Below are 72,089 nucleotides of genomic sequence, written 5' to 3' on the forward strand. Positions count from 1 at the left end.
GGGGGTTGGGCCCTTAAGAAGGGATTACTTTAAGTGACACTCTATAGTATTCCACTTTGCTCCTCTGGCTGCTACAATAATGGTTAACTAGGGAGGTGAAGGGAGGGGCAGAGATGCTGGGCCAGCACATACAGTAATTAGATACTTCCACTCTGTAAATGGTGACCATGCCAAGCAAGCAACACCCTGCTTATAATGCATTACTGACAGTCCACTGACTGGAAAGGTACCAGCTGATTGGAGAAAAGCCAATGTAGCACCAATATTTAAAAAGGGCCCAAAATACATCCCTGGGAATTACAGAGCAGTTAGCCCAACATCAATAGTATGTAAACTCTTGGAGGGGATGATGAGGGACTATATACTGTATCTCACAAAAGTGAGTACACCCCTCAAATTTTTGTAAATATTTTAATATATCTTTTCATGTGACAACACTGAAGAAATTACACTTTGTTATAATGTAAAGTAGTGCGTGTAAAGCTTGTATAACAGTGTAAATTTGCTGTCCCCTCAAAGTAACTCAACACACAGCCATAAATGTCTAAACCGCTGGAAACAAAAGTGAGTACACCCAGGGGTCAAGTCCTGGGGAAAAAAGTGTGGGAATTCCCACCCAAGATCCACTCCCCCACCAAAAAAAAAAAAAAAAAGATACACTCATATGCATATATATATATTTCACATAAAATACAGTGACTGCAAATGCGACATGCTACAAGAGATGACCAGACTGCGAATGTGACTACAGGAGATGACCAGACTGCGAATGCGACTACAGGAGATGACCAGACTGCGAATGCGACTACAGGAGATGACCAGACTGTGAATGCGACATACTACAGGAGATGACCAGACTGCGAATGCGACTACAGGAGATGACCAGACTGCGAATGGGACTACAGGAGATGACCAGACTGCGAATGCGACATACTACAGGAGATGACCAGACTGCGAATGTGACTACAGGAGATGACCAGACTGTGAATGCGACATACTACAGGAGATGACCAGACTGCGAATGTGACTACAGGAGATGATCAGACTGCGACTACAGGAGATGACCAGACTGCGAATGCGACTACAGGAGATGACCAGACTGTGAATGTGACTACAGGAGATGATCAGACTGTGAATGTGACTACAGGAGATGATCAGACTGTGAATGTGACTACAGGAGATGACCAGACTGCGAATGGGACTACAGGAGATGACCAGACTGCGAATGCGACTACAGGAGATGACCAGACTGCGACTACAGGAGATGACCAGACTGCGAATGCGACTACAGGAGATGACCAGACTGCGACTACAGGAGATGACCAGACTGCGAATGCGACTACAGGAGATGATCAGACTGCGAATGCGACTACAGGAGATGACCAGACTGCGAATGCGACTACAGGAGATGACCAGACTGCGAATGCGACTACAGGAGATGACCAGACTGTGAATGTGACATACTACAGGAGATGACCAGACTGCGAATGCGAAATATTTCAGTGTGCACATACAATACAGTATACCAGGGGTGTCAAATAAAATTTCATTGCCAGCAGCATTGGCAGTGGTTGTCCTCAAAGGACGAAGTAGAATCTCTAAAACTATATAAGATTATATATGAGCCAATCCGCATCGAAGAGTGGGTGTGGCCAAATTGCACAGGAGATGACCAGCTGCGAATGCGACTACAGGAGATGACCAGACTGCGAATGCGACATAGTACAGGAGATGATCAGACTGCGAATGTGACTACAGGAGATGACCAGACTGCGAATGCGACATAGTACAGGAGATGACCAGACTGCAAATGCGACATAGTACAGGAGATGACCAGACTGCGAATGCGACTACAGGAGATGATCAGACTGCGAATGCGACTACAGGAGATGACCAGACTGTGAATGCGACTACAGGAGATGATCAGACTGCGAATGCGACTACAGGAGATGATCAGACTGTGAATGCGACTACAGGAGATGACCAGACTGCGAATGCGACTACAGGAGATGACCAGACTGCGAATGCGACTACAGGAGATGACCAGACTGCGAATGCGACTACAGGAGATGACCAGACTGCGAATGCGACTATAGGAGATGACCAGACTGCGAATGCGACTACAGGAGATGACCAGACTGCGAATGCGACTATAGGAGATGATCAGACTGCGAATGCGACATAGTATGGAAGATGACCAAGTAGCCAGTTTTAAAATTTAAACCTGTCCTCAGCCCCTTTATGGCACCTCTTTTACATTCCTGTCCTCACCCCCTTTGTAGAACCCCCCTTCACATTCCTGCCCTGCCTCCCTTTTATATCACCCCTCCTCATTCCTTTCAGTTTCTGATACTTTCCCCCTCCCTCCTTCATAACAGTGCCCTCTTCCCTGTCTTACCTTACACAGGACACAGCACAGCAGATGACATCGGAAGTGCAGCAAAGGGATGGACAGAGGGCGGGACCTGCCCCAGTTAACTGATTGGTTGATAGAATGCAGAGCAGTTCTATTAACCAATCAGTTAACTGAGCCAGCCCCTGCCCTCCGTGTATCACTGTGCTGCTCTTCTGATGTCAGCTCTGTGAAGACAACACAGCTAGCAGTCTGTGCTAGAGCCTCGGGCGGCTCTGGTCCTACAAAGGGAACGGCGTTCCTGCTGTGAAAAAAGTGCAGGGACGCCGTTCCCACGCGTTCCCGCAGGACTCGAGCCCTGAGTACACCCCTAAGTGAAAATGTCCAAACTGGGCCCAATTGGCCATTTTCCCTCCCCAGTGTCATGTGACTCATTAGTGTTACAAGATCTCCGGTTGGAAATGGACAGCAGGTGCATTAAAATTTGGTGTTATTGCTCTCACTCTCTCATACTGGTCACTGGAAGTTCAACATGGCACCTCATGGCAAAGAACTCTCTGAGGATCTGAAAAAAAGAATTGTTGCTCTATATAAAGATTGCCTAGGCTATAAGAAGATTGCCAAGACCCTGAAACTGAGCTTCTGCATGGTGGCCACGGTGGCCATACAGTGGTTTAGCAGGACAGGTTCCATTCAGAACAGGCCTCGCCATGGTCGACCAAAGAAGTTGAGTGCGTGTGCTCAGCATCACATCCAGAGGTTGTCTTTGGGAAATAGATGTATAAGTGCTGCCAGCATTGCTGCAGAGGTTGAAGGGGGGGGGGTCAGCCTGTCAGTGCTCAAACCATACACCGCACACGGCATTAAAGTGATCTGCCTGGCTGTCGTCCCAGAAGGAAGCCTATTCTAAAGACGATGCAAAGAAAGCCCACAAACAGTTTGCTGAAGACAAGCAGACTAAGGACATGGATTACCTGAAACTTGTCCTGTGGTCTGATGAGACCAATATAAACTTATTTGGTTCAGATGGTGTCAAGCGTGTGTGGTGGCAACCAGGTGAGGAGTACAAAGACAAGTGTGTCTTGCCTACAGTCAAGCATGGTGGTGGGAGTGTCATGGTCTGGGGCTTCATGAGTGCTGCCGGTGTTCTGCTGAGAATTGTCTCTGCATCAGATAGTGTCCGCCTCATACTGCACAGGCGTAGAGCTTGCGCAGTACAGAGGACAAGGAGACGTCGAAAGTCTCCGAAGATGAACAGCGCCTGTGCACTTAATAGTATCTTCTGCCCTGAGTCCAGGTTCGAGCCCCAACATGCAAGTGGACATACGGTATGCACTTGTGCTCAGCAATTTTTTATTCTAACTCTATGTCCAATTGGATGGTGGGGCTTGAACCTGGACTCAGTGCGCAGGCGCGGTTCATCTTCCGAGACTTTCAGTGTCTCCTTGTCCTCCGTACTGTGCAAGGGCAGTACAGGGCGGACACTATCCGACAGGGGACAGTATTCGACAAGGCACTGGGGAGCTACAGTTCATTGAGGGAACCATGAGTTCCAACATGTACTGTGAAGCAGAGCATGATCCTCTCCCTTTAGAGACTGGGCCACAGGGCAGTATTCCACATTGATAATGACCCCAAACACACCTCCAAGAATACCACTTCCTTGCTAAAAAGCTGAGGGTAAAGGTGATGGACTGGCCAACCATGTCTCCAGACCTAAACCCTATTGAGCATCTGTGGGGCATCCTCAAATGGAAAGTGGAGGAGCGCAAGGTCTCTAACATTCACTTTGTGATATCGTCATGGAGGAGTGGAAGAGGACTCCAGTGGCAACCTGTGAAGCTCCGGTGAACTCCATGACCAAGAAGGTTGAGGCAGTGCTGGAAAATAATGGTGGCCACAAAAAATATTGACACTTTGGGACAAATTTGGACATTTTCACTTAGGGGTGTACTTACTTGTTGCCAGCAGTTTAGACATTAATGGCTGTGTGTTGAGGTATTTTGAGGGGACAGCACATTTATACTGTTAGCCCTTGTACACACGGTCAGAGATTCCGACAACCAAATCCGTCGGATTTTGTCCAAAACTGTTGCATACACACGGTCGGACAAAGTTGTCGGAAAATCCGACGTGATGACGTTATTTAGTTACGACGGGACTACGTTCAGGCTAGTAGCCAATAGCTTTGGTGTAGGAATTTGATCTGAGCATGCGTGGCATGCGTGTCTGATCGGAATTCTCTACACATGATCGGAGTATGTCCGATCAGAGCATTTTGTCTGAATATTTTACCAACTAGTTGGAAAACTTGGTCCGTCGAATACTCAGACGGAAACAGTCCGATGGAGACCACACACAGTCGGAATATCCGACAAAACTTTCCGATCGGACACATTCCGTCAGAATCTCCGACCGTGTGTACAAGGGCTTATACAAGCTGTACATTCACTACTTTACATTGTAGCAAAGTGTAATTTCTTCAGTGTTGTCACATGAAAAGATATAACAAAATATTTACAAAAATGTGAGGGGTGTACTTACTTTTGTGAGATACTGTATATACTTACATTGGTTCAAGCTGGCCCAATGTAACTGTGCAATGCAAATTATTCCTGGAGTGCAGTTTTAAAGGCTTATTGATTAACTGGGTTAACTTGAAGACAGAGTTGATAAGTTACCAAAATCCGTATCCATATCATAACTACTTGACATACAGTGGGTAAAATAAGTCGCCATTTTTCTAGGTAAATATATTTCTAAGGGTACTATTGACATGAAATTTTCACCACGTCAATAACAACCCATGCAATCCATACATACAAAGAAACAAAAACAAATACGTTCAGAAATAACCACTCGCCTATTGGGCACTTTTACCCCCTTCCTGCACAGGCCAATTTTCACACTTTGAATGACAATTGCGCGGTCATGCAACACTGTACTCATATGACATTTTTATCATTTTTTCACACAACTAGAGCTTTCTTTTCGTGGTATTAAATCACCACTGGGTTTTTTATTTTTTGCTTAAAAAAAGGCAGAAAATTTAGAATGTTTTTTTTCATAGTTTTTATAAAATTTTGAAAACAAGTAATTTTTCTCCTTCACCGATTTGTGCTGATGAGGCTGCACTGATGGACACTGATGAAGCAGCACTGATGAGGTTGCACTGATGGGCACTGATAGGTGGCACCAATGGATGACACTGAAAGGCAGAACTGATAAGCGGCACTGATGGGTGGAACTGATGGACACTGATAAGGCAGCACTGATAGGCAGCACCAATGGAGGTCACTGAAAGGCGGCATTGATGGGCACTGATAGGTGGAACTGATGGGCACTGATAAGGCAGCACTGGTGGGCACTGATTGGCAGCACTGGTGGGACTGCACAGATAATCAGGACACTGATAATCAGTTCCCTGATTATAAGTGCCGATGTCCCTTTAACATAAGCCAGTTATTGGCATTTCTTCTTCTCTCCTCATGCTGTCAGCGTGAGGAAAGAAAAGCCGATAACCGTCTTGTGTTTACATCGTGTGACCAGTTGTCATTGGCTGACAGCTGATCATATGGTAAAGGGCCGCTGTGATTGGCTCTTTATCTTGATCTGTGATCAGCTGAGTCCAAAGGACTCAACAATCACAGAGCGTGCCGCCTGCGCACCACAGGGGGGCACGCAAGCAGCACGTTCATAGGAGGACATTCATAGATGCCCTCTCTGCAAACGAAGCCCTTGTTGTAGCCGTCTTTCAGCTATAGCGTGGGCCAGAAGTAGTTAAGTTATGTGTAATAAAATGGAATGATGCTAACTGAAATTTATTTAATACTTAGTACAAAATCCTTTGTTGGTAATGACAGCTTCAAGACGCCTCCTGTATGGAGAAACGAGTCGCATGCGTTGCTCAGGTGTGATTTTGGCCCATTCTCCCACACAAACATCTTGAAAGGTCCTATGGGCCTCTTCTTTAGTTCTTTCCATTGATTTTCTATTGGATTCAAGTCAGGTGATTGGCTGGGCCATTCCAGCAGCTTTATTTTCTTTCTTTGAAACCAATTGAGAGTTTCCTTGGCTTTGTGTTGGGGATCATTGTCTTGCTGAAATGTCCACCCTCGTTTCATCTTCATTATCCTGGTAGATGGCAGCAGATTTTTATCAGGAATGTCTTGGTACATCTTTCCATTCATCCTTCCTTCAATGAGATGAAGTTTGCCAGTACCATATGCTAAAAAACAGCCCCACACCATGATGTTCCCACCTCCAAACTTTACTGTTGGTATGGGGGTATTTTTGGGGTGATGTGCAGTGCAATTTGACCTCCAAACATGGTGTGTATTATGGCATCCAAAGAGTTCAATTTTGGTCCATCTGAGCAGACTATATTCACAGGCTCGTCTAAATGTTGTTCAGCAGAATTTAAAGGAGCTTCAACATGCTTTTTCTTCAGCAATGGAGTCTTGCTTGGTGAGCGTGCATACAGGCCATGGTGGTTGAGTGCATTACTTATTGTTTTCTTTGATGCAACTGTACCTGCTAATTCCAGATCTTTCTGAAGCTCTCCACAAGCGGTTCTTGGCTTTTGGGCAACTCTGCTGATAATTTTTCTTCACTCCTCTGTCAGAATCTTGTGAGGAGCACCTGGTCGTGGCCAGTTAACCACTTAAAGACCAGGCCTCTTTTTTGTTTTTTGTGCTAGAAAATTACTTAGAACCCCCAAACATTTTATATTGTTTACACCCTAGAGAATAAAATGGCAGTCATTGAAATACTTTTTTTCACACCGTATTTGCGCAGCGGTCTTACAAGTGCACTTTTTTGGGAAAAAATGCACTTTTTTGAATAAAAAAATAAGACAACAGTAAAATTAGCCCAATTTATTTTTATATTGTGAAAGATAATGGTACACTGAATAAATTGATACCCAACATGTCACGCTTCAAAATTGCGCCCGCTCGTGGAATGGCGTCAAACTTTTAGCCTCAAAAATCTCCATAAGCGACATTTGAAAAATTCTACAGGTTGTATTTTTTGCGTTACATAGGAGGTCTAGGGCTAGAATTATTGCTCTCGCTCTACCGATCGCGGCGATACCTCACATGTGTGGTTTGACCACAGTTTTCATATGCAGGCGCTACTCACGTATGTGCTCGCTTCTGTGCGCAAGCTCGTCGTGACGGGGTGTTTTTAAAAACCTTTTTTTTTTTCTTATTTATTTTAATTGATTTTATTTATTTTTACACTTAAAAAAAAAAATAAAAAAAAATGGATCACTTTTATTCCTATTACAAGGAATGTAAACATCCCTTGTAATAGAAAAAAACATGACAGGTCCTCTTAAATATGAGATCTGTGGTCAAAAAGTCCTCAGATCTCATATTGGGACTAAAATGCAAAAAATAAAAATAAAAAAAAAGACATTTAATAAAAATATACCTTTAAGAGGTATGGGCGGAAGTGACGTTTTGACGTCGCTTCCGCCCTCCTATGGTATAGAGACGAGTGGGGGCCATCTTAGCCTCACTCGTCTCCATACCCAGCTAGCAAAAGGACCCGATCGCCTCCGCCGATACCGACGGCTCCGGTAAGCGGCGGAAGGTGCGGGAGGGCGGCGGGATGGAGGGCCGATAGCGGTGATCTCGTGGGCGAATCCGCCGTGGAGACCACCGTTATCGTACAGATGACCGGCGTCTGAAGAGATGGATATCTCGGTTGTGGCAGCAGCTGCTCCCATTACCGAGATATCCCTCTTCAAAAATAGGACGTACATCGTCGTGCGCTGGTCGTTAAGTGGTTAATGGTGAAATGATGTTTTCCCCACTTCCAGATTATGGTCCCAATAGTGCTCACTAGAACATTCAGAAGTTTAGAAATCCTTCTGTAAACAATGCTATTGTTATGTTTTGCAACAATAAGGTTGCAAAGGTCTTGAGAGAACTCTTTGCTTTTACTCATCATGAGATGTTTCTTGTGTGACACCTTGATAATGAGACACCTTTTTATAGGCCATCAGTTGAGACTGAACCAGCTGATATTAATTTGCACTGACCATGGGCAGGATTGCTTTCTAATTACTGATATATTTCTGCTGGTGTTTTGGCTTTCCATGCCTTTTTGCCCCTCCCTTTCTTCACGTGTTCAATACTTTTTCACTGTGTCATTCCATTTTTCTTACAAATGACTTCGTTTCTGAACTTATTTATTTTGCTTTCTTTGTATGTATGGATTGCATGGGTTGTTACTGACATGTGGTGAAAATTTCATGTCAATAACACCTTTAGAAATATATGAATCTAGAAAAACGGTGACGTGTTAAATACTTATTTTATCTGCTGTATGTATGGAGACATGTGTAAGAAATATGAACTTTGCCGATCAATGCACTCGTAGTAACTATTGCTAATAATATGCTAGTTAAAAATTAATTATTATACTGCTTTGAAAAGATCAAAGAAATAGAAAATGCCACTTAACAAAGTGTTAGGTTTGCCTAAAGTGCATACACTATATTATGAAAAGTATTGGGACGCCTGCCTTTACACGCACATGAACTTTAATGGCATCCCAGTCTTAATCTGTAGGGTTCAATAATGAGTTGGCCCACCCTTTGCAGCTATACCAGCTTCAACTCTTCTGGGAAGTCTGTCCACAAGGTTTAGGAGTGTGTCTATGGGAATGTTTAACCATCCTTTCAGAAGCGCATTTGTGAGGTCAGGCACTGATGTTGGATGAGAAGGCCTGGCTGGCAAGTCTCTAATTCCTCCCAAAGGTGTTCTATCTGGTTGAGGTCAGGACTCTATGCAGGCCAGTCAAGTTCCCCCACCACAAACAGGTGTACAATCATGTTGGAACAGGAAGGGGCCAGACCCAAACTGTTCCCACAAAGGTGGGAGCATGGAAATTGTCCAAAATGTCTTGGTATCCGGACGCCTTAAGAGTTCTTTTCACTGGAACTAAGGGGTCAAGCCCAACCCCTGACAAACAACCCCACGCCATAATCCCCCCTCCACCAAATGGTTTGGACCAGTGCACAAAGCAAGGTCTATAAAGACATGGATGAGTGAGTTTTGGGTGGACGAACTTGACTGTCCTGCACAGAGTCCTAACCTCAACCCGATAGAACACCTTTGGGATGAATTAGAGTAGAGACTGCGAGCCAGGCCTTCTCGTCCAACATCAGTGCCTGATCTCACAAATACACTTCTGGAAGAATGGTCAAACATTCCCATAGACACTCCTAAACCTTGTGGACAGCCTTACCAGAAGAGTTGAAGCCGTTATACCTGCAAAGGATGGGCAAACTCAATATTGAACCCTACGGACTAAGACTGGGATGCCATTAAAGTGGGAGTCCGCCGGGACTCCGCGTTTTTTTTTTTTTTTAAAGTCAGCAGCTACAAATACTGCAGCTGCTGACTTTTAAAATGGTGACACTTACCTGTCCAGCGCGCCTGCGATGTCGGCACCCGAAGCCGATCACTAGATCGACACTCGGGTGCTGCTGCCGCCATCCTGGGTATGGGAATCAGGAAATGGAGCCTTTCGGCTTCATTTCCCGATTCCCTACTGCGCATGCGCGAGCCGCGCGGCGCAATCCGGACGGTCCCCGCTGCCTCTGGGAGCTGTGTGTTTCCCAGCAGGCAGCGGGGCACTTGCGCAAAGGGGCGGGCAGTTGCGGAAAGGGGCGTAATCTACGCCCCTTTCCGCAGACAGCTATCCCGGAAGTGGGTGCAGTTACCTGGATTATCCAGGTAACTGCACCCCCCTCCCCCCTGAAAGGTGCCAATTGTGGCGCCGGAGGGGGGGGGGGATTCCGATGAGCGGAGGTCCATTTTAGGGTGGACCTCCGCTTTAAAGTTCACATGTGTAAAGGCAGGTGTCACAATACTTTTGGTAATATAGTGAATATTAGATAAGTGTATCTATGGTCAATTTCTTTTTTTTGATTTTTTTTTTTTGGCTATTCTGGGCTCTGGTTGCCAACAAGCGAGCCGCCAGCCCCTTATGTACTGCCAACTGGTCATCTGGTAAACAATGGCTCCTGATGAGTTTTCTAGAAAGGCTTCAGACGGTAAATTAATGGCCTACACCTACAGCAATAGCCTTATTTAATTTTGGTCAAAGCTGCACAGCTTGTTTTTATCTACAGACATCTCCTATATGCATAGGCATTTTCGTAAAGATTAACTATGCCTTTAAGGGCAAAAGTGATATTGCTTTTGTAAAGTAAGGATGGCCACACATAAAATGTTCTTATTTAATTTCCTTTAGATTTACCTTCAGCTATGTGGTCAGGGAGATCTTTATTATGGATTGGACCCTGGGCAAACATTTCCTTGCCCCCCCATGCAATTTCATTCTCCATCTGTTCTGAGACCTACAAAAAAAAAATAGCAGTTTACTGAATCAAATCAGGCAGCAATTGCGATTGGGTGCCAGAGGTTACAGTGTATCAATACCGCTCACTGACTGGCTGCTAGAGGTTACAGCACACATTATGGCTCACTTATTATTTGATAGAGGTTACAACATGACCTCTGCTTTTTTATTGGCTGCTAGAGGTTACTGTACATCAAAACTGCTCACTGATTGGTTGCTAGAGGTTACTGGACATTCTTACCACTCGCTAATTGGTTGCTAGAGGTTACTGCACATTATTACTGCTCACTGATTGAGTGCTAGAGGTTACTACATATCCTTACTGCGCAATGATTGGCTGCAAGAGGTTAGTGCACATCATTACTCCTCACTGATTGGTTGCTAATGGTTACAGCACATCATCTCCTCACTGCCTGCACACCATGGACTGGGGAGGTGAGGAGACCCATCAATTGACAGAAAACTTCTAGAGATCCTAGGAATCCTGGAATTAGTGGCAGTGCTGGGGGAAGGGGGCAAATTCTGAATCATGTAGAGCAAAGCTGGAAATATTTGGGGAATTTGCAATGACCACCAATGTGAGAGGGGATTTACACTGACCACCATGTAATGGAGTATTTTACGCCACCCACCAATATAAAGAGGGACTTCTACACTGACAACAATGTAATAAGAGCATTTACACAAGGCATGTCCAAAGTCTGGCCCGTGCGCCAATTGCAGCCCCGGTTTAATATGGCCCACTGGTAATTTGTATATATGTATATATATCTTTTGTGGCCCCCAATGAATCCCCGAGAGCCACGGGGGGGGGGGGAGTATATACATATGAATGCCGCCTCTATTCACATGTCAATGCCGCTGTTCTGTGGCTATTTACATATTAATGCCGCCAATATTTACATATCAATGCAGGTTATTTACATGTAAACACAGGGTCTGCAGGTGAGTCATCTGTACACAACAATAGGGCAGAGCTAACCAGCATTAGTAACAGGACTTCACACTGAGATTTCAGGACACAGCACGGGACTAAAACTTCAAGGGACACGGGATAGTTGTCAAGTATGAGGCAGCTGATAAGGGCCCCACAACAATGAAGGGGCCCAAGGCAGCTTCCCCTTTTGTCCTGCCCTAAAGACAGCCCTGTATGTAGTGCAAGGGCCTGCCTTATGGTGTACAAATTGAAAGTGTTTAGATTATATAGTTTTTGTAAATATAAAGTAAAATTGTACAGGTGAATTGTATAGTGTATAGTATATGGCCAGCCTTACTCCCCCTCCTCAACCTCCAAAATCGGATATTTTCCTTACCAGTGCTCCCTGTCTCCATCACCCTGTTGGCCGGTGTCAAATACTAAGGGGAACATTACTGTCATTACCTCGGTCATGTGGCAGTGCTTGGTCTTAGTGATTGGCTGTGATCCCAGAACACACCATCATGAGGGCAGATAACTGAGATGTAGGACTGTCCTGGCAAATCCAGGACAGTTGACATCCATCATCATGGTTAAAGCGGGAGTTCCGCCGTTTTTTTTTTTTTAAAGCCAGCAGCTACAAATAATTTGGTTGTCTGCGAGCTGTTGGTAAGTAGGTGGTTTTTCCCTGGGCATTCCCCAGACATTGTTGTTACCTACTGCAGCTGCTGACTTTTAAAATAAGGACACTTACCCGCCCAGCGCGCCCGCGATGTCGGCACCCGAAGCCGATCTCTCGATCGTCTCTCGGGTGCTGCCGCCGCCATCTTGGGTATGGGAATCAGGAAGTGGAGCCTTGCGGCTTTATTTCCCGGTTTCCTACTGCGCATGCATGAGTCTCGCTGCGCAATAAGGATGGTCCCCGCTGTCTCTGGGATCCGTGTGTTTCCCAGCAGACAGCGGGGGACCTGCGGAAAGGGGCGTAGATTCTGCGGAAAGGGGTGTAGATTCTGCGGATATCTATGCCGGAAGTGGGTGCATGGTTCCAATGAGCGGAAGCTCCACTTTAGGGTGGAGCTCCGCTTTAAGATGTATCTCCAGCCAAAAACATTTATTTTCTCTCTTTAGAAATGGATAGAGTGGAGAAGGGATAGAAACTCTGCCAGGTTTTAGTGCTGTCTGTGGTTTTATTAGTATAATTTCACTTCCTGCTTCGGCAACAGATTGTCATGTGATTTCTCCAACAGCAATAAAAAGCTGATCATAGAAATAGTCTTCCTCCCCTCTACTATAAAATAGTGTTTTTTTTTTTTCTTTGCTGTCTTTATCCTCATTGGTAGAATTCCCCCTACTTGCTGCTCTGGTGACAATGTTGTCACCTGCACAGGAAGTGAGGGAAAGTCTCCCATTGGGGACAGTCATAAAAACCTGACAGGCCCTATCCCTTCCTTACCATATCCTAAGCTTTAAATACGCTTTGGCTATAGATGCACTAGCCAAATCCATGTTGCCATTCTGAATAGGTGCTTCACAATGCTTTACAAATCCTTGGAGTCAGATTTATTTCAGCAGTGCACTTTGTTACTGCAACGTCATGCAGTCTCTGACACTTCTAAATGGATGTCATAGGTCAGCATTCTCTTTATCTACGCTCAGTGTCCCAAGTGGTTTATGTTTCAGTTGCATCATACTAGTAGCACAAGATTTTCCTGTGAATGAACGTTTTAGTGTGTCCCTCGAAATGCAGTCATTGACAGTCTGGGGTTGACTTTGACAAAAAACCTGGAAGCTGAAGCAGCAGTACATAAACACCCATGGAAGACACTGAGGGGTTGATTTGCTAAAACTGGGGACTGCAGAATTTGTTGCAGCTCTGCATAGAAACCAATCAAATTCCAGTTTATCTTTGTCAAAGCTTAAACCGCTGCAGAATAACAAAAAAAAACCGTAAGACACTGGCATAATGTGCTAGTATGCATCTTCCAGCGCTGTGAGTGGCCAGAGCCGCGACAGGGGACAGGGGAAGAGGGACATCTACACTGATAATCAGGGCATTGTCCTGATTATTAGTGCAGCCCCAACAGTGCCCACCAATGCTGCCAATCAGTGCCAACTAGTGCTGCCAATCAGTGCTCATCAGTGCTGCCAATCAGTGTCCATTAGTGCCGCAGTGATTTAGCTCTCCTCATTATGTGTTTTGGGCTCTCCATTGAATATTGTATGTCTAGAAGCTAGGATTATGTTTTGGGTACCCCCATACCTGCCAGGGAAGACATTGCCTCTGGCACTCTACATGCTGTTTTCATCCACGGGTGATGGGTAAAAACTTATTATATACCTGAATCTTTATGCCTGGACATAGCTATATCCTCTATTGCATTCTATATTTATATATATTTTTTCTGTATTCTGATCTTCAATGTTTTCTTATAGATGACTTTGATCTCTAAAATCCTCCTGAGGAAGCGGTTACTGCCGTGAAACGTGTTGAGAAGATATGGATAAAACCTGTTGTGATAGACCATAAGAAACAGCTTTTGGTATTACTTTGTAATTATCCACTAAATAGAATTGTAATGCCTTTGTGTTGGGCATAGTCCTTTTGTATGTTTTAAAAATATTTTGTAATAAAAAATAATTTTAGACTATCCATATGTTGTGCCCATACAAGTATCATAAAAGTCCACGCAGCCTCCATAGTTTATTTATCAAGTGCTGCAGTGATGCCTGTCAGTGGCCATCAGTGATGCCTATCAGTGCCACCTATCAGAAAACCTTTTTTTCCCATAAATTTCTACCTTTTATTCACTTCGTTTTTAAAATGCAATGTTTTGGGAAAAACACACTTTCAAGAATTAAAAAAAAAAAAAAAAAAACACTAAACTTTAGGCTCGTACACACTAAAAGAGAATCAGGCAAACATTTTCATCCAAAGAATTTTCGTACGACTTTTTTATAGTGTGTACACAACCTTCGACAACTGACACAACTGACTGAATTTGTGTATGAAAAATTCCCGAAGGGACAAACTCCAAAATTTTTCTCGAACAGGAACAGATGAACGATTTTTGTTTAATGTGTACCATTTTCATACGATTTTCGTACGAGAAAAATCAGAAAAGAAAGGCTGCGCATGATCAGAAACAATAAACAACAAAAAGAAAGTCTTCGTCGTACGAGAATTTTCATATGAATGTTGGTTCATCGGTTCCAACTTGCTGTGGAATAGAGGAAAATCGGATGCCTGATTTTCTTATAGCGTGTACCCCACTTTAGCCTAATTTTTTTTGTATAATGTGAAAGATAATGTTACGCCAAGTAAATAGATACCTAACACGTCACGCTTTAAAATTGCATTTGCCCGTGGAATGGTGGCAAACTACGGTGCTTAAAATTCTTCATAGGCGCCGCACAGGAGATCTGGTGCTAGAATTATTGCTGTCGCTCTGACATTCATGACAATACCTCACATGTGTGGTGAAATCACCATTTACATATGTGTGGGGGAGTAACGTATGGGTTCGCATTAGCGTAAAAGCATGGTGGGATGAGGCGCTTTCTTTTTTTTTATATATATATTTTTATTTATTTTATACAATTTTTTTTCTTTTTTCTTACACTTTTTTTTTGGATTGCCTTTATTGCCATCACAAGGGATGAACAACATCTCTTGTGACAGCATGGGCCATGACAGGTTTTCTTTATGGAAAGATCTGGGGTTTATTAAACCCCAAATCTCTCCTCTAGCCTCCCATGCAGCTGATCAGACACAGATCAGTCTGATTGGCTGCTTTCCTGGCTGCTGGTGGCTAGGTAAACAAAAAGGACCGGAAATGATGACATAACTGATTGCCGCTCCTGGTTTCCGGGGTTACAGAGAGAGGGGAACAACGTCAGTTTCTCTCTCTCTGTACAGGGCAGCCATCGCCCCGGGCACCGCGATCGTATGGTAGAGAAGGGGGTGGGACCCCATTACGCCACCCGCAGAAGCGATTGAGTGGCTAATTAGCCACTTGGATCACTTCTGTATGAAAGTGAATTTTCGGCTGAAAATATACATACCGGAATAATGCCTGTAGGCATCATTCCGGTTTAACCACTGAAACCAGGGGAAGGCCATGAATGTCCTCCTGGCAGGAAGTAATGAACTACTTTCCGCCCGTGCTGTAGCCATCTTTCAGCTTCCGGTGCTGGTAGGGTGTCAATAGATGTCCTCCTGCGGCACGCTCTATAATTGCCAAGCTCTTCGGAATCAGCTGATAACAGGACAGGGTAAAGGGCCAATCACATCAAGGCCTTTTACCATGTGATCAGCTGTCAGCCAATGGCAACTGATCATGGAAGTAAACAGAACCCGGTTATTTGCTTTTTTTCTCCTCCTCTCCTTCTCCTCTCTCCTCAGTGTGAGGAGAGAAAACAGAAGCCGGTAACCGCCCTCTGTTACAGGGACATCGGTTCCCTCAGTGCTGCTAATCAGTGCCCACCAGTGCCACCTATAAGTGCCCACCAGTGCTGCTAATCAGTGTCCACCTGTACTGCCAATCAGTACCCACCAGTGCCACCTATCAGCGCCTCATCATCAGTGTCACCTATCAGTGCTGCCTATCAGTGTCCTTCAGTGCCGCCTATCGGAGCCCATCAGTGCCACCTATCAGTGCCCATCAGTGCCACCTATCAGTGCAGCCTCATCAGTGCAGGAGCAAAATTACCTGTTTGTAAAATCTTTTTTTGTGCAAAAAAAATGTTTTTTTACTTAACTTTTTTTCCCCATCACATAGGGGACAAAAATTCCCCTATGTGATGATTTTTAGGTGACAGGATCTCTTTATTGAGATATGCTAAAAGGTCCATGCATGTCTTCCCTGTGCTCCACTAAATGTTTTGCAATGCAGATTGCAATGCAAAACATTATTTCCCGGCTATAGGGATCATGTGGCAGTGGAGCTGAAAAAATGCTCATGCTCTCACCTGACAGTTAGGAGTCTGTCTGTCAGTTTCACACACAATCCCGGTGGCTGCAGCTACAGGATTGTGTGTAATACCCCCCCCCCCCCCCGCTATCAGGTCCGTACGACGTATGGACCCGGCGGCAGGGCTGGTGCAAGGATTTTTGACATCCTAGGCGAAAAACATAATTTTGCCGCCCCCATTGGCTTCACCCCTGACTCCACCCCCTTTGCCCTCCCCATGTGACAGGAGGCAACGCTATACAAGAAGCATCGGCTCTGCTTCCTCTAGCGCTGGCTCCAGTGCTGCATTGCGCCTCAAATTACACTACCGGTTGGATGGAGCACCTGCCTGACTTAGTTACATTCTGAAGCTTGCAGACACAAGGGAAAACAAGTGGCTGGACATTCCTAGGAGGCTGCCTAGTTTGCCTAGTGGTAGCACCGGCCCTACCCGGTGGTGAAAGGGTTAAATACCACTAAAAGAAAGATCTATTTGTTTGAAAAAAATGTAGTTTGGGTACAATGTTGCATGACTGAGTAATTGTCATTCAAAGTGCCACAGCGCTGAAAGCTGGCCTGGCAGGAAGGGGGTGAAAGTGTCCATTAGGCAAGTGGTTTAATGGTGCCACAATCTCGCTGCCCGCCCCGGAATGTACAGGTGAATGCAGCCGCCCATGTGTTGCAACGCCTCATTGTGCACTGCGCCAAGAAATCGAGTTGCCTGATTTTAGTGACATAACTGGCTGGTTAGGGCTCTGCACAAATGTGAATGAGGGACACCTATCAGCAAAAATATGCAGGTATAGGACACACACACTTGCCACGCCCCCTTAACTGATTCCCGGCCGCTGAACGCCAAATGACATCCTCAGTTTTGAGCGGGGATATCTGAATGATGCCAGTAGCTACAGGCATCATTCAGATATCGTCTTTTAGTGCTAGCGATTCTGTGCACCATAAGAACGATCATTCCGCCACTTAATCGTTCTTACGAGAGGTGAGAGGGGACGTCCCCCTTCCGCCGCCCTCCGGTGCTTCTACCGACTCACCACTACAATCGGGTGAATTGGACACAGGTTCCGCTGCCCCGGATGTTCATCATAGAGATTTCTCTATGATCATGAGAGGCTGGGCGCGATGTTATGACCTCACGCCCAGCCTCTGCATTCAAACGAATGGCGCCGATTCAGCTGGAAAGCCAGGATCGGTTTTTTGTTTTGTTTTTTGATTTCAGGCTTTCCAGCCTAGAGGTGAGATGTGGGGTCTTATTCACCCCATATCTCACTGTAAAGAGGACCTGTCATGTCATATTCCTATTACAAGGGATGTTTTCAGTCCTTGTAATAGGAATAAAAGTGATTAAAAAAATACATTTTTAAAGCGCCCCTGTCCCCGTGATCTTGCATGCAGAATCGAGCGCAAACCCTAACTCCCGCCCACATATGAAAACAGTATTCAAACCACACATGTGAGGTATTGCCATGAACATTAGAGTGAGAGCAATAATTTTGGTTCTAGACCTCTTCTGTAACTCAACACATGTAACCAGTAAAAAATTTTAAAGGGAAGTTTGGTGCCGTTCCACGAGCGTGTGCAATTTTGAAGTGTGACATGTTTGGTATCTATTTACTTGGCGTAACTTCATCTTTCACATTATGCAAAAACATTGGGCTAACTTTAATGTTTTTTTTTTTAGCCACTTTTAGCCACCAAATAGCAGAATGACGGCGACAAAGTGGTTTCAAAATCATGACCAGGCGTCATATGACGTCCTCAGGATATTGAGCCGCTGTGCACCCCCAGGGGCACGTTGTTGCGGGGTGTCAGTCTGACACCCCGCAACTACAATCTTGGTAAAGAGTCTCAGAGGGAGACTCTACCACGTGATCAGCCGTGTCCAATCACGGCTGATCACAGTGTAAATAGGAAGATCCGTTGATCAGCTTTTCCTCACTCGCGTCTGTCAGACGCAAGTAGAGGAGGGCCGATCAGCTGCTCCTCTGACAGGGGGGGTCTGTGCTGATTCATTATCAGCACAGCCCCCCCACACTGGACCACCAGGGACGCCACCAGGGATGCCCAGCACCAGGTATGCCACCCTAGACCACCAGGGATGCCAGTCAGTGCCCACAATGGATGCCAATCAGTGCCCACAATGTATGCCAATCAGTGTCCACAATGGGCATCACTGATTGGCATGCATTATTGTTTGGCACTGATTGGCATCCATTAGTACAATACAATGCCACCTATCAGTGCCCATGCCATGCCACCTATCAGTGCCCATCCATGCTCATCCGTGCCGCCTATACATGCCCATCCGTGCCGCCTATCCATGCCACCTATCAGTGCCAATTTGTACCACCTATCAGTGCCCATCTGTTTCGCCCATCAGTGCCACATATCAGTGCCCATCAATGCCACCTCATTAGTGACACTTCATTGGTGCCACCTCATCGGTGCCCATCAGTGCCGCTTTATCAGTGCCTGTCAGCGCAGCCCCATCAGTGAAGGAGAAAACTTACTTATTTACAAAGTTTTAAAACTGAAACAAAAAAGAAATATTTTTTTTCAAAATTTTCGGTCTTTTTTTATTTGTTTAGCAAAAAAGTAAAAACCGTAGAGCTGATCAAATACCACCAGAAGAAAGCTCTATTTGTGGGGAAAAAAATGATAAAAATGTAGTTTGGGTACAGTATAGCATGACCGCGCAATTGTCATTCAAAGTGCGACAGCGGTGAAAGCTGAAAATTGGTCTGGGCAGGAAGGTGTTTAAATGCCTGGTATTGAAGTGGTTAAAGCGCAAAACTGTTTTTTTTTTTTATTCGAAAAATTACTGTGCAAATACCGTGCGAGATAAAAAGTTGCAATGACTGCCATTGTATTCTCTAGGGTCTTTGCTAAAAAAAAAAAATTATATATATATATATATATATATATATATATATATCCCTTTCATGACTAAGCCTATTTTTGGAATTTGGTGTTTACAAGTTAAAATCCATATTTTTTGCTAGAAAATTACTTGGAACCCCCAAACATTATATATTTTTTTTTAGCAGAGGCTCTAGAGAATAAAACGGCGATTGTTGCAATATTTTATGTCACACGGTATTTGCGCAGTGGTGTTTTAAACGCAACTTTTTGGGAAAAGGGACACTTTCATGAATAAAAAAAAAACAAAACAGTAAAATTAGCCCAATTTTTTGGCGTAATGTGAAAGATAATGTTACGCCGAGTAAATAGATACCAAACATGTCACACTTTATAATTGCGCGCACTTGTAGATTGACGACAAAGTACGGTACCTAAAAATCTCAATAGGCGACGCTTTAAAAAAAATTTACGGTTACCAGGTTAGCGTTACAGAGGAGGTCTACTGCTAGAATTATTGCTCTCGCTCTGACGATCGCGGCGATACCTCACATGTGTGATTTGAACACCGTTTACATACGCGGGCGCGACTTCCGTATGCGTTTTCTTTGCTTCGCGAGCTCGCGGGGACGGCGGGCGCTTTGAAAAATTTTTTTTTTTTTTTTATTTATTTTATTTATTTTAAAACGACTAAATTGTTTAAAAAAAAAAAAAAAAAATGTGATCACTTTTATTGCTGTCACAAGGAATGTAAACATCCCTTGTGACAGTAATAGGCGGTGACAGGTCCTCTTTATGGAGGGATCGGGGGTCTAAAAGACCCCCCACCCCTCCTTTACACTTCAATGTATTCAGATCGCCGAAAGCGGCGATTCTGAATACCGGATATTTTTTTAAATCCGGCGCCATTGGCAGCCGAGTAAACGGGAAGTGACGTCATGACGTCGCTTCCGTGTTTACGATGAGGAGACTGGAACGAAGCCGATTACGGCTTCGTTCCAGTTCCTCCGCAGCAGCCGGAGGCGTCGGACCACTGATCGGTGCTCCCGATCGAGCGGGAGCACCGGTAACAGCGGCGAGAGGCGGCGGGAGGGGGGGACGTCCCCTCCCGCTCCTCCGGCATAACAGCCGAGCGGCTTTTAGCCACATCGGTTGTTATGGCTGGAAAGCCAATCGCCCGCTGAACAAAACGGCACCGGGATGATGCCTGCAGGTGCGGGCATCATCCCGGTATACCCCCCGGAAGCCGAGTACGCAGATCTGCGTACGCTCGGCGGGAAAGGGTTATATATATATATATATATATATATATATAATGTTTGGGGGTTCTATGTAATTTTCTATCAAAAAAATGATGATTTTTACACGTAAGAGAGAAATGTCAGAAATGGTCTGGGTGGTAAGCGGTTAAAGGAGAATTGTACAAAAAAAAAAAAAATTTGTTAACCACTTGCTTACTGGGCACTTAAACCCCCCTCATGCCCAGACCAATTTTCAGCTTTCAGCGCTGATGCACTTTGAATGACAATTGCGCGGGCATACAACACTGTACCCAAATGAAATTTTTATCATTTTTTTCCCACAAATAGAGCTTTCTTTTGGTGGTATTTAATTACAGCTGGGAGTTTTATTTTTTGCTAAACAAACAAAAAAAGATGCAAAAAAAAATAAAAAATCTTGTTTAATAGTTTGTTATAAAATTTTGCAAACAGGTCATTTTTCTCCTTCATTGAAGTGCGCTGATGAGGCGGCACTGATAGGCTGCACTGGTGGGCACTGATAGGCTGCATTCGTGGGCACTGGCTGCATTCGTGGGCACTGATAGGCTGCACTGGTGGGCACTGATAGGCATAGTTAAGGTGGCACTAATAGGCACAGATAAGGTGGCACCGATGGGCACAGATAAGGCGGCACTGATGGGCAAAGATGGGCACAGATAAGATGGCACGGATGGGTGGCACTAAGGGGCACTGATAGGTACCACTGATAGATGGGACTGATGGGCACTGATAGGTGGCACTGATAGGTGGCTCTGCTGGGCACTGGTAAATGACACTGATGGGCACAGATATGTGGCACTGGGGTGCAGCACCTTTGTTGAGGCAGATTGTGGGCACTGCTGGGTGGCACTGTGGGCACTGCTGGGTGGCACTGACAGGGGGGACACATTTTTTATTGATGTGGCAAAGCAGGGGGCAGGTGGGCACTGGCAGGCCTGGCCGTGATCGGGACTCCCGATCACGGCCGCCGGTGATCGGCTCTTTTTTTTCTCCTCGCGCTGAATAATAGCCGATTACCGGCTCCGTTGCATCACATGATCAGCTGTCATTGGCTGACAGCTGATCATGTGATACAGGGTCGGGATCGACCCCTTGCTCGGATCAGTGATCAGGCGAGTCTCATAGACTCGCCGATCACAGAGCGCGCCGTGCGCGCCCCTCAGGGGGCGCGCAGGCCGCTCGTGCATGGGACGACGTCAATAGACGTCGTCCCGGCAAAGGAGATCCGCTCTGTAGCCGTCATTCGGCTATAGCGCGGGTCTCAAGTGGTTAAACCCACTACTTACCACTACTATTCCTTTATATTGGCTTTTGGAATTTACAAATGCAGCAATTTAGAAATCAGATGAAAAGGTTTAGTGCTGGAAAACACTTTTTGATAGATAATAGGTGCATTTTATATACATCTATATAGATCAGACCAAAATGAGGGACAAATGAGGAGGAAAGAGGGACAGTTGGGAGCTATGCAGCCAGTGACCCTCAGAAGAAGGAGAGAAGCAGCACCTGGCCCGTCACCCTTCCCCTGGCTCACACCACCCACCGGGGACTACAGATGAACAATCATTAATCCGCACTCTTTCTCTCTCTCTATCTCCCCGGCACCTTTGCCCACTGACAGATGACGTCACCCGGCCTCAAGGTCTACAACTCAGCCAATAGCCGCCTCCACCACTGAGGGTCTGCCTGTCATTCCCTTATCCCTGATTGGCTCGGTTTCTCGCCCATCAACGCGGCGACCCGCCCCGGCTGGCGGTCAGACGGTCCTGTCCCCGCCCCTTACCTTACCTTATATGGCATAGAGCGGGTTATTCTTAAAGGGGACCGAGCAGCACGCCTCCTCTTCCTCTGCTGGCTCAGCGGCTCGTGGTAGTGTTGGGATCTCTCCGCTGATCATCATGTCTGAAAAGCTGCCATACAAAGTTGGTAAGAACCAGGCCGGGGGCGCGGAGCGTGCTGTACCGGGGACGGGCTGCTCTAGGCTGCAGATCCAGCCTGAGGAGGGTGCTGCGGTGTAGAATGGGGAACAGCTGCACGATCGCAGCCGCCGGCCTTTGCTCCAATCTAACGACACAGGGACTACAAGAACCAGCATGGCTGTCAGTGGGGCGGGGCACAGATCAGCCAATCAGGACATTGTACTCATTGCATATGTAACTGCAGTATGGTAGGAAATGACTGGGCAGTATTCTACAAGAGAATATTTCTGGGAGCAGGCGATGGGTGATAATCCATGAGATATTGGGATCAGGTGATGGAATAGTAACCAGATTATATTTTGATTGGCTGATGGGCATCAAATCTAATATTTGGATCAGGGGGCAGATGAGATTCACCGAATAATATTTGGATCCATGGTAACTATTGTCTGATTGGCCAGTAGTCCGTGGCGTATTCCTCTATGCGCTGGAATATTTGAATAGTAAAATCCTCTGATTAGTAAATTTTTATTCCATATCCACTGTCATAAACCCTTCCACATACCCAGCGAAGTGACCTCAGGTGATGCACAGCTAAAACCAATCCTCCTCCTTTTTTAAGATGTACCTGTTTTATTTGCAGTCTTCTCTACAGCCATTAAAAGTGCTACATTTTTATAAAGCTTGTCTAAGCTGTCAGAAAGTAGAGGGCAGAGAGCTGAGATTACTTGCTGCGGATCTCAGTGAAGAGCGCTGATTGGAAGGGAGGGATGTGCATCCCTGCAAACAGCAACAGAGCTAAGGCAATCAAAAAAAAAAAAAGATGGTGATGGCTGCAATATAAGCCCAACCCTGTTTCCCCAAAAATAAGACCTACAAGGACTAGCGCTTATTTGAGGGGTAGGGCTTATATTGCAGCCATCACTGACAATCATGCTAGGTCTTATTTTCGGGGAAAGTGTATGTATATTCACTTTGTGCTCTGGAGTGAGACAAGTACACACTACAGAGGGATATGCATCGCTCATATTTCATGTGAGGTTCACACCCACTTTAAGGTTTTTATCATAAAATAACAAACTTGCCGGCTCCTTTGCAATAGTTTTGCACATAGCAGCCCCGATCCTCTTCTTTTGGGTCCCATGCCGGTAGTCCAGGCTCCTCCTCTTCATTGGGTGCCCCCCCCCCCCCCCCCCGGCAAAGCCCCTTTCCCTGGGGGAACACATGCAGGCTCACTCCTGATTCCTGCTGCTGCGTCCAATCCACCTAGACAGTGGGACTCGGCCCCGCCCCTCCAGTGTCTCTGGATTTGACTGACATCAGTGGGAACCAATCGCTCCCGCTGCCATAAATCTGTCCAATGAGGAGAGAGACTGCAGCGGGAACTGATGCACCTGTGCACATCGCTGGATTGGATGGGCTCAAGGTGGGAGCTACAGCACAGGCTTTTCACCTTAATGCATTAAAGCCGTTGTATTGCCCACTTGGTCCCTTAATTTTTTTTTCAATAAAAAAATTAGCTTACCTGTAGAGGAAAAAAAAATAAAAAAATATGCACAGGTGCATATCAACAGTTTACCCACACAGGGGAATTGGGTGAGACCTAAAATGACATACAACAGGGATATGCAATTAGCCAACCACCAGCTGTTGCAGAACTACAAGTCCCATCATGCCTCTGTCATGCTTGTGGCTGTCAGTCTTGATTTGCCTCATGGGACTTGTAGTTCTGCAACGGGTGGTCTGCTAATTGCATATCCCTGATATAGAACATCAATGAATGAACCTAAAACTGGTCCGGTATATAAAGCAAGAGCTTAAAATACGATGGAAAACCGTTTTCAACGGGATTAAACACTGGGATGGTTGGGAAAATTTATTTTATGGGCTTTTATACTTTGTAGATGTGAGAGACAGTTTTTTTTTTTTTTTTTTTTTTGTATTTTTTTTTTTCACGCATTCCAGCATGGATATCTAATTCATTATGCCCATATGGGTGTGTGGAATCACCTTAAAGTGCTTTATGTAAGCCATAGCATAGATCGTAAACGCCCAGCCATATTGATGCTGATAAAGGCAATCAATGAAAATATTTTCTTCCAAAATTATATTTAATTTGATTGTAGCCGGGGGGGGGGGGGGCGACTTCCTAAATTATGAAATCCCTTTGATGTATTTGACTATATGGATGAAGGTTTTTTATTATCTGATTATTTAAACCCATCCCTTTTAATTTCCAGCTGCGTTTTCCCACTTTGTTATTCCTGAGTCACGATGATGGAACATTCTGGGGCTGTAAAGCAGATATCTTGGACAGATCTTTGTTTTCTGCACAGATCCCCTCTGGGAAGATTACACATCAGTAAGCCGTTCTGTAGTCTTCATGCTCCTGATGTAATAATCATGGCTGTGTCCTGCTTCATGTGTACTCCACGCTGCTGCTAACTCGGGCTCTGCACCCTGGAGGCTTCTGGGAGTTGTAGTGTTATAGACGTTCAGCTGAGTGCAGCTCTGTTGTGTCTGAAACTACACTTCCCAGAATGCTCCACACCCGGCAGCTTCTATGATTTGGCACGCTGTAACAGGATCTGGCAGCAGCACTAGAGCAGACCTGCACTGAGCATTCCAGCCTAACCTTTCTTACACAAGAGATTAGCCCCGGTGTGCCTGCTTTTATGTAAACTGTAGTCTGGATTTGGGATAATTGGCTTACAGTTCTTGGCTCTTATAGAAATGTGTTGAGGGTTATCACAGTTTCCCAGAAAAGACTGCCTGTGTTTTTAAGGGGTGCCAGTTGATCAAATCATTCTGCACCGTTGTGAAACAATATTGAGTAATGTACCGGCTATTGCTGTAAGCAGTTTTTGCCCCTCCAGCAGCCTGCCTGGAAAACTCCTCCTTATCTGGCTTTCTGATGTCCTCCCTTTTGGACATAAGCCAGGAGCCTTTTGCATTGCTCGTTGGTGTTTGGGGTGCCATTTAGAAAAAAGGGCACTGCATGCATTTTGCAGACACTATCTCTTCTGCCCATGTTTGTTACCCTCAAGAGAGCGTTGGGCTCCTCTCACATCTGCAAAATCCCAAAACACAAGATGACAGCATCAAGCTTGCAATGTAACTAAATATTAATGACACCCTATTGTTATGATGCTTTAGCCGCCTATCAAGCTGTTGATGCTGCACCATAGAGAGTGTGCTTGTATTCAAAACCCCACGCATGTGCGTTCTCACTTGCCTCTGAGCTCAACACTGTGGTGAGAGGGGTAGATGGTGTTTCTGCATATGACTGATGTTTTGATAGGAGGGGCTTCATTCACAAGGCTGCAAAACCACCACATACAGATGCAAGGGGCATCTAGTTCTGAACACCGCATAATGGCATGCATTCAGGCTATTCATATAGGTGCAGTGGGGCTGTAATGTAACCGCAGCATTTAGGGTGCTTTTGCACTGCTCCATTGGAAAAAATGCATTAAGAATATATGCATTTTTGAAGGTGTTTTCTGGGTGCCGATTACCCAACATGCACCTTTTGTACTTGGACACATGACTAAAAAAACTCGCCAAAAAGGCAAGGCAGAAGCGTTTTTGATGAATTTTCTATTGGGACTCCAAAGATGCAGCATGCAGGACCTTTGTAGAATGCACTATAGCTGTAGCATAATGGTGGGAAGCATCCCATGGGATCTAAAAATTGCATTTGTTTTGAGTGGCCACTGGTCCTTCCAGTGAACGCCAATGAGTGCGATTTTTACAAATGCCTCAATGGTGAACCCAGTGTAGGAAAAAACGATTCAGTCTCGGAATGTAGATGGCACGGGCCACACAATGCGATGGAGCGGTTTTAACCTTAAAGAGTTTTGTAAAGGGTCAGGGTGTTTGGGTTTTTTTTTATTTTTTTATTTTTCCCCCGTTTTTTAAATAAAAAAAAAAAAAAAAAAAAAAAAAAACCAAATACTTGCCTCCACTGTGCATCTAGTTTTGCACAGCAGCCCCAAACATCCTCTTCTGGGGTCCCTCGGTTGCTCTTGCGGCTACTCCCGCATCAGAATACCCCCTAGGAGAAGCGCTCCTTAGTAGGGGTGCAACAAATCGTCACCGATCCGTGATCCGAACGGGTCACCCCGCTCGGATCAGCACATGCCGCGCTCCGCAGTCTCGACCTTAGGAAAGGCAGCGGCTTCAGCCTAGCTCGAAGCGGCGGCCATATTTCTACACCCAGGCTGTTTACACTGTGATCACTCCGGCGGTGCGATCAGTTCCTCTCCCCTCTCTGTACTAATCTGTACAGTGGGGGGGAGAGATCCAGAGATGGAAGCAGCCATCCCTCTATACCGTGCAATACCCTGCTAATACTCTAGCAATACTCTGTGATACCCTGCCTGCCAATACTCAGCCGTACCCAGCCATGCTTAGCCAATATTGGTGGGGGAGATTGTGGATATTACAGTGGAGACTATATGGTGGTGGAAGTTTCACAGGTTTTTGAAAATTAAATTATTTGCTGATCCAAAAAATGATCCGATCCGAGGAACGATCCGATCGATCCGTTGCACCCCTACTTCATAGGGGGTTACCTTGTGGGTGCACTCCTGAGTCCAGCATTTGTGTTTCCAGACACGAATGGGGGGGGGGATTGGATTTGATTGACAGCAGCTATCAATCTATCCAATCAAGACCCCACGGAGAGAGGGACAGTGTGTACCTGCTGAGGAGATGAAGGGGCTCGGGTAAGTAAAACGGGGGTGTGTGTGTGTCTGCATCTGCCAGAATCGTTTTTTTACCCTAATGCATTAAGGTGAGAACATGAGTTTACAACCCCTTTAAGCATAGGGAGTTTTTCGCTGTCAGGGCAATAAGGTTGTGGCACGCTCTTCCACATTTGGTGGTGTCAGGGTAGTATGGATATTTTTTAAAACTCTTGGACGTGCATCTTAAAGAACACCACATACAGGGAAATAATTATCAACACGGACACATGTACACAGGTTGACTGGATGGACTATGGTCTTTGTTTAATCTTGCCTACTATGTAACTATGAATGGCCACTGTTCCTTCCAGTGATGCCAGCGAATGGTTTACTATTCCCCTCCCTACTGATCACAGGTGCCATGTAATCTTCACTCCCACTGACCACTAAGCCCATGGCAATTTCTACTCCCACTGGCCACCGGCTCCCTTAAAGTGGCTGTATATCCTTTTTTAATATTACCTACAGGTAAGCATGCGAACCTGGAAGGCACGCCGAGTGGAAATGTCGGCTCCCTCAGTGGTGACCGTGATCAGCTGCTGACGTCTCATTCTAAGGTAAGTATATTATGAGCTAGTATGCGATGCATACTAGCTCATTATGCCTTTTTTGGCAAAATTTGTGCGGGTATACAACCGCTTTAAAGACTGACGTACGGTAAATTGGCCCTTTGTTTTTAAAGTTTGGAGACCCCTGACCTAGGTGAATAATGTTGGAGTGGGTACCAGTATAAAAAAAAAAAATGAATGCAATTGGACTTCCTTTTAAAAAGTTCCTGAACAATGTGTGACCTGCATATTTCACACCTAAGAACCATCTCCTTCTAGGACAGATATGCAATTACCAGACCTCCAGCTGTTGCAGAACTACAAATCCCATGAGAAATAGCAGGTCTGACAGCCACAAGCATGACATGCAGAGGCATGATGGGACTTGTAGTGTTGCAACGGCTGTAGATCCGCTAATTGCATATCCCTGTTTAAGGCACAAAGCCTTTTTGCTTTGGCTTTACTTTTGCTTTAGCTTTGTATTGGCTAAAGTCTGTTTTGGCTGTACTCATGTGGGTCTGTTTTCAGCAGACGGCGGGCTGAAATCTGCTGTCTGCTGGTGTCAGAGCCGGTTCAGGCGAGATCGTGACAATGGAGTCGGGATCCACCCACATGCCTTGACCAACAGGCTGCTGAAAACCTGAACAGGCCACTCCCACCCCCCTCGCCATTCAGCAGCACACTGTTTGGGGAGCTGTGAGAACCGAGCGATCTGCGGTGTTTGATCGCTCGTTTCTCAGTTTTTGAGGCCCCTGGGTATTCATCTAGGTAAGTGATTGATTAATAAATAAAGCAAAAACCAATACTTCTTTTAAGCCTGAAAAACATGCAAAAGAACCCTTCTCCAAAAATGGTATGACCACCAAAGTGTAAATGCAGGCTTGGCAGCATGTGTATGTGTTACATTTTGTTTCCTCTGTATTTCTTCCCGATCTGTGCGATTCTCTATTTTTGAAACCACCACTGCACCTTTTCTTTGTATGAACTTCAGTAATAAAGACCGGTCGTGAAGCTTTTTTTTAGCCACTTTGGCATCCTACAAGTAAGAATGTAGTCTTCCTGGTTTCCAGGCCTAGGCAAATGTCCTCCATCTCAGGAGTCTTCAGGAGGGGGTTTTCTCTGCTGCGTACACCCTCCTGTCTGCATGCCTGAGCTAAGGGCAGATGGATTCCAGGAAATGCTACATGAATCATCTGCCTTTACTTAAGATGGCCACAGGCAGAAGTGCTAGGGGGGGGGGGGGGGGGGCATCTTTTTCAATGTGATTTTTTTTAGCATAATGACGTGGGTGAGGTTAATTTGCTTTAAAAATTGAAAATCAATTAAAGCAGAGCTCCACCCAAAAGGGAAAGCTCTGCTTGTTTGCACCCTCCCTCACTGCCACATTTTTTGGGGGGGGGGGGGCATGGGGATGCGCAGCAGGTACCTGACTTTGACAGGTACCGTATTTGCCGGCGTATAAGACGACCTTTTACACTTAAAAAAACTGGCCGAAAATCGGGGGTCATCTTATACGCCGGATCAGCCCCTCCGATGCCTGCTGAGGGTTCGGTAATACTGTATGTAGCTTCGGCTACATACAGTGTATATCGCTGAGCCAATCCCAGCGAGCAATGTATTCAAATTAATACAGAGCCTGCTCAGATTGGAGCAACAACCTCTGCCAATCCGAGCAGGCTACTCTGTAGCCTGCTCAGATTGGCTTTGAGAGTCAGAGAGGCGCGGGCTGATGATGATACAGCCTCTGCCAATCCAAGCGGGCTTTGTATTCATTAATAGAATACATCGCTCGCTGTGATTGGTTCCAGCAAAAGCAGGAAGAAGGATATGGCGCCAGCTCCTGCTCCAGCAAGGAGGGAATATCAAGCGTCGGAAGCCTTGGAAGGGGGTCGTCTTATACGGTAAGTACAAGAAAAAAATGTAAGATTAACAGTAAGATTAGGGGGTCGTCTTATATGCCCGGTCGTCTTATACACCGGCATATACGGTACCTGCTCTCACTTCCTGAGTGATTTCTGTCATGTCTGGCCCCTCCTGCAAACTATCCTGCCTATTGCTGGTTTATTGGTAGAATGAAGATTTTGTACACTTACTGCATCAATTCGATTTTGATTGTGTAGCATGTACATTTATAAGCTGTGCGGATTACTTTTTTAAAATTTTTTTTTTATATTTTTTTTTTTTGTCATGTGTGATCCTGCCTTAGGCAGCCCATTTCCCTAGGCACAAGAAATGGCCCAAAGTAGCAGCAGAACTTTGTCAGTTGTGAGGCATCGGCCATTTTTAAAATGTTTGTTTTTTCGTGCCTACTTTGAGCACTAAAACCTGCTGTGTGCTATTACCAATTGATGGCACTCCAAGCGTAACCCGCAATTGCTGCATGCTTCCGAAACACGTGGCAAAACCCCACATTTTTGTTTAGTTGTGTTTATGAAACGCGCAAGTGGAAATGCAACCTAAAACCTGAAGTAATTTTGGTGTTGATCATTGAGCAGCTTACTGTTGTGGTTCATGTCCCAGTAAAATCTTTTTCTCTTCTAGCTGACATCACCCTTGCAGAATGGGGCAGGAAGGCCATCGACATTGCAGAAAACGAAATGCCCGGCCTGATGAAGATGAGGGAGATGTACTCTGAGAGCAAACCTCTGAAGGGAGCCCGCATTGCCGGTTGTCTGCACATGACTCTCCAGACAGCTGTGCTCATCGAGACCCTGACTGCCTTGGGAGCTGAGGTACATACTGCTTATAAAGGACTTTTATTTTTATTTTTTTTAAATGAGCTGTATCTAGAGTGCAGTGAAGCAAGTTATTAAAGCCAAGCTTCTTATTACAGAAGAGACATGCAATGTCTGCAGCAAGAAAATACCTGCCTATTCTTAGTATTTAAAATGGTCAGAGCTGCACATGCACAGTTCAGGCTACATTCCCTGTACGGTGCCTGTGTGCTGGGATGAATAAACTTGTGTGCAGGTGTCGCATCATCCCATTTTGGCCAAAGTCCTGACCCTTGGAAAGAGGGGAGTGACCTCATGATTGATGGGACTGTGGAGGGAGGAAAGTTTTTTTTTTTTTTTTTTTTTTTTTTTTTCCTTCCAGAATTTAGTTTGATTTTATAATAGTTTATCTCTTCTGGTTTGCTTGCTCTGCAAGAGCCGTGAATTAAGTTCTCGCTACCAGCGCTCTGATGGATTTACAGCTGAGCTCAATATAATCTATTTTGGGGCTCATTCATACTAGCTTTGCTGTCTGAAGAGTGATCTGTATTTAGTACCTGCATTTGGCAGGTATTGAGGCATGCTGTTGCTCTCACCACCTACTTTAACCCCTGGACCCCCCGCACTTTCATGCAGTTGAGTTTCCAGTCACTTGAATAAGTTGCGTTCAGTGGGAGGTAACTCCTCCTAAAAGTGGCAGGAGGGTATAATTTCCACCATGGCATGTATACACCTCCACCTGGCCACTGCCTGTGCTGCTAAGGAGATTGGGGGCAGTAAAGGTGTGGCTCAACTGCAGGATTTTATGCTCTCCTCCACTCCCAACTGCTAGGTGTGAGTGAGCCTCTTGCAGTCGGGTTTCCAGCACACTGCAAGGGTTAAATGCTTTTTTTACTCTAGGTCAGGCATCCTCAAACTACGGCCCTCCAGCTGTTGGGGAACACACATCCCATGAGGCATTGTAAAGCTGACATGACTAGGCATGATGGGAATTGTAGTTCCAGAACTGGAGGGCTATAGTTTGAAGACCCATGCTCTAGGTGTAATAGAGAAGGCAATTCTACTTGCCTTATGCTTCTCTTCCCATCAGCTGGTTGTGGTACCCATTATGCAGTTATTGGCGCTGGCAACCCTTTAGGCCCCTTTCACACGGGCACCTTTCCGTCTTGATCAGCAGGGGGTATGTCTGCTGATTAGGGCTGAAACGATTAATTGATAATGAAAATCGTTGACAACGATTTTCATTATCGATTAGTTGGTCCGCACCATGCGATCCACGGAGCGGTCCATGGCCTTAGGAAAGGCCGCGGCTTCGGCCTAGCTCCGGAGCTGGCGGCCATCTTGGTACATGCGGCGGCGAGCTGCACGCTGACGTCACCCCCAGCGCATTGTTCAGCCTGTCAGCCCAAGTGAAGGAATTCTGGATGCCTTGCCTGCCCTCATTCAAAACTTTATGTAGGTACCACTACATTTATTACCTAATCTAACCTAATAATGACTATCTAATAGTCGTTACTTATCTAATCCTATCTAAGCCTTTCCACTTGCTCGGCACAGCCACATTGTTGATTTAAATAAAAGGTACAACACCTTCCCCCCCCCCCCAATAAAACCCAGCTTATTACACGCATAAAAACATGGCATATCACTGACTATTTGCGCCAATAGGCATCACGGCGGTCTGTTTGGAGGAACTTTGATCGGTGGTGAGCTTGGCGCAAATCATCAGTGATATGCTGACTATGTTTTTATGCTTGTAATCTGCATTTTATTGGGGGGGGGGGGGGGGGTGTTATACCTTTTTTATTTAAACAATGTGGCTGTGGGGGGCGGGGATACTTATTTTATTTTTTTCTGATCTGAAAATTGATCCTATCCGTTGCACCCCCCCCCCCCCCCCCGTCAGTCCGTTAGAATCCTGTGTATCCTCCCGTGTCCTACGCATGCACCATGTCCATGAGCACGCAGATACGCCTGCTTGCATTCTCCACCCAGCTTATGTCCCGCCAGCAACGTGCCTGCGCGGCTTTCGGCTTCTCCTCCCCCCCTCTACTCAGCAGCCTTCCGCTAGACCTGCCGCAAAGCGCAGGTGCGGCAAGCCCTCCCCGGGCCGCTTTCCAGCGCTGCCGTGATTGGAGGTTGTGCTCTGCACATGCGTGCATCCATCTCCCGGCTCTAGGATGCCCTTCGCTCCATTTGGAGGAGTCGGCCGAGTCACGTGTAGCGGGTCCGGACTGAGACTCCGCGCCACACCACCCTGGCACACTGAGGAGCCGCTGTCACCATGAAGGGGTGAGAAAACCCGAGACACCGAGGGGGGGGGGAGGGGAGCACTGAGAGGAGGTGGGGCAGTGACACCATGTGAGAGGAGAGGTGTGTGTGTGTGTCTATATCCTCTTCTTTTTTTTTTTTTTTTTTTTTAACCAATCGAAAAAATCGGCCGATTAATCGATTATCAAAATAATCGTTAGTTGCAGCCCTACTGCTGATCAGAGCAGATTGGGCGGGTGACAAGTCCGTGTCTGTTCAGTTTCTGCAGAGCCAACACAGGCTTAAGCCTCGTACACACGATCTGAGTTTCGTCTGGGAATTGTGTGACACTGTTGGCCTTAAATCCTCTCCACTCCTTCAGACAATTGTCCAGCTTTCTCAAATCGCCTTTCAGGACAACCCCGGAGAGAGTAGCTCCACCTTGCAATCAGGAAACACATGCCCACTTTAAAAACACCTCCTCCTCCTCCATGGCTTCAGTTATTGTGTTTCCTCCTTGGAGGAAGCATGTGCCTGAACCAGGGAGAGCTACACTCTCTGCAGGGGAGTAAGGCTTACCTTTTGTTGCAGGTTGTTTCTCTTTGACCCCCAGCAGCATCTCCACGGGGAGAGGACTCCTGGAGCTCCTGGTCCCGCCATCTCACGGGAGTAAGGACCCTCGGAGTGCCGGCGTCGGGTGCCCGGTGTCCGCTTGTTAGCGCAGGGAGGGCTCTGTTGCTGGCGGAGGCCGCTGCAGGTCAGCGGCATGGCTCCGTTTTCGGCGCCGGGTCCCGGGCGGCGACGGCGTCGTTCACGGTGACGCGCGGGCGCTCTGAGGGGGCGTGGCGCCGTGGTTCAGCGCCTGGAACGCAGGGGTCATGGGGCGGGTCAGGTGACCGTGTGCTTCCGCTTCCGGCCGGCCTTGATGACGCGGCGGCCGGGAAAATTTAGAATGAGAGCTGTTTGTAAAATAGCTGCCTCACTCAAACGATGGAAGAGTGCAAGCCAGCTATGGCGGAGACAGGCGCCCCCAGCACCGGTCCAGCCCAGGTACGTAAGGTGCACTGGCACCCTCTGCTTTACTGTGGGTATGTCTTTGTTTGTTCCCCCCTCTTGGGGGCCTGTCGCTGCAGGTCAGAGGTGGACTTCGCTCTGACCTTTTGCAGCCTAGTTCTGGGGTCTCACTAGTAGGTCTGTTTGGTGGTGGGTCTCTGCACTGGCTTGGTGTTAAGCAACTGGTTGTTGAGAGCTTTTAGTGAATTAAACCTGTATGTCGTTTCAGGAAAAATCACTAGGAAAAGCTAGACCAGGTCAGAGAAAATGTCCTTCCTGCAAAACCCCCCTCAGAGATTCATGGCAGAAGGCAATGTGCAGAAATTGTATCAGAGAATTGGTGGAAGAGGAAACATCTCAACAGTATAAGGATTTGTTTTCTTCGGTTAAAGAGCTGACAAACTCTTTGAGTTCAGTCAAGTCCATCCTGATACAAAACCCTCCCGCACAGACCGAGCCTCAGAACTTACCGCCCAGCCCCAGGGCGTCGTCATCCAGACAGGTGGAAACTGAAGAGTCTGGAGACGAAGGGGGTAGTACTCTCATCTCCTTCAGGGATTCTGAGGAGGAGGAAGAGGAAGAAGATAGCAGGGGCTCCAAATTCAAGCTATCACTAGAGGAAGTAGATGATATTTTAAAAGCAATCTACACTACTCTAGAAATTCAGGAAGAAAGAGTACAACTGTCAGTTCATGACAAAATGTACCAGGGGTTGGACGAAACAAAACGGCGAGTTTTTCCTGTCCACAGGGTCCTCTCAGACTCAGTGAGAAAGGAGTGGAAGGACCCAGAAAAAGCCCCTTTCTTCTCTAAAGCTCTCAAAAGAAGGTTTCCCTTCGAAGATAAGGACTCAGAGGTTTGGAACAAGAAACCCAGAGTCGATGCAGCTTTCTCGCAGGTATCCAGACGAACGGATCTAGCCTTTGAAGATATGGGGATCCTTAAAGACCCAATGGACAAAAAAGCTGACTCCATCCTTAAAAAAGCTTGGGATGCTGCGTCAGTCAGTCTAAAACCAGCAATGGCAGCTACGGTGGTGGCCAGGAATCTGGAATGTTGGGTAGAGAAGCTGAAGAGCCATATTGAGGCGGGGACACCCCGCAAGGATCTCTTGGAGTCCTTTCCACTGATCCTGAATGCAGTCAAATACATGGCGGATGCATCAGCAGAATCAGTTAAACTGGCCGCTAGGTCTTCGGCTCTTGTAAATTCAGCCAGGAGAGCAGTTTGGCTGAAAACATGGTCTGGGGACACTGCCTCTAAGGTCAAGCTGTGTGGTCTTCCCTTCTCGGGTGACTTGCTCTTTGGTCCTGATTTAGAGTCTGTGCTGGATAGAACAGCCGATAAAAAGAAGGCTTTTCCAGTTAAGAAAAAGCAGATGGCTAAAAAGAATTTTCGTGCTTTTCAGCAGTCCCATAAAAAAGACCAGGAGCACAAGAGCAGATGGGGTTCACAGAAGGGCAAAGGCAGGGGTGGAGTCCTCTTTAGATCTCCCCCAGAGCAGTCCCCTAAGAACAAGTGACAATATCTCCCCAGTGGGGGGGAGACTGTCAGCTTTTCGCGAACAATGGGGCAGGCTGTCTCCAAATCTGTTCGTGAAGAGCGTTGTCGATCAGGGGTACAGGTTGGAGTTTTCAGAACTACCCCCGAGCAGGTTTTATGTGACAACATTGCCAAGGGATCAGGAGAAGGCCTCTGCAATGAAGCTGTTACAGGAGCTGATACAGCAAGAGGTTCTGATTCAAGTCCCAGTAAGCCAGCAGGGCGGGGGTTTTTATTCACATTTTTCTGGTGAAAAAACCCTCAGGGAAGTACCGTCTAATCCTGAATCTGAAATTCCTGAACAGGTTCATTCGGTACAAACATTTCAGGATGGATACAATTTTCTCCATCACAAAGCTGTTGACCCCAGAATGCTTCATGGCATCCCTGGACCTAAGGGATGCCTACCTTCATATACCAATTCATCAGGCATCGCAGCAGTTCCTGCGCCTGGCATTGAAGGTAGGGAGTTCGGTATGGCACCTCCAATTCAGGGCTCTGCCGTTCGGACTCTCATCCTCTCCCAGGGTCTTTACGAAGATTATGGCAGAGGCTTTGGAACCCCTGAAATTGAAGGGGATTCCAGTCGTTCCTTATCTGGACGACCTTTTGTTTTTTGCAGACTCCAGGGAGCAGGTCCTAGTCAATCTCCAGAGGGCCCAGTCTCACCTCGAGGGCCTGGGATGGCTTCTAAACCTAGAGAAGTCAATCCTGACCCCCTCACAGGAAATGAAATTTCTGGGGTATACATTAAATTCGATTCTCCAGAAAGTTTTCCTGCCGTTGGAAAAACAGGAAAAGTTACAGCTAGCTGTACAGCGGATACAGAGCAACCAGACAGTCTCAGTCAGGATGGCTGTGGCAGTTCTGGGCCTGCTTACGGCAGCAATCCCGGCTGTTCAGTGGGCCAGGTTCCATTCCAGACCCCTTCAGAGGGAGGTTCTGTCAAGCTGGTCCCATCAGGATCCTTTGGAAAAACAGCTAAAAATTTCGTCAGACGAAAAGGGCTCTTTGGTGGTGGAGAGACCAGGCAAACCTCTCAAGGGGCCTGGTGTGGACCTTTCCTGTGGTCAAGCGCCTTACTACAGACGCAAGTGCCTGGGGCTGGGGAGCCCATCTGGATGGTCAGACATCTCAGGGGGTCTGGTCCAAACAGGAAGCTCAAAGATCATCCAACTGGAGGGAGTTGAAGGCGATCTTTCTGGGTTTAGTGGCATTTCAGCAGAGTTTGAGAGGCCACCATGTCCAGGTGTTGTCAGACAACACAACAGCGGTTACCTACATTATGAAGCAAGGGGGAACCAGAAGCAGGAGCTTGATGGAACTGGCCAATCTGTTAGCCTGGGCAGAGCAGAACACAGCCTCACTATCGGCAGTGCATCTGAAGGGCTCTCAGAATTTGTTTGCGGACCTCCTAAGCAGGCGCAAATTGCTAGAGGCAGAATGGAGTCTGAATCAGGAAGTGTTCCTGATGATCTCCGAGGCCTGGGGGGTTCCTCAGGTAGACCTTTTTGCCAGCCAGCAGAACTCAAAGGTGGACAGATTCTTTTCTCTTCACCGAGGAGATGCAGCAATAGGGTTGGATGCATTCGCTCACCCCTGGCATTACCAGCTGTGCTATGCCTTTCCCCCCTTTCCTCTAATTCCACTAGTACTGAGGAAATTCAGGGAAGAAAGGACAGACTTAATACTAGTAACTCCTTTTTGGCCAAAAAGACCCTGGTTCGCGGGTCTTCGAAACCTAGCCTCGAAGCCCCCATGGAGGTTACCACTCAGAAAAGATCTGTTATCCCAGGGGACAGTAAGTCATCCAGAAGTGGAACTCCTGCAGCTAACCGCCTGGTTTCTGAGGAGGACCTGTTAAAGGCTAAAGGTCTCTCAGATAAAGTAGTAAAGACCCTGCTGTCCAGTAGGAAGGCAGTTACACAGGCAATTTACATGAAGGTCTGGAAAAAGTTCAACTCCTGGTGCACTTCTAGAGAACTCAAGGTCAAGAGCACGGTGTCAGTCTTGGAGTTTCTCCATGAAGGAATGGAGAAGGGTCTCGCAGCCAGTACCCTGAAGACTCAGGTGGCTGCCTTATCAGTTTTCTTTGAAAAGACTTTATCTAAAGAAACTTTAATTTCTAGATTTTTTTAGGGCTCTTGCTCGAAATAGACCAGTAGCCCTTAAAGACTTTCCCAGTTGGGATTTGTCTACAGTTTTACAGGGTCTCTCGGGAGCACCGTTTGAACCCTTACAGGAAGCTTCTTTGCAGAAGGTGGTTTTAAAAACAATCTTTTTGGTGGCCATCACCTCGGCCAGGAGAGTCAGCGAGCTCCAAGCTCTAGCTATTACAGAACCCTTCCTTAGAATTTATCAGGACAGGGTGGTACTGAGGACGGATCCAGCATTCCTACCGAAAGTATCCTCAACTTTCCATCGATCACAGGAAATAGTGTTACCTACATTCTCTGCAAGCCCAGCAAATGCAGGAGAGGAAGTTTTTCACACATTGGATGTGAGAAGATGTCTTTTACAGTTTCTGAAAGTTACTAAAGAATTTAGAAAATCAAACGCCCTCTTTGTGATATTTTCTGGATCACGCAAGGGGGAGAAAGCTTCTAAAAGTACGCTGGGTAGGTGGCTTAAGTTGGCTATAACAGAAGCCTATAAAGCAAAAGGAGAAATACCTCCCTCAGGTATTGCTGCCCACTCTACTAGATCCACGGCAGTTTCCTGGGCTGAAAGGGCCGGTGCCACGCCTGAACAAATCTGCAAGGCTGCCACTTGGTCCAGTTATTCGACATTTCTCCGGCATTACCGGTTAGATCTACTGTCTGCAGCAGATCAGGCCTTCGGCAGGAAGGTACTGCAGGCAGTAGTCCCGCCCTAGGGTAAGTTTCTCGGTTATCCTCTCCGGGGTTGTCCTGAAAGGCGATTTGAGAAAGACTCAGTTAGACTTACCGGTGACGGTATTTCTAAGAGCCTTTCAGGACAACCGTTACTTCCCTCCCTAGGTTATGCTTAGTAAATGTATTAAGTTCTACCATGGTGTTGTGCTTTCTGTGCTTTGTTTTCCAGCGTCGGAAGGCCACAATAACTGAAGCCATGGAGGAGGAGGAGGTGTTTTTAAAGTGGGCATGTGTTTCCTGATTGCAAGGTGGAGCTACTCTCTCCGGGGTTGTCCTGAAAGGCTCTTAGAAATACCGTCACCGGTAAGTCTAACTGAGTCTTTCCGCCAACAAATGTTGGCTGGCAGGCTAGTAAATTTTTGGCAGACAGCAGTTTGTTGTCAGATTTTAGCGTCTGTACACAAGTGGGTCACACAAGTTAAAAGAACAAACACGCATGCTCAGAATCAATGCTCACCAAACATGACCTTAGCAGAAGGTGCTCAAAGGGTGGCGCTCAAGAGCTGAAATTCCTTGTAGTGCATTACTGCATTTGTGTTTGTTGGCCAACAATTGTGTACTGGTTGTATGCAAGACAACTTCCTGACACATGCCATTCAGACAAGTCTGACGCTTTGCTAAAAATCTGTGTACGAGGCTTTAGCCTGCTCTGCTCTTTGGGTGGCTCTGTCTATTTACACCCAACTACCTCTGATCTGCCTACACGAAGGAGCACCGATCCACTTTTCTTTTTTTTTATTTATTTATTTATTTATTTTTATTGGATTGGAGGTAGGCAGTGCAAACAGATACAAGTCCATTTACACCCACCGGTCCATCTGATCTGGTCCTCCAGAGACACTGACAAGCTGTCACATGAAAGGAGCTATAGAGGTCTTTCCCATATTTCTCCCATTAGCTGGCAGTACAAGGGAGGTGGCCTATTGTAGTAGTTTCCACTGGATGTAAAGGAGAAGTTCTCCCATGCTCCCCCCAGCTGTCACAATCCTAAACACTGTGCGAGGCCCCACCCACCCGCCTGACCATATCATCCATTCATAGTGTTTTGTCAATGAGAATTACAAGGTCCAGCATCCTTTGTGGATGTCAGCTTGCAGTACTCAATCAACTACCAGGGCGCTGTTGAGTGAGTGCTGTGGTGGTTCATTGAGCTTCCTGTCAGTGTAACAGCTTGGCTGTATTGGAGGTATTAGCCTACAGTCTGCTGGACTGGCATTAGTCATGATCTGCAGATCGTGGGTGCAATGATTTTTAGGTTGTCCCCCAACAAAATCATGTGTATGTGGGGTGTTTTACACATCCTCGCGCTGCAACTGGGAGGTAACGTTCCTCATCCCTTGTGGACCCCACCCCGGAGCGCGTTGCCACGGACTATCCTTCAGTGCTCTTGTGACTCTACATGCCTGAGTAACAACTAAACTTGGGAGTAGTTCTGATTTATTTCTAATAAGTTTGTACCATACAGCTACAATTAAGATGCCTGTTCTGCTACTTCATGGAGCTGCCACAGTAAACTGGAGGTTATATGGACTTTAACCACTTGCCGACCAGGCCATATCCAAAAGACCGCTACAGCACGGCCATGTTTTTCTGGGAGGGCATCCATGGATGTCCTCTCAAAATGTTGCTCTTGCGTGAGCCCCTGCAAACATCTATGACCGCCGGGTCCAGAAGACCTGGTGGATCGCAGTATATGGACACTGTTGGCGGCCGTTTACCGCGTGATCGCTCCATCAAATGAAGGAGCGATCAATTGTAAACCGGCGTCATGACGCCAGTTCCTCCCTCCCCTCTCTACCAATCAGTACAGTGAGGGGGGAGAGATGGTGGCAGTGCTGTGGGCTGGATCTGTAGTGCCAATTCGGACAATAAATGTTAACTTTCTTTTTTTTTTTTTTTTGCGCAAAAAATTAAAAACCCAATGGTGATTTAAATGCCACCAAAAGAGATCTCTATTTGAAGAAAAGGACAAATTTCATATAGGTACAGTGTTGCATGACCGAGTAATTGTTATTCAAAGTGTGAGCAACGAAAGCTGAAAATTGGTCTGTTAGGAAGGGGGTTTAAGTGCCCAGCTGTCAAGTGGTTAATCTACTATGGACTTTATTTCATGAGCCACTTTCTCGCATGTTTCTCACACAGGTTTGCATTGCTAAGATCTTTCTGCCACCTGTATCTGATGCTGTGCAATGTATTGTTTGAAGTTGAGTGCTAGGTAGGAGAGCTGGGAGATTCCTCAGCTTTTGGACTTTGCGTAGTGGTAGAGGAAACTGAAGCAACAGGAGATGGTTTTGAGAACGTTGGCCTGCTAAACTGTAGGGGACGGGCACTATTCTCCTACCGGACTGCTGTGTATGGTATAATTTTTGGGCTACTAGGGATTGGCTGTACACTTTATACAAGTCTAAACCAAGTTGGGGTAGCAGCAGAATGTGGAACACCTGGCCTTCAGGTTCATCAGCTAATGCACTACAGGTTTGCCTCGTAAGGGTTTCTCTAGCAGAAGCTGTATCACCACCAACAAATCTTTGCCTTTCTTCTGCTGAATCATTGTCTGCTTCACAGGATTGAGCTGGAGAGTGTTCTGGTGATCCTCCTCATGATGGACTTGCCCAGGCGAAGGTGGTGTGCCAGTTATACTGCTGGCTAGAGAGGGTTTATTGGATCATAGGGGTCTTTTGTCCCAAGGAGTGGTTTGCCATACTGTTTCAATAGCCATATCTGAATTGGGTTCTTTCTGTTTTTGAAATTGGACATGCCCGCCTCTCGATACTCTTGGCCATGAGGTGACGTACGTTGTAGCCGTCAGATCTGCGGGGCAGGTGTCTGAACTTTTAGCCCCATCCTGCTAGGAAACTTTTCTGATTTATTATATGACCAATGTTTTGTTGGCCCAGATTTTTCTTGCTTAAGGATGTTTTTCGTGTGTGTGTTTACCATTCCTTTATGGATTCTAAAAGGGTGCTCCTGCTTCTTGTTCCATCGTCTCTCTAGGTGTCTCTGACAGACCATCATCCCAGCTTTAGGGCTTTAATCTGGTTCTACCCTCCCAATTAAAGTGCCCTAGATCTATAAGTACCATGTGGACTTTTTGGCATCAAGCAACTGTTTCCCAGACTTGCAAGGCTGCCATCTGGTCTTCTGTTCATACATGTACTAAGTGTGGCCAGGTAGATGTTGTGGCCTCACCTGATGCCATCTTCAAGTGAAAAGTCTTCCAGATGGCTGTCTGAGCTGCAGGCAGTGCCTAGTTCTTTGCTTTTTTCTTGGGCCTGTTGGCATTTTCTGTTGCCCCACCCTCAAGTTTGATTGCTTTGAACATGTTCTTGGTACTGCTTTGCTGCGAAACTGAGGCAAGCTGGTGTGGTGTGTTCTCCTAGTGACCTTCCCAATATTACGTTGGCTACCAAAAACAGCCCTGACACATGATGGCTTGGCTGTCACTAGACCTCTGAAGGTATGCTTTTCTCTGGCACCAAGCCAGTGGCCAAAGTTAAAAGCACAGGGAGGCAAAGTGCACAGAATTAGGAAGGTCTGCCACTGAGCTGTTTACATTTTTATTATATCCTAAGATAACTATAAACCCAACCAGGAGTGTCTGTGCCCTTCATAATGTCCACAGCAGGTATACAGAAGCAGTAACTCAAGTGCAGGGCTCTCTCTCTCTCTCCGGTAGTTCCTATGGGATGCAAGAATCTGTCGGGTGAGCAAAACATGACAGCCATCAAAATTTAAATATGTATTTTGGGTAGATATTATTCTCTACTGGTGCACATTTTGCTTTTCTTGTATTGAAGCAAAGAACTTGAATACTAAACTAGTAGTAAAGAATTAGGTTAAACTTTGTACCTGTGCATTTTCTATTCACCACTAGATGTCGCTGTTTTATAAGACTTGGCTTTGTATGGACCGGTTTGAGAATTCTTGTGCTCACTGTGCAGTTTTTACATTTTTGTGCAGGAAACAATCGCATCGTGGGTCACTGTGTTAAAAATAACAGTACTGGCGTGCACAAACCTCGCAAGTTAATTTATAATCTTATCTTTCTAGAAAGCCGCCCACATGTATAAAAGTGTTCTCTACACTCTTAAAATCAAAAAAAAGGGGGGGGGGGTGTTATGTGGCGCTACCTAAATATAAGTAAATCCTATAATCCTTATAAATCTCAAGCAAAGTGTATAGGAAAATTAAATAAAAGTTAAGTAAATTTAAAAGTTAAGTAAACTTTCATATATAAATACAGTGCAATAGTGTTCCCAAAAAAATGTGCAGTGGTGCAAACATGCACAAAGGTTGGATAAAAAAATATATCTCTATCTCATACAATATACACATATTATACAATATACACATATATGATATTTGTATGTTGCTCCAATCATAGTGCAAGAAATGTATGAATCCAATAAAATCTTCATAAGGTGCAAATGAGTACCAAAGTTCAAATAATGGCCATGCAATGTGAACAAGTGAAAATCCACCGATGATCCACCCTTCAGTGCTCAGAGTGCACCCCTTGTTTCCCCCAGCCTCTCACCTCACGCTCTATAAGCAATGGGCTGCAGTCTCGCACCTCCTTCAATCCAATAATCTTCGGATCGCCAGCACACAAGCTCCCATATGAACAAATTGCATAATAGAGGAAGAAAGTAGGGGCACCTCCAATGTGTAGTATTAAAATCACCGTTTATTAATAAAGATATCTAAACTTACATGTAGATGTAGTAAATGCAGGTATAAACAATACTTTCAGTCTCGGCCGTGTCCGGAAGTGACGAGACACCTGGCTCCTCCCTGACGCGTTGTGTCACATAACACGTGACTTTTTCAAAGTGATTGGAGCAACATATAAGATATTTCAAGGTCTATATGTATTTACGGAATTTATCCAACCTTTTGTGCATGTTTGCACCACTGCACGTTTGCACATTTTTTTTTTGGGAACGTTATTGCACTGTATTTATATATTTAAATTTATATATGATTTTTTTTAATAGGTTTATTCACTATTTTTACTTAATAATTTAATTTTCCTATACACTTTGGGAATATAGTTTGTCTGAGATTTATAAAGATTATAGGATTTGCTTATTTAGGTAGCGCCACATAACCCCCCTCTCTTTTGAGGGTCACTGTGTTGAAGTGTTGCTCTTTGTCTAGATCTGATTCCTTTCAAATGACTGCACTTTGCATACAGGAGTCAGGTCTTGAAATAATCATGCACCTTGCATTCCCTGTACGTGTGTGAGATGGATATAAAATACATTTTTTTTTTTTTTTTCTTCTTCCAGGTGCAGTGGTCAAGCTGCAATATCTTTTCCACCCAGGATCATGCTGCTGCAGCCATTGCCAAGACCGGGGTCCCAGGTAAGGCAGAAGTTCTGTGAATCAAAGCTTATATTTTGCAAGTGCGCATAATCATTCTAAGGCCGCTTTCACATTTGACTTTGGACATCAGTCACATGGCAAGTCCTACCCCATAATTCCCCATATTTCTTAACATTCATATCTGCAACTTTAAGTTGTATGAACTTCAAAGTAGTCCCTGTGCTACTTTGGCCTGACTGACTGCAAGTTAAAGTGGTTGTAAACCCTTACAAACCACTTTGACCTACAGGTAAGCCTAGATTAATTCTTACCTGTAGGTCCAAGAAAAAACGTGTAGGTTTAGGAGATATTTACTAAGAGTCACAGCTGTCTACGGCGCATGTGCCGTAGACAGCGGCACGCAGGGGTACTATCGCCGTTAGCAGCATGCCACTGCTAACGGCAGTATGCCGTTAGTGGCGGCTCCCATGCACATGCGTGGGAGTGACGTCATCGCTGCTCCGGCGCTGTGAGTGGCCAGAGCAGCGATACCCAGAAGATGGATGCTCCGGACTACAGGGGACAGCGGTGACATCGCTGGCTCCTGTCAGGTAAGTGACACATAATGGGCTACTATGCGATGTATAGTAGCCCATTATGCATTAACTTTTCAGGGAGACAAGGGAAATAAACCCATCAGGGTTTACTTCCTCTTTAAGGTCCATAGACCAAGCTTACACAGGCATACCCTGAAATCGCAGCCAAGTCATGGCAGTGTGAAAAGGGGCCCAAGTGAGTGTATTTTAACATCTATCTCTCACCCCCTCCCTAAACACAAAGCATTTTTGCTTTTTAAAGTCAACATTCGAGTGGCACTTCTTGCCTGAGGTAGTGGTATAAAAATGCAGGAACTGCTTCAAGCTCTTACTTCAGACGAGGTGTGTGTGTGTGTGTCTGCAGTTCTAACTTGATTATCTAGCAGAAGTGGAATTGTGTCTAACCCAGCTGTTTCCATGCAGTGTACGCCTGGAAGGGGGAGACCGATGAAGAGTACATCTGGTGCATTGAGCAAACCATATATTTTTCTGATGGAAAACCACTCAACATGATCCTTGACGATGGAGGAGATCTCACAAACCTTGTTCACACCAAACATCCAGAGTTGCTGAAAGGTGATTAGACTGACAATCCTTTTGCATTGATTTTTTTTTTTTTTGCAGTTTATAGTATTACCACTAGGTGGGAGTGTTGTACAGATTAAATGTTTTTCTGTGAAAGTACAATGAATTGTTAGCCAGGAAAGGCTATCACTTAGGGTTTTCACTATTCTCATGTAATATGACTTTCTAGGTACAATACTGCAGTGCTGAAAAGAGCTAGTGTGTGTCTTTTTATTTTTTTTTTATTTTTTTCCCTTTTCTCTCCTTTCTTCAATAGATGCCTAATGATAACCAGCTTACACAAAGTTGTATTTTTTTAAAGCTGGACTCTAGATAAATATTAATGAGGCTATTAAAAGGGGTACTATGGGGATAACAGACTACCTGAAGTCTGTGTCATCTGCATTAACAGGGCTGTGGGCTGTTTTTTTTTTTTTTTTTAAACCATTTTGGACTAGTTTTCCTCTGTTATGTAGTAGGTGAGGTTGAAAAGACACAAGTCCAACCTATGTGTGTGATTATGTCAGTATTACATTGTATATCCCTGTATGTTGTGGTCGTTCAGGTGCTTATCTAATGGTTTCTTGAAACTATCAATGCCCCCCGCTGAGACCACCACCTGTGGAATTCCACATCCTTGCTGCTCTTACAATAAAGTACCCTCTACATAGTTTAAGGTTAAACCTCTCATTATTTTAATGAGTGGACACGTGTCTTGTTAAACTCCCTTCCACAAAAGTCTTATCCCTATTGTGGGGTCACCAGTATGGTATTTGTAATCCTATTCCCTCTCAAGCATCTCCCCCAGAGAGAATATGTTCAGTGCTTACAACCTTTCCTCATAACTAATATCCTCCAGACACTTTATTAGCTTTGTTGCCCTTCAGAAAAAAATTACAAAAATTTCTTTTTAAAGTTTAGCTGTATATTTCTTGCTACTTCCATAACCTACCACCAAAATTCTCCTGATCACAGCTATACCATATATGTTAGTAGTTTTAGTACAGCCCAGAGACAATTGGGCTGTACTCTTTTTTGTTTTCACATACAAAAATAAATAAATAAATAATTCTATCGGACTGTAGCCCACCATAACTTTACAGACCTGCCAGCCTTTGGTCACCCACTATGACCTTAATCTATCAGTTGATGCTTTCTCTTTCCTGTAGGAATTAAGGGAATCTCCGAAGAGACGACCACAGGCGTGCACAACCTTTACAAAATGAAAGCTGATGGGTCCTTAAAAGTACCCGCTATCAATGTCAATGACTCTGTGACAAAGGTAGGTTCATGCCTTTATTAAAGGCTAAATTGGTTCATGATTGGTTGTGGTGAAGACTTCACTTGTTGGAATTGTTAATGCATCCTTCTTTTTAAACTTTAATTTTCAGAGCAAATTTGATAACCTGTACGGTTGCCGAGAGTCTCTGATTGATGGCATTAAGCGAGCCACTGATGTGATGATTGCAGGGAAGGTCGCAGTGGTTGCAGGGTATGGTGATGTTGGAAAAGGTTGTGCTCAGGCTTTAAGAGCCTTTGGTGCACGTGTCATCATCACAGAGATAGACCCTATCAATGCTCTGCAGGCAGCCATGGAAGGTGAGGACCATACAACACGCTAACCTTAAATTCTGCATTAATTTTAAGTACAGAATCAAAATCGCGCAATGTTTTAGGAATGCTGATTATTAAACATTAACCTAACTCGATGGCTGCTGTAGTCGGTCTACTTGCTGCGGGGCCCCATGCTAAGTGGTTGTCCTATATTTCGAAGGAGGGCGCTTGCTTGGGACAGGTGGCATTTAGTGAATGTTTTGAATCCACTTAAAGAATGCTAAACGTTCTCTGATTGGAGGTGGGGTGGTGACATCACTCGCTCTCCTTGTTCAGTCGGAGAATGATTTGCACCCACTGATCTCAGGTTCAGTGCTTTGCAGGATCCTGTGAAAAAGGTAAGTGCTCGTGTTCCCCCTGTATTTTTGCTTTTAATTTTGCTCCATAAAGACATGCATGAGCAAGTGTAAAGTGAGGAACTTGACTGGCCTACAGAGTACTGACCTCAACCCGATAGGGATGAATTGGAACAGAGACTGCAAGCCAGACCTTCTCTCCAACATCAGTGCCTGACCTCACAAATGCACTTCTGGAAGAATGGTCAAACATTCCCATAGACACACTCCTAAACCTTGTGGACAGCCTTCCCAGAAGAGCTAAAGCTCTTATAGCTGCAATGGGTGGGCCAACTCAATATTGAACCCTACAGACTTAGACGCCATCACATTTCTCTGTGTAAAGGTAGGTGTCACAATACTTTTGACAATATAGTGTACATCTTTCATTTTTTTTTTTTTTTTTTTTTTTAAGTATGGGAGTGGGGTGTGTGGTAAAGCCCAGAATTCTATCAAGTGTATTTCTGAGGAATCGGTCAACCTGAATCTTGCAAGGAAACTTAAATGATGTGAAACACAGATGGTGCAGCTGCACGTAGTCAGTAGGCCACCACTTGACATCCCAAGGACTGTAAAAAAAAAAAAATTTTTTTTTTTTGTCAGGTTATGAGGTCACAACAATGGATGAAGCTTGCAAAGAAGGGAACATTTTTGTCACCACAACAGGGTGCTCCGACATTGTGGAGGGCAGGTGAGAAACCACAAAGACTATTGCTATAGACTATTGATTTAATCTTTAGGTGCATAGAAACCATACACCAAGACTACTCTGGTTTCCTGATGGTGGCACTGCACTGCACCTTGTGATCTCAGCAGTGTGTGTATAGCTTTTTGGTTGAGCAGAATTGGCTTTTGCTGCGGGAGTTTACCAGAGGACAGTAAGATCTCAAAAATATGTGCAAAGCCATACCCCCCCATCCAATATCCAATACGTGCTGAGTGGACTAACTTTATTCCCATTCTGAGTTAAAACTTGGCAACTTTAATTGTGGTTGTGGGTTATTAGTTCATTCTGAGTTTATTGAGCAATAAAGAAAAGTTGCAGACATACAGATTGGTGCGGTATAGAGGTTCAGTCTACAATTCACATTATGGCATACAATGTTGGAAAGTAGATAAGCAATATGCACACTTTAAAGGTTGTAAACCACAAAGGCATAATGAGCTAGTATGCGTCGCATACTGGCTCATTATGAAATGCTTGCCTTAGACCCATGCCTGAATTGGCACCAGCACACCGCTGACATGGCCGAAGTCTTTCCTGGAGTTACTTCCAGGTTTGCGGACTCTGGCGCTGTAAATTGCCGGAGCCGCTGTGATGTCACACTTGTGTATGCTGCCGGACACGGCATTGAAGAAACGGCACAAGTTTTTTTTTTTTGTCAGATATTTAAGCAAGAATGAAGTGCTTAAGTCATATTGGTATCTTCGTATTTGGGGGCAGGGTTAAATTTGAATACAAGTATTAGAAAGGTACACTCTTCAGAGTTGTGGATGAGGAGTCTGTCACTTGTGGCCTATGTTGGGGAGAGAAAAAAAAATCAGTATCGGAACATGGACCAAGAAGGTCCTGGTGTGTGACCTTGTCTTCATGTCCTGACTCCTTTGCCAACAGTTGTTCGTGGTCTCTTATAGAATCAAGATGGATGGGCCAATTCCTCAACCCCCCCCCCCCCCCCCCCCGCATTGATAACCGCCCTGGCTGCAGTCAGAAAATGTCACTTCAGCCCCAGAAGATTTGGCTGCTGAATGACTGGCCCATTTTTTTGCAATTCAGCATTGCATCACTTTAGCGGACAATTGCATGTTTGTACAATGCTGTACCTGTAAAAAAAAAAATTCCCCACAAATAGAGCTTTCTTTTGGTGGTATTTGATCGCCTCTGCGGCTTTTATTGTGCTATAGACTTGTAGCTACAACTGTTCATGGGATCATGCTGACCTGCCACAGTAAAATGACGTTGGCTGGTTGGCAAGCAGTTAACGGAATGGGTTATTTCTTGACTATTTTTGCTGCTGTTATGATCCTTGCACACTCTGCTTGTTGTCTTTGTAGTTCCCCCCCCCCCCCCCCCCCCCATTGCACACACTTGACCTCTTATATTACCCCTCAGGCACTTGGAACAGATGAAGGATGATTCCATTGTTTGTAACATTGGCCACTTTGATGTTGAACTTGACGTGAAGTGGTTGAATGAAAACTCTGCTAAGAAAGTGAACATCAAACCACAGGTAAACCATAGCCACATTTTTAATGCTGTACCCCTAGAGCAGTGGTAAGCAACCTCGGCACTTCAGCTGTGGTGAAACTACAAATCCCATCATGCCTCTGCCTCTAGTAGTCATGCCTGTGATTGTCAGGGTCTTGCAATGTCTCATGGGACTTGTAGTTTTCAAAATAACTGGAGGGCTGAGGTTGCTTACACCTGCCTTAGAGGGTCATTAAATCCATAGTATGGTCGAATGCAGTACTAGTAATGTTCTCGCATGCACATGCCACATTTGGCCGCTAGATTGTGCTATAGATTATAGGAATTTTCTATAATACTTGGCTCCATCTAATGGGCAATTATGGCATTTTCTGTCTAAAATTAATGGTTTGCAATTGTAAAGTGTGTGTGTGTGTGTGTACCTCCTGCTCTGCATAAAATGCGATTTACCAAAGCAATCCTCTGACTGTAGAACCGAATTGCTGACCTAGACCGCATACAGGGTTTACCCCATTTGACTTTCCTAGTACTGGTTTTAGGTCAATGACTCCTAATTGCACACATTTTTTATTTTTATTTTTTTCCTTGGAGGCAAGCCTGAACAATTTTACACAGCTAGCAGTAATTAATAATTGTTCTGTTACTTGCAAACATCCATAACCACAAACGCGTACATGTCTGCTATATATAATTTTTTTTTTTTTTTTTTGCACATGAAGCCCATAATGTCTAGTCTGCACAGTGCCAGGATAGAACAGAACAAAGCTTGGTGTGGCACATGATCTGGAGACAGATGGTAGTAAGTTGAGTTGGGCTGTAAATTGGAACTTGGGACACTATATAAAATACTTTTTACTGGCACAGGTAGTTTTTGGTAGAAATGAAAAAAGTGTTTTTGAAGGTGGGCCGAGGAGAATACCACTGCTTGCTGCACACACAAACTATACTTTTGTGTAGAGTGAAACATTGTCGGGATGGTGCAAAGCCATTGCATGCAGTAGTTGCATTGTCACCTGACCGAGACCAGCAGCAGGTTTGTGTGGTGTCGTCGTTCCCTCCTCCAACCCCTGGCAGCTAAAGGTCTGGGGCTTTTTTTTTTTTTGCTTGTGTGAGCTGTCAAAATGAGGGTAGCCAGCTCATTGGAAGGGGCACGTCCCCTTTACACAGCTTCCAGGAATAGGGCTGAGGTTGTCAATTGGCTTTAGCTCACTCCCCTGTCACCTGTTATCTTTGTGATAGGAAGTCTTGTCAGAAGTGATTTCATGCTGACAGCAGAGGAACAAGGCAACAGACAGAAATGACACTTGGGGCTTGATTTACTAAAACTGGTGAGTGTAAAATCTGGTGCAGCTGTACGTGGTAGGCAATCGGCTTCCAGGTTCTTTTTGTCTATGCTTAATTGGACAAGCTGAAGTAAGAAGCTGGCTACCATACAGAGCCGCACCAGATTTTGCACTCTCCAGTCTTAGGAAATCAACCCGTGTGTGTGTTCTTAATTGAGACAAGTGTAAGTATAGAGGGCTATGCTTAGTTCATTTCTGAGGATTACAACCACTTTCCTTCTATGTGTGTGTGTTTTACAAATTAAAGTGGATCTGAAGCGGTTACTAATTCTTTGCTTTCTACAGGTGGATCGTTACCTCCTGAAAAATGGACGCCACATTATATTACTTGCCGAAGGCCGTCTAGTAAATTTAGGGTGTGCAATGGGTCACCCTAGCTTCGTCATGAGCAATTCCTTCACCAACCAGGTCATGGCACAGATTGAACTGTGGACCAACACTGACAAATATCCCATAGGGGTGTACTTCCTGCCCAAAAAGGTAGGTTCTAAAGAGGTTGATGTCCATAGTGGCAACTTAAAAAAATCTGCAGAAAGCCTAGTTATTGTCTTCGTTCAATGAGAATTGTTAATGCCTTCAAATAGTGCTGTTCTGTATACTTGGATCCCATCATGCCCCAACACACAAGCTGAGTTTGTGTGGGGTTTTTTTTTTCCTCCATGTGCCATTAATATTGTATATTCCTGATTTGAGGACCATCTCATCTGTTGCACTTTAATACAGCCAAATCCCTGGTCAGAGACCGTCTATATCCACGCTGACTGTTGCCATCAAATGTCAAACCACTTGCATACTGGGCAATTTTTGCCCCCTTCCTGCCCAGGCCAATTTTCAGCTGTTGCTTTGAATGACAACTGTGCTGTCATGCAACACTACCCAAATTAAACTTTTTTTAACTTTTTTTTTTTGTGGGGGGGGTGGATACATTTTATTTTGGTGGTATTTAACCACTACTTATATAATATAATATAATATAATATATATTATATATTTTTTTTTTTTGCTAAACAAATGAAAGATTAGAAAACTTTTTAGTTTTAAGTTTAATAAACAGATTTTTCTCCTTCTGATAATCCGTGACCTGACTATCAGTGTAGATGTCCCTTTTTAACACACGTAAGGGTACGTAGTTTTGTGCTATAGAGCCGACCGGTATATCTGCGGTAGATGGTCTTTAACCACTTATCGCCTGCGCTATAGCCAAGATGGCTGCAATACGGATGCTATCTGCCGAGAGGCTGTCCCTGGACATCCTCCCTTTAACTTCCCCTCTGCGCGCCGCTGCAGGCACACATCGGGGAAGTTCTGTGCTGGCCGTGTCCCCCGGACACAGCCAGTCACAGATCGCTGTAAACGGCCATTTACAGCGCGATCTGCATGTGCAATGAGAGATGATCTCATATGTAAACATATGAGATCATCTCTCATCGCCGGCTCTCCCTCACAGACGGCATGTGAGGAGAGAGATGAACTGCTGCAGAGATGCAGTGGTTAGTGTAAATAAAATGATAAAACGAAAATAAAGTGCCCATCTTCCCCCAGTGCCACGTCTGTTGCGTGTCATTGTCCTGGTGCTCCAGGGCCTTCAAAAGTGTAATAGGTAGTCAACAAGTTAGATGTATAATTTATGCTCCTAGAACACATAATGGCGCTCCCTGCATGTTGGGCCTCTCTAAGTGGCCAGGCTGTGGAAAAGTCCCACACGTGGTATTGTAATACTCAGGAGTAGCAGAATTTATTGTGGGGCATTATTTGTGGTATACACATGCCATTTGAGAGAAATAACCTAAATTACAATGACAATTTTGTGGAAAAAATTTAAAAAAATCATTTTGCAAAGAATTGGGGGGGGGGGGGGGGGTGGAGAATGACAACATCAAAACTCACCATTCCTCTTACTAAATACCTTGGAATGTCTACTTTCAAAAAGGGGTCATTTGGGCGGTATTTGTACTTTCCTGACTTTGGGTCACAAATGAGATTGGTCACCAGTACATCAGATGTGATCAATTTTGTGTGATTCGCACCACAGCTTGTAGACTCTTTAACTTTCACAAAGACCACTAATTTGGGTTATTTTTAACAAAGAAATGTAGCCGTATAAATTGTGGCCAAAACTTATGAAGAAAAATTAATAATTTGCAAAATGTTATCACAGAAACAAATGCGTTTTTTTTTTTTTTTGTTTTTTTTCCTTCATGGCGCAAAAATAAACAGAGGTGATCAAATACCACCAAAAGAGAGCTCTATTTTTGGGGAAAAGACAAATTCATTTGGGTACAGTGTTGCATGACTAGGTAATTGTCAAAGTGTGAGCACCGCAAGCTGAAAATTGGCCTGGGCAGGAGGGGTGTTAAGTGCCCAGTAGGCAAGTGGTTAAAAAGGCCAAGTGGTTAAAAAGGCCACACGCAGCTTTTGATTCGGGTACTCAAATTGAAAAATTATTCGGGTTCTTGATCAGTTTTTTTTTTTTTTCTTGACTTGTACCTGTGCATTACATCAGTTGGGTCAATGCTTTCACTAGATAATAGATTTTGTTCATACACATTCAGTCTGGTTGTGCACGGGTCAAATACTATGTAGTGTAAGGCTCTTCTGATTTGGCATCAATTGACTGTCCTGATTTATTTTATTTTTTTCTTGCACTTCATAGTTGCCTGTAAATTTATTCCCAATCTATGCAGTTATATTGCAAGGATAACTGATCCAAATTGGATTGTGTAGTAAGATTAGCTCAGCACTTGATGTAAGAGAAACACCTTTAGCCATTGGCCAAAAACTGACACCTCATCAGTGGTACTAAGTTATAACTGTGCCTGAATGGTTAAGGTGTGATAATAGTTGTAAAACCTACGAGGTGATACAACACAACGTGGTGGTTTCAATTAGTCCTGTTTTTTTTTTTTTTTTTTTTTTTTTTTTTTTTTTAATATACCCAGCAGACTTGGCATGATCATGTGTCGCTGTTCCCAACAGGGAGCCTACAACTACCTAGCCGAACCTTCTAATGGGGCAGGCCTTGACAATTAGTGGCTGGCTTGTAAACTTCCTAAAGCCAAAGGCAGCGGAGCTTTAGTCTGGCAAGTGTCAGTTTTCATTCCGTCAGCTGACGCTTTTGCTCCAATATTTGCTTTGCCTCATGGGGGATTTTTAATATTTCAGCCTCTTTTTATGCCTCTTAATTGCTGACTCCCCACCAACTTTTTATGTGGCCTTTGTATTGCCGCCAAGGGAAGCGAAGCGGTCTGCAATGCCTAGGACAGTCTTGTGCAAAAGCAGCAGGATCTGGAGGTTAAAAGAAGAATGGGAAATGGCCTGAATCATTGCTTAAATATTCTACAACCTTTTTATTGATCTAAACAAGCACATAAAAGAAACCTAATTGTGTGGTGTAAAAATGAAAGGGGGAGGGGGGGGGTGTTTGGAGAACAGGTTGTGGTGGAAACTGTTGCCTTCAACATTGGGGCCCCCTGCAGTGCCTCTAGCGCACGTGTAATGCATGTTGCATTACAGCCCTTAGCCATTTAATTGCCAACACCCTGCCAGCTTTTTAAATGGCCTTTGTGTTGCCGTCAAGAGTGGTCTTGCGCAACAGCAGCTGGATCCAACAGTTCAAAGAAAAATAGGAAATTGCGTGAATCATTGCTTGGGAAATGTTATACAATCTTTTGTAATGGTCTAAATGAGAGCACATAAAGGCAAGATAATCATGTGGTGTATAAATGAAAGGGGGGATGGGGGACTTTGGAAATGGAGCAAGAACAAGTCTGCTGCAGTGCCTTTGGATGTGTTAAAGTGATATTAAAGGCAACTAATTAACCACTTCAATACTGGGCACTTTCACCCTCTTCATGCCCAGGCCAATTTTCAGCTTTCAGCACTGTCACACTTTGACAATTGTGCGGTCATACAACTCTGCACCAAAAGGAGTTTATCATTTTCTTCCCACTAACAGCTTGCTTTTGGTGGTATGCAATCACTGCTGTGGTGTGTTTTTGGGGGGGGGGGGACCAACCATTTTGAAGCGAGTTATGTTTTCTGTCACTGAGGAGGCACTGATGGGTGGCACTGAGCACTCATAGGCAGCATGGATAGGTGGCACTTGTGGGCACTGAAAGGCAGCAGTGACTGGCATCACTAATGGGCACTGGGGTGCTTTACTGTAATTGGGGCACTGATTATTGCCCTTATTACATGTCCGTGTGTTCCAACGAAGAAATGCTACTGAACTTCTCTCCTCACCACAATCAATGTAAGGCGATGAAAGCTGATCACTGTCTTTTCTGTGTTTACATGGGACCGGCTATGGTTGGACACTGGATCACATGGTTAAAGGGCAACGTGATCAACTCTTTACAGAGATCAGGATGTCACACCATATTCTAGCAACACTGTGCCAGAACGGCCATTCTGTCTGTCATTTGACAGCAGGCGGCAAGCAGTTTAAAAAAATAAAAAAATGTACTTGCCTGCCCAAAAACAGTGGTTTTGCACAGAAAAGCTCTGATCCTTCTAGGGTTTCCTGCTGGCCCCTCCCTTCTGCCAAGTCCCTCCAGAGCAGGTAGATTGCTATGGGGACACCCAGGCTGGCTCACTCAAGTGCTGCTCTGCGTGTCCATTCTCACTAGTTGTGGCTTGGCCCTGTCCTCATTGGTTCACTGGCTGTGATGGTATCTGGAGCCAATGGCTCCCACTGCTGTCTCACCCAATGAGAGCCAAGGCACCTCATTGGATTGCAACACGGCCCTTCATGCATGGAGAAGCTTGGAACAAATTTTGAGCACAGATGGTTAAAGTGTTACTAAACCCACAACCGTAAAACCAGTCTAAAGCATGCTTGTTATACTCACTGTGGAACCCAAGGGGTTAATACTCTAATACTAAAGGCTGTTTGATCTGGTCTTCTCTGATCCTTCCCTTCTACATTCCCCAATCCATCTGATAGAACAGAGCCTTGGGGGCACTCTACACATACACAATTTGGTGTGCATTGCTAGAGTGTTTTTGGGAGGGTGCATGTGAGTGCCACAGGGCCAGTCAGCACTGTCCAGACAGTGTCTGGTCCTGCGGCCTCATAGGACAGTTAGGGGAGAAACTGCACTGATAGAAGTTGCAAGACTGCTGCTTATAAGAGAAATTATTTGGCAGTTTATAATTGCATTTCCATGTTCTGTGAACTGTGGGGGACCAAATATAGTCAAAGTGTAACTAAACCCAGGAGCCTGCATTCACTATAACTCCAAAATGTATCAGATTGGCTGGGTCTGGGAGCTAGAAATGTGTATCCATACATTATTCCACCCCAAGTTACATGTGTGCAAAATGTGATCATGAATAGGACAAGCTATATAGCACTACCAGGGCTTCTTATAATTGTTTTTAACATAATTAAAAAGGGATGACAACTATTGCTGCATTGGCTCATGTACCCATGGCAGCATTGATTCCAGTCCCACTACTTGTATTGGATAGCTTGTTCAATAATTGGTAATGGTGATGTATGGAGGGAAAGAGGAGTATTATAAACTAAAATAAAAATTGGACCAAAGGCATATGCACAGCTGGCTACTTTGCTGCAAATTATACACCATTGACTTAGAAACGTGGGGCACTTAATGGCATGATGTCTCACTATATATCATGTGTATGTGGTAGTGCTGGTTTCTCCCCTCCCCACCCCATTTTTGTTGCCCTCTTTTTAATAAAATCTGTGTATATCCTAACCAATTTGTTAATTTTTGCAGCTTGATGAAGCAGTGGCAGCTGCCCATCTCGATAAACTTGGAGTGAAACTGACTAAGCTTTCAGACAAGCAAGCCAAGTACCTCGGCCTAGACAAGGAGGGACCCTTCAAACCTGATCACTACCGATATTAAGAACCAACTACAAAGAGCCAAAGATGTCCTAGCGGAGAGATCGGTCCACCAGCCATGTGCTTTTTTTCCCCTTGATCCCAAACAATTTACCTCTGCAACCCCGATCAGGAAACCTTGTGGTTCTATAGTCTCCTAGCAAGCACACCTTGTTGTGTTTCAAAGACTGTACTGCAAAATGTGCCTGTTTTTTGTATCTGGAAAGTTACATGTGAATCCTTCATATTGCTTTCTTATATCTCAAAACAATAACTTTTTCAGATGACTGTCTCGGCTGGATTTGTCATGAAAGCACCTAAGATGTATAAAACACCTTTGTTTATTATAGTGCCTTGGTTTTTGTCTGTCATATTTAGGATGTTAGTAGCCCACTGCTGTTTTTAGAAGTTACCCTTGCAAGTAATCATACTTTTCATACACTCTGATAACACACATGAGAAGATCTTCCATCCCACAAGAGTTGGGGAAATTACACTTCAATCCTTTTTTTATTTTTATTTTTTATTTAAGCCCAGTTTACAGCATTTGTTGTGTTGGTGCAATCCCAACCTCATGGGGATTGGGCAGAAGGGGAATTGGCAGGAAGAATGGGTGCCCCCCCCCCCCCCTCCTTCCACAAATATAAAAAAGTACTGGACCTGTAGGGTTATCACACTGGTATTGCCGACTTAAAGGATCGCCACGGTCTCCTTGGGTTGTAATGTAACAGTGGAAAGTGAAGCACCACACCACTGCTAGGTGGTCCAGATGCAACTTTATTTCAGTAAAAGACAGAGGGACAATCCAAAAAGTAACAATGCATTTTGGGGGTCCGAGAACCCTCTTCATCAGAGGTTGCTTAACTACAATGTGACTAGAAGGGCACTGGACTTATTTAATCCCCCCACCCACCCCCTGGTGATTGTAAGCACAATCATTTTCAGTAGCTTTTAAACCAGCTTCAGACTTGGCCTGTGCTTGTGGGGGGGGGAGAATAAAAAATTGAGCCGAGGTTCACACTGACAGCGGGAATGAAATTGTGTGAGTTCTGCTGAATTTGCACGATTTCATTCCCGCATGTCAGTCTGGACTTCGGGGGCAATTTCAGAGACATCTGTGTGGGTTGCTGCACAGATGTCTATGGAAATCGCACTCCGAAGTCACCAAAAGTGGTACAGAAACTACTTTTGGGAATCTGTGCCATTGCTGCTGTTTGGATTGATTTGACATGTCAAATCACATTCCAAATGTGAACCTAGGCTAAGGTCCAGTTCACTTCTAGTCTATTCACATTGTTGATAAAGTCCTGTCGAAGGTGCTCTTAAACCCCTAAACCATGTTGGTGTGGTGTTTTGGGGTCCCCCATATCATCCCTCTGACTTTTATTGGAATAAAAGGGGTTCCTTTCTTTTTTTTTTTGTATCGCACTAAGATTGGGTATCCTAACCACAAAAGCAAACCGGAGGTCCAGGACCCTTTCTGCCTCAACACACAACAAACCAACTAGAAACATTGGGGGTTTTTTAGGAAAGGAAAATCCTGCTTTGAGCTGCAAGTGCACTTGGAAGTGCAGTCGTTCTAAATCCAAGGAGTAGATCTGAACTGAGGGGAAGCTCTGATTTTTATCATCCAATCATGATTTTTTTTTAATTCTCCTTGCATGTCCCCCTTGGATCTACAGTGACTATAATTCCGAGTGCACTTGCAGTGCAAAGTGGATTTTCCTTTGGTAAATAACCCCCCCATAGTCTACTAGATCAGTTCAGTTTTATGCTATATCAGATTATTGGAAATCTGCTCCTGTTTCAATACTAATTAGTCCTCAATGATTCATATACTGCCAGCTTTTAGTACAGAAGTGGTGGTCTTGTGGAAACAGGCAATTTTATTATGTGAAAAAAAATACTACCCACAAACACCCAACAGTGTGAGCATATCAAATCATGTTACTCTTTACTTGCATAGGCACACAGGATAGTCTAGGAGTGTGGAGAATAGGGTGCATTGGATAATGAGTTGACCCTTTTGAAGGAGCGACTGGGCATGTGCCAAAACATGTACCGCCCATTCCGACGTTCCTTCTGGATTCCATACAGGCCCTGACAGCACGGGCCCCCCATATTTTATCAGGGAGACAGTATTAACCACCACTGGTTGGCTGGAACCTCCACCCGTAGCTGTCTTTGCTCCCAGAAGGCATCCTGCTGGATGTTATGGATTCATTGATATACCTGGTTTTCACCTCCATCTTGTAAGTGTTTTTTTTTTTTTTTTTTTTAAAAACCCTTCCTTGTCATTAAAGTGTTTTATTACTGCACTTGGAAGCGCCTTCTGTTTTTCACACATGACAGTCAGCACATCATGCAGCATACATAGTAAATGTGGTGGTATCTCACAATGGTTAACATTGGGGCCATGCTATGGCCCCCCCAAATCAACTAGTTCTAGGTGTACAACATTTAAAGTGGATAATCAAACTGAAGAGGTAACGCAGAAATGTGTATAAAATAAAGCTAGATTTTATTACTTGACTTAAAAGGTTCTTTATACACAATACGTCATCTTTCATACCAAGACCCCATTCTTAATGCTATACCTTACATCAGGGATCCTCAAACTATGGCCCTCCAGCTGTTGTGAAACTACATGTCCCATGAGGCATTGTAAAACTCTGACATTCACAGACATGACTGGGCATGATGGGAATTGTAGTTCCTGAACAACTGGAGGGCCATAGTTTGAAGACCCATGCCTTACATCATGTCCTAAATGCCTTAACGCATTCCTGGAGGAACATCTTCTACATAATGCAATCCTGGCAACCAGTGGGGTGGCATCTCCTTTTTCAATGCGTTTCACCGATAAATTGGTCCACTTCCTCAGGGCAAAAAGGTTGATTTCACATCCAGATTTTAGAACCAAAGCATTCCACATTACATCCAACGTTTGGTTTCATATGTTTTTATTAAACCGGAACCGCTAAAGCTACTACCAAGGTCAGACACAGTGGTAAACAGGAACATGTCTGTTCTAGGTGTAGCCAGAAAGAGGTGAGTTACAAGTACACAATACACTATTCCATATACAAAAAACACAAATTTGTGCAGGAAAAAAAACAAGGCAAAAACCACAAGGGCTCAGATGGATTGCTTTAGTACAGTGGTCTCCAAACTGTGGCCCTTTGTTTGCCTCTATCCAGCCCTTGGCACATTATTATTCCAACTGACCTCAATGATGAGGCACCATTCCTCCAACTGACGCCATCAATGGGGCACTCGTCATCCCACTGACACCATCGATGGGGCACTATGCCTCCTGTTAAAGCCAATGATGGGGCAGTGTTTACTCCCACTGATGCCAGGACATTTGTCCAGAGTCTTCCCCCCTAAAGCCGAAGGGCAGTAAACTGTCTCTTTGTTTAAAAAGTTTGGAGACCCCTGCTCTAGTATATGGGATGGCATTCTGGTTTCTCTAAATATAAGGCAACGACATGTAGGTGGCTTTGTGCTGCCCTAAGCCACAACTTCCAAGGTCACTGTCTAGGAGGTCCAAAGTATATTGCGTATCTTGCTCCCTGACAGGCATGGTGCCGCCCCCGAACAACACACACACACACCAACAGCAGGCTGCTGGGAGGATGAACTTGCCAAACCCAGAGCACCTCAGCCTGAGACTCCACCAAACAGTTCTGTCTGTACTAGCATATCCCCATTGTCATCTGCTGACAAATCCATCCTCCTTTGTGAAGTGAAAGAGTACCACGGATTTTACCAGTTGCACAAGGATGTTTTGCAAACTCTAATGCCGCGTACACACGACCAAACTTTTTGACAGCAAAGGTCCGACGAAACGAGTCCGTCGGACAATTCGATCTTGCGTGGGCTCCATCGGACCTTTGCTTGCCAAAAATCCGGCGGACTTTAGAAATAGAACATGTTTACAATTTTTTGGCCGGACCGAGAAATCCGTTCGTGTGTATGCTAAAACTGAGGCTAGGGCAGCTATTGGATACAGGCTATGAACTTATTCTAGTCCAGTCGTACGTCATCACGTTCGAATCCATCGGACTTTGGTGTAATTGTGTGTGCCCAAGTCCGTTCATTCGGAAAGTCCGTCGGAAAGACCGTCGGACCTAGTCCCTCGAAAAGTCCGGTCGTGTGTATGCAGCATTAGAAGCCTTTCCTCCCAGCAGTAGCATTTTGGCAGAAAAAAAAGCATGCCACTTATAAAAGCGTCTATAGCTTTTACAAGCTTTTAGGTGCGTTTACAGGAATCAAGAGCTTGGGCGTTAATTCGTTCTATTGGCCAGAATAATAATTTATTCTGGATATTTAAATGAAAAAACACTCAAGTACTAAATGTGCCTAGTGTTTAGGCATTTTTTTGGACGCATTTAGCAGCCAAAACTACTGTTCCTGGATGCGCTGGCAGCAGTGTTGCCAACCGTCAGTATTTTTTTACTGGCAGCCAGTAAAAAACAGTTTTCTCCTGCCAGTGGCAGAAAAAGGTTGCGAGTAAAAAATATGGCTGCGATGCTCGGCTCAGAAATGCGCATGTATCTCTGGTATGGAGCCAGCTGAGACCATCCAAGTGCTAGTTACAAGTGTGTTTGGGTAGCGCCGGCGGGTCTGGTGGAAGCGGTGCCTGAGTGTGTTGTGTGATGTCATGGTGCAAGAGAGCCAAGCGGAGTGACTGGAGCCTCATGAGCAGGTCTGCAGGATGGAAGCAAGGCAAGCCAGGAGTGGGGCTGTCAGTGCAGTTTAGACTGGAGTGGACTGAAAGGACCACCTGGTATGGAGAGAGACTGTCACTGTGACTCAGGAGGGGATGTGTCATGTGGGCGAGGTGTCATCATCTGTGCTACTGCACACTGCTGTCAGTATCAGTGTGACTGTTTGATTGATTGTGTGCCTACCCATTCCCTGCTGCCAGTCCTGTTCCTGAGCTACTTGCTATACTGGAAATAAAATAAGAAATATGTTTTTTTGCCTTAACAGCTTCAGCCTCGGAAGATTTTACCCCTTTCCTGACCAGAGCACTTTTTTCTATTCTGCACTGCGTGGGTTTAACTGACAATTGCGCGGTCATACGACGTGGCTGCCAAACAAAATTTACGTCTTTTTTTTCCCACAAATAGAGCTTTCTTTTGGTGGTATTTGATCACCGCTGCGGTTTTTATTTTTTTGCGCTATGAACCAAAAAAGCGACAGTTTTGAAAAAAAGGGGATGGGGTATTTTGGAATTCTGGAAATGGGGAGGGAGCTGTACAAGTTAATCTCCTTATACCAAATCACAGACCAAAATGACAAAAAAATGTTGGACTATACCGGTACTGAATTTGCATAAATAAAAATCAGAAAACATGGAGTATAAAGTAAGCTTTCATATAAATTTTAATACATAGAATAGAAAAAATTACACAAAGAAGAGGGTCATATTAAAAGCTAGTACACCCCAGATTCGTATGTACAGTTACTCATGGTGGAGTTCCATTCTGGGGGTGCAAGTGGAGGATTCCTCGACTAGTTTCGCGGAATTATCCGCTTCATCTGGAGGAGGTCTAAAAATTAAATATACATTAAACAGTGCATACCCATTGATAGTTCATATAGTTATACCATAATATGAATATATATAAAGGAAAGACAAAAATAAACAATTATATTTGAAAATAAAGGGATTGTAGGAGAAATTTATTACATCCAGAAATACCTATGAAAGAAAAAAAAAAAATAATTCAAATACACTCTACATGAAACAAGAGTCGAATCCACTCCATATTTCCCCACCGGCGGACATGGGGGATACGGTACATATGATGGTGAAAAACAAACAAACATTAGAGTTATATTTATAGTCCTATAATGGGGTATAATCATAGTCCCCCTAGGTAAGTACAAAGTATGCAGATCAAGTAATAATATGATTATTACCTGCTGAAGGCTGTGCATCAGGCAAATATCGTTGGCAATTGATATTGCATGTTTAGAAACTTGGGCCCAATAGGTTATGTAGGTACTCTAACTAACAGCACTAACTGCAAAACACAGAGGAAAAGAAGAACAGGGGAAGAGAAAAATACAAATAATATGATATACTGTGTTATAAAATCATAAGTTAAATTGTGGATCTCATTAAAACAAATGGTGTACCTGTCTAGAGGACATCCAAATGATAGAATTAATGGTATCTGCTTAGCCACGATACTCAAAAAGAGTTAATACCAGCAATTACTATATATAACGTACCCCACACCCATCCAAAGATGGTTACCAGGGGTGAGGACTTCTCAAGTTCAGTGGTTCCCATAGGAAGTAGAATGTTCTTGTAAACAGATATATATAGGGAATTAGGTCTTCCATATAGGAATGCATGGTATGGCCATAAGTAGTAAAGTATAAGTAAATAATAAGAGAGTCCAACAATGGATAACATACCTGATGGCATAGGTAGCATAAATGAAAAGGAAAAGAAAAGTTCACATCCATCACATGGAATGCAAGCCCAGAACAGCGGTCAGCCATGACCGCTGTTATATGGGATCCCCAACGGATGTGACGTCAGACGCCGCCGACGTTCCCGCCGGCGGGAAGCCCGTAGTCACATCGTCAACACCTCCACACTAGACAGGTGGGCGCCAGTAAGGCGTCGCACCGGAAGTGCGCTGGGAAGGGCGGAAGACACCAGATACAACGATGTCCAGCCCCAAAGAACCTGCAAGCCTAAAGGGAGGGAAGGAGAAAATTATTAACTCCCCTTCCCGGCCAGGAGGTGTACATGTCCGCCCGGGGGAAAAAGGGGAGAGAACCAAACAACTCCAAGACAAAAACCAAACATAACAAACCATATCATACGAGCATCCATACATAAAAATGAAATAAAATAGAATGAAAACAAATAGAAAAAGAAGGACCAAGAAGAGAGAAAAGAGAAAAAAAAAAAAAAATAGGTAGGCCTGAGTAAAAAAAAAAAAATCTCCCAATAATACAATTATAAAAAAGAAATACAATTAACATTTTCGTAAACAGAATATATACATAATAAAATTACAATGTTACATATTGGCGGGTAAAAAATTATCAGGGTATCAGAGAGGACGGAAGAAAAAAAAAAAAGGGGAATTTATTCTTATAACCAACATAATCATAAAAAAATTAAAGGAAATATTTGTATGAAATAGTTTCGTTCAAGCCCGGGGGGTGGGTGGCATCAAGACGCTCAATCCAGAGAGTTTCTCTCTGGAGGATCGTCCGGAACCACCTCCAGTACAAAGAATTGGACAGCAGAGGTGTCGAACCGATGGTAAAGACCGATGTGTCTCCCAATGGTTGTCAGCTTTCCATTGCCTGAATCATATAAATGGTCACTAATACGCTGTCTGAGCTCATGAATTGTTTTGCCGACGTAGAATGCTCTACAGCGGCAAATCATCATGTAAATAATGACTTTAGTACTACAGTTAGAGAAAGTACGTGAATGTAATAATTCACCATTGGGTAATACAAACTTATTGCCTTCCATTATCCATGGGCAGCGAGGGCACTCATTGCATCTGAATGTACCTCGGAGATTATGTCCTGGTGATGATGGTGCAGTATAATGGCTTTTAGTTAGATGATCTCTGAGGGACCGTGCTCTGCGGAAAACTAGCTCAGGGGTAGAGCGAACCAATTTAGATAATACATGATGGTCAGTGAGTAAGTGCCAATTCCTATTTAGGATATCTCGGAGGCTTGAATGGTGTGCAGAGTAGGTGGTGATAAATCTAACCGACTCATTACCAGTGGGTTTGGGTCGGTGGTGTAAAAGCGTGTTACGAGAATGTTGATTTACTCTGTTAAAAGCTTTCCTAAGACAGGTTCTACAGTATCCTCTCAATAGAAGGCGATTGCGCAGCGCATTGGCTTGTGATTTTAAATCCAGATCTAACGCACAATTTCTGCGTAAACGCAGATACTGTGCATAGGGTATGCTGCGTATTAATGGTTTCGGGTGGGCACTGGTGGCATAAAGGAGCGTATTCCCTGCTGTAGGTTTACGGTATAAATCCGTATACAAAGTACCATCAAGGTGTTTTATAATTAGAAGATCTAGGAAAGAAATTCTTTCTAGATCTAGGTGAAATGTGAATTTTAGATTAAATTGGTTGTTACCTAAATTTTGTATAAATTGCAGGAATTTATCCCTAGTGCCCGTCCAGACCAGGAACAGATCATCTAAATAACGGTACCAAAGTAAAATGTCTTCTAGAAAAGGGGTTAATTGATCACAAGAGTGGACATATCTCTCCCAACCTCCTAAAAAAAGATTTGCATATGCGGGTGCACAAGATGTGCCCATTGCGACCCCTTGGGTCTGTAGGTAATATTGGTTGTCAAACAAAAAAAAGTTTTTAGTAAGAATAAATTGTAATAAAGACAAAATGAATTTATTAAATGGCCATGAGTTAAGGTCCTGTTCGTCCAAGAAGGATCCAGTTATCCGGACGCCCAACTCGTGGGGGATACTCGAGTAAAGAGCCTCGATATCTATCGCCATGAGGAGGGCGTCCAGAGGCACCTGGATCCCATCGAGGTGTTGTAATAAATCAGTAGTATCCTTAATGTAGGATGGTAGACTGCGTACATGTGTCATTAAATATGCATCAACCAATTTGCTGGCATTATCAGTTAAAGAACCCCTACCTGAGAAAATAGGTCTACCTGGGGGGCATTTAAGATTTTTGTGTGTTTTTGGGAGAGCATAGAACGTAGGGACAATGGGAAATTTCAGTATCAGGAACTCAAGGGTCTCTTTGTCAATGAGGCCCAAATTGTGGGCCCCAGTGCAAAGATCGCAGAGTTCCTGATAGAAAAGTGTGGTAACTGGTTGGCCGATCGGTCGATACCAAGTATTATTATTCAGGATAGTCATACACATGTTCTTATATTGATCATGAGTCATTAAGACAATATTCCCTCCTTTGTCAGATGGCTTCACTATTAAATCAGAATGTCTCTGTAGGGATCTAAGTGCCCGGGATTGTTGGGGGTCTAGATTGGGGTGAATTTTATGCCACTGTTGTTTTTTTAGGTCCTTAATAGTAGTTTGGAGGAATGTCCAAATAGCTGGGCAGGTAGTAAGATCAGGGAATCGACGAGAACGCAAACTAAATTTTTTAGGAATAGCCTCCGATACATTAGGAGAAATGGATTTGAGTGAGTGAGGGCGGTAAGGAAAGGGAGAAGACGAAGGGGAAGAATCCTCCGTGTCACCCTCATCATAAAGAAGCATAAGATCACGAAGTGCCCTAAATTCTGCTAAGGTAAAGTGCTTAGTGCTTTCAGTGAGTTGACGTTCCAAATTGGAATTAGTGTGGTCCTTACTAAACATGAATTTAAAGGTGAGATTGCGTGCAAATAAGTATAAATCTTTGATCGTCTCTGTGATTTTTAGTCGATCTAATGGGCAAAAGCCCAGTCCTAGGTGAAGTACAGATAATTCATCATTGGAAAATAAGTAAGGGGTGAGGTTTACAATGTTGTGGTCGGTGTCGGGTTGGGGGTGTGTAGTGGAGTTTGTGGGTGTTTTAGAATGTATGAGTCCAGATTGGCTTGATGTTTCCTGAGGTCTAAAAAAATTTGGTGCTCATTAATTTTAGTATGTTTATTGGTTGTAAGGGAGGAGTTGAGAACCTTAGGGATGGTACTATGTAGGGTAGATTGACTACTGGTTGCTTCTGCTGTAAGTGATGCTCCACTACAGGATTGTGTAGTAGGTATACGAATATTCTTTGGTGTCTTGGGGACTTTTTTGTCCTTTTTGACATTAGCTGGGGGGGTTCCTCCAGTATAGCGCAATCTTTTTCGGGATGAGTTAGTCTCATGTCTTACATTACCCTGTGTGGAATATGTTGATGATAATGAAGAATCTGATTCAATTTCAGTAACTGTATTTGTGGTTATATTATCCGATATAGGTAGAAATTTTCTTCCCCTACCTTTTGTTCCCAACCATTGATATGCATACCCATCCCCAAATGCAGCCTTGTCCTTGCCGAATTTAATCTGTTTCTTGATAATAATAGATTTGTTTAACGCTTCCAAACGGGTTTTCAATTCGACCCATTTGGATTCAAATGCTGGAGTATCTTTTAAGTGTAAGTAATTATGATTCAGACATTCAATTTCTTGGTCTAATAGAGTCATATCTGAATTATACTGTTCGATCAAGGTCCTCATCAAGTCTAGGCTGCAATTGGTGAGGATAGTCTCCCAGGTTTTCTTGAATTCACCTGACGGGTTTTTAATGGTAGGGAAAGTTTGATTACGTAAGCCCATTGGGCAGATGGAGTTGGTAACATACAATTTGAAATATTCAATGTGCCAATATAAATGGGACTTACGTTTCAGTAGGCCATATTGCTTATAGGTGAACAAAGTGAGCTGCGCTAAAAACAAAAAAAATTTTTTCTTTCTAAAAACTAATCACAAAAAAAACATCAATAGTCATGAGAAAAAAAATTGTAATTTCTGGTGACAAAAATAGATGCAAATAATTAGATTAATTAAATCAACCAATTAATTAAATGCAAATAATTAAATTATATAAGTGAATAATATCTTTTCATCGTATAAGTGTAAAAAGTGTTTTTAAATCAGAACCAATAATGAAATTAGCATAAATTGTATACCCCTTATATATAAATCATATACATTAGAAAAGATAAACCTACACACCAATAAATTAATTGTAGTGAATAAGCAAAGAAAAAAATTAACAAAAAATATGCATTGAATAAAAAAGAAGAAAAAAACAGAAAAAAATTGTCCAAAGAATAGTGTTGGTTCTTCAAAGGTGATATTATAGAGTAGACACCCACAGATTCCTGTGTGAAAAACAATCCAAACAATCCTCCACCAGTGAGAAGAGGGGCCGCTTACCAGAGTTATAGATCTCAGTGTCAATGAGATCAACAGAGCAACAGCACAGAAGTTATGGATGAACCGTCACAGGCACCACACAGCTTTTATCTCCAATACGAAGCCTCCAGACAGGGAACGAGGGTATCGTGGATCATATAAAAAAATCAAAAGGCACTCGCATAGTGTAAAACCACTTACTTTAATGGAATAAAATATAAAATATTACACTCACATGTGCATAGAAGAAAACGATCGTATAAATAAAACGAGCCGGCCGGGACTCGTGTGCCGCCCGCACTTCCTAGTTGGGCGTAGAACGCGGAGACGTCAGAACGCCTATCCCCCTACATGCGTTTCGTCTCGAACGGAAGTGTTCACGGGATGCGGGACGAGACGAAACGCGCGTAGGGAGATAGGCGTTCTGACGTCTCCGCGTTCTACGCCCAACTAGGAAGTGCGGGCGGCACACGAGTCCCGGCCGGCTCGTTTTATTTATACGATCGTTTTCTTCTATGCACATGTGAGTGTAATATTTTATATTTTATTCCATTAAAGTAAGTGGTTTTATGCTATGCGAGTGCCTTTTGATTTTTTATATGATCCACGATACCCTCGTTCCCTGTCTGGAGGCTTCGTATTGGAGATAAAAGCTGTGTGGTGCCTGTGACGGTTCATCCATAACTTCTGTGCTGTTGCTCTGTTGATCTCATTGACACTGAGATCTATAACTCTGGTAAGCGGCCCCTCTTCTCACTGGTGGAGGATTGTTTGGATTGTTTTTCACACAGGAATCTGTGGGTGTCTACTCCATAATATCACCTTTGAAGAACCAACACTATTCTTTGGACAATTTTTTCAGTTTTTTTCTTCTTTTTTATTCAATGCATATTTTTTGTTAATTTTTTTCTTTGCTTATTCACTACAATTAATTTATTGGTGTGTAGGTTTATCTTTTCTAATGTATATGATTTATATATAAGGGGTATACAATTTATGCTAATTTCATTATTGGTTCTGATTTAAAAACACTTTTTTCACTTATACGATGAAAAGATATTATTCACTTATATAATTTAATTATTTGCATTTAATTAATTGGTTGATTTAATTAATCTAATTATTTGCATCTATTTTTGTCACCAGAAATTACAATTTTTTTTCTCATGACTATTGATGTTTTTTTTGTGATTAGTTTTTAGAAAGAAAAATTTTTTTTTGTTTTTAGCGCAGCTCACTTTGTTCACCTATTTAGTTTGTTATCGGAGTATTACGATTAGCGTTGCTGCTTGTAGGGAATTTATATAATATTATTTTGTGTTTGAATAGCGCGGTTTACTTTTTATACCATATTGCTTATAGAAATATGTTTTTAGGTCATCATCAATTTTATATTCATTCAAACAGGTAGTATGTATATTCGTCATGAAACTCGTCCATTCCATCTTTTGGGGTTCCATAGGGAAAGAAGAAGAAGATAAAAAAAAAAAAAAAAAAAACCTTTCCTTTTCCTTCTTAAGTCGTCTCTGATAACCTTTACATTTAATAACCTTCCTAATAATGAAACACAGGTTAATAAAAAGTATTAATGAGAGGCACTTCAAGTTTTTGCCGGTAGGAATCCCTATCAAACCATCGGCAAACCTTAAAGAGAGAAGGGGGGGGGGTGTATTATCCACCCTAGTAGCTGTAACAGAAGAGATTGTGAAGTATAGCCTCAATACAAAAAGTAACCGTTAATACATAATGTACCATCATCCAATAGTAGTTCAAGGGGAAGGGGTATTTTGGAATTCTGGAAATGGGGAGGGAGCTGTACAAGTTAATCTCCTTATACCAAATCACAGACCAAAATGACAAAAAAATGTTGGACTATACCGGTACTGAATTTGCATACATAAAAATCTGAAAACATGGAGTATAAAGTAAGCTTTCATATAAATTTTAATACATAGAATAGAAAAAATTACACAAAAAAGAGGGTCATATTAAAAGCTAGTACACCCCAGATTCGTATGTACAGTTACTCATGGTGGAGTTCCATTCTGGGGGTGCAAGTGGAGGATTCCTCGACTAGTTTCGTGGAATTATCCGCTTCATCTGGAGGAGGTCTAAAAATTAAATATACATTAAACAGTGCATACCCATTGATAGTTCATATAGTTATACCATAATATGAATATATATATAAAGGAAAGACAAAAATAAACAATTATATTTGAAAATAAAGGGATTGTAGGAGAAATTTATTACATCCAGAAATACCTATGAAAGAAAAAAAAAAATAATAATAATTCAAATACACTCTACATGAAACATTTTTATGTATGCAAATTCAGTACCGGTATAGTCCAACATTTTTTTGTCATTTTGGTCTGTGATTTGGTATAAGGAGATTAACTTGTACAGCTCCCTCCCCATTTCCAGAATTCCAAAATACCCCTTCCCCTTGAACTACTATTGGATGATGGTAAATTATGTATTAACAGTTACTTTTTGTATTGAGGCTATACTTCACAATCTCTTCAGTTTTGAAAAAAACATAATCTTTTACATTTTGCTATATCAAATATCCCCCAAAATATATTTAAAAAAATTTTTTTTACCAAGGTTTAGGCCCATACGTATTCCTCTACATATTTTTGGTAAAAAAAAATCACAATAAGCGTTTATTGATTGGTTTGTGCAAAAGTTATAGGGTTTACAAAATAGGGGATCGTCCTATAGCATTTTTATTAATAATTATAATTTTTTTTTTACTAGTAATTTTAATTGTAATTTTGTAACTTTTGGAAATGTGAGTAAATTTTGGGTGTTGTGTCAGTAAATTTCAATCTCATAGGTTGGCAACACTGACTGGCAGAGGTTTTTTTCTTGCCTCTAAAAGCTCCTGCCACTAAACGCTACTAAAAGTCTCTGTGTGCAGGAACACATAGGTTAACATGCAGGGGAGTTTAGTGGCAGGAAAAAAAGTTGTATTTTGGCCACATGGACGTCTCCCAGGCCCCTTGCTCCTTTCTAGGTTGGGCTTGTGGGTGATATGGTTCTGTTCAAACCTGATACCCCACACTGGGTCTGTGATTACCCTCTTGCTACAGGTAAGGTACAGCAAAGTTTCTAATGCCAACATAATGAAGAAACAAGATTTTAACCAAGGTTAATGATTACTCCACGTTGGCATGCTCAGAAGGAATGGTTACACAACGGCCAAAATGTCTCATGCCCAAAGCATGAGGATATTGCACAAGGTAAGGATGTTTTGTGGGTGGGGTAGAATTTCAAAAAATTATGAATATATGTGGCAACTTAAAATTTAACTGATGTTTGTTTGGCGGAGCTCTTTAAAGTGTGAGCAACGTTCTACAACCATAGCCCATTTTGAAATCAAGTGGAATGTTAATGGACACGTAATCTGATCATAGAGCCCAGACTTAGAGTATATGCCTATTTTTTCTGTGTAACAAATTAGTCTGAAATAAGTAGAAAATGTATAATCCTGCCATTATAAAATAAATGCCATGTGTGCATGAAGTACAAGTTCCTCGAATAATTAGTACTCCTCATATAATTACAAATTCCTCAAACAAGACAGATTTTTTTTTAGGGCGGTGTCTGAATAGTGATCTGACACGCAAGACTTTTCTTAAACTGGGTGTAAAGGTAAAAGCTCACCCCCAGCTTTGTTTTATTGACAATATGCACATTATACATGGACAAGGGTATATACACTAGGCAGAATGTCAATCAAAAAGAGATACAAAAACATAAAGCTATAAAACAGTGCAGAAAAACATCTGCATGCGTAAACAAGTTAAGGATGGGTAGGTAGGCTATATTTTTAATTCATCATATGGCTTAGAGAATTAGTACAGTGCCCACTAAGTTTTCTCCGTCCAGATAAATCAAAGTGGAACGATCAGAACAATCCTAAATGAATCACCCACTGAAATACTTACCTGAGACCTTATCTGAATCCAGCGCCGTGCCCGTCTGCAACTCTTCTTACACAAGACTTGGCAGCAGGAGGAGCCGTTGGATACTTTTCTTTCCAGGGTTACTTTTTAGCAGGAAAGCTCCAAATTCTGCTTCCATGTTTGGACTTAATAGTCCATAACGCAACCAACCTAATGATGGTCTCATTGGAGGCAGTTCCATAGACCCAATTAGCACAAAGTATGCTGGTAAGCTATGGGAGGGTTTGGTATCTTAACAGAGAACAGAATAGGATATGGCAGTTGCATATATTCGTATATATCAGAAATATGATGGAAAACTATAAACCTCTGTTCAGCTAGATTTTGGCTTACCATTTATTTTCATAGTGGACCTTTTGGCTAAAACAGTGATTTTCAACCAGGGTTCCTCCAGAGGTTGCTAGGGGTTCCTTCAGAATTGGGCAATGTCTGCCTCTCAGCTAAGTTCCCACTGACACCATTAATCTTTTTAGCTCTATGTAAGGAGGTAATTCTTCCCAATGACCACAAGTGTAAGGACCATTCTTCCCACTGACCATCACACTAATGTATCATGAGTTGTAGATTTCTAATTTTTAGCAGGGGTTCCCTGAGACCGGAGCACTATTTCAAGGGTTCCTCTGTGTTGAAAAGGTTGAGAAAGGCTGGGCTAAACATTTGAGTTAAATTGGCGTGGAAGAATTTTCTTGTCTGATGTTTATGGTTCTCAAAAATAAAATCAAGTTCTGTAGTCTAGATTTGACTAAATTCTAAATGAGAGAATATCTAAACCAGTGGTGGTCAACTTTCTTGACATAGGGGGTCTCAAGCGTCCCCAAAGGGCTGCACATTAATAATACTGAAAGATGCCGGAAACTGCAAACACACAACAGAAGATGGTCAAAGACTACGACATGTGACAAGGGATGGTCAAGACCGCAGATATGTTACAGGAAATGGTCAGAGACTGTGAACATGATAAGAGATGGAGAC

The 72,089-nt window shown here is 43.9% G+C and overlaps 1 protein-coding gene across 1 annotated transcript; it reads left to right on the forward strand.

Moving 5' to 3' along the window:
• The first annotated feature begins 22,515 nt into the window (after positions 1 to 22,515).
• AHCY (adenosylhomocysteinase) lies at positions 22,516 to 56,590 on the forward strand. Its single transcript, XM_077459149.1, has 10 exons — positions 22,516 to 22,677; positions 30,511 to 30,701; positions 43,714 to 43,789; positions 44,749 to 44,901; positions 46,059 to 46,171; positions 46,281 to 46,488; positions 47,442 to 47,529; positions 48,952 to 49,069; positions 50,676 to 50,870; positions 56,135 to 56,590. The coding sequence occupies exons 1-10, from the start codon at positions 22,650 to 22,652 to the stop codon at positions 56,264 to 56,266; spliced, it is 1,302 nt and encodes a 433-aa protein (XP_077315275.1). The 5' UTR covers positions 22,516 to 22,649; the 3' UTR covers positions 56,267 to 56,590.
• The last annotated feature ends 15,499 nt before the right edge of the window (positions 56,591 to 72,089 follow it).

The sequence above is a fragment of the Lithobates pipiens genome, unplaced genomic scaffold (assembly GCF_037356315.1).
Source record: "Lithobates pipiens isolate NorthernLeopardFrog02 unplaced genomic scaffold, aLitPip1_a1.2 Scaffold_28, whole genome shotgun sequence".
Classification (NCBI taxonomy): Eukaryota; Metazoa; Chordata; class Amphibia; order Anura; family Ranidae; genus Lithobates; species Lithobates pipiens.

Excerpts from the sequence above, each read along its gene's own strand:
- AHCY (XM_077459149.1), top strand. The coding sequence starts at position 22,650 with ATGTCTGAAAAGCTGCCATACAAAGTTG. Across the intron at positions 46,489-47,441 it reads TCTGCAGGCAGCCATGGAAG|GTTATGAGGTCACAACAATG; the intron begins GTGAGGACCATA and ends TTTTTTTGTCAG. Across the intron at positions 49,070-50,675 it reads AAGTGAACATCAAACCACAG|GTGGATCGTTACCTCCTGAA; the intron begins GTAAACCATAGC and ends TGCTTTCTACAG.